We start from the raw sequence: 68225 nt of genomic DNA, 5'->3' as shown, positions 1-68225 counted from the left end.
CAGGTGCATGTCCGGAGGCGGGCTCCGCTGGAGTGCAGGTGCATGTCTGGAGGAGGGCCCTGTTGGAGAACAGGTGCATGTCTGGAGGTGCCCCTCCCCCCGACTTGGGCACAGGTGCATGTCAGGCAGTGCCCCGCCCCCCTCCACTGGAGTGCAGGTGCATGTCCAGAGGGGGGCCCCGCTGAAGTGTAGGTGCATGTCCGGAGGGGGGCTCTGCTGGAGTGCAGGTGCATGTCTGGAGCTGAGCTCCGGCTGGAGCGCAGGTGCCTTCGAAGGCAGGGGTGGTGGTAGACGGGGTGGCGAGATGGCCGACGGTGGCTTTCAGCACTGGGGACGGGTGCCACCACATCTTAGCGAGGTGACAGCAGCTGAGAGGCGGGTAAGTCTGGAGGCTGAGAGAGGACCACGGCCTCCCCCCAACCAAGTCTGGTGAGGGCGGGGACTCAGGCCTCGAGGAAGCAGGGCTGGGAGTTCACTGCGCACACAGGGGGAGCAGTGTGGACTCCACCTGGGATCGCTGGGTGATGGCTGCGCTTCTCTGGGGGGGGGGGACAGAGGGACATTCCTGCTTGGCACTGAGAGCATGGTGGGTCTGAGTTGTGGTTGGCTTTGAAGGGCCCATGGGATTTTCAGGTGAAGATGTCCACTAAATACTGGAACATACAACACTGCATCAACTTAGAGGAAGAAGGAGAGCTTGATTTGTCACTATTTCTTTTCTAATTTAATTGACATTTACCAGATACCATAGAACTATGAGAAATAAATTACATTTCACTGTGAGCATTTGATTTAAAATAAGAACAGTCATTTGGACATTGGCTTTATCTCGTTAAACTAACTACCTACATGCTGGTTTTTCTATATTTAAAGTATATACAAAGTGTTATTTACATGTTTTAGTATATATAAAGTACGTAACATAGTGCTTGGCACATAGGGTATGTTTAATAAATTTCAGATAATTATGATTATTATTAAACTTTTCATTAAGAGTTCATGTTACTTTTAGGGGTGCCTGGGTGGCTCAGTCAGTTAAGTGTCCTGCTCAGGTGTCTTTTATTTTTTTAAGATTTTATTTATTTGAGAGGGAGAGAGAGAGAGAGCATGAGCTAGGGGAGGGGCATAGGGAGAAGCAGGCTGCCTGCAGAGCAGGGAGTCACCATACCTTACCTGCTACGTGCCCCTGAACATCTTTTAAATATACTTCTATGTATAGAATCAGTGGATTAAAGATTGTCGTTTGATGGGGTGCCTGGGTGGCCCTGTTGGTGAAGCATCCAATGCTTGACATCAGCTCAGGTCTCGATCTCAAGGTTGTGAGTTCAAGCCCCTGAGTTGGGCTCCACGCTGCACGTAGAGACTACTTAAGAAATAAAAAAATAAAGATTGTTGTTTGAGCCCTCTTGAGCTTTGTCAGATTGCCTTCCAGGGATCCACTGCTATGGCTGGCCTCAGATCTGCGGGGACATGGGAGTTAGGGTTGGATGGGTGGGGTGTGGCCAGATTTTGAAGGGATTTAAATCTCAGGCTGAAACCTTTCAAACTGATTTTGTTTTATTGATGAGCTAAAGCTGGAATGAAATTGAATTGCATCATTTTAACCCCTTTCCAATGCAGGCATGATATGGGCCGAATGTAAAGAAATTTGGACGGAAGGCCCCAAGGAATACTTGTTTGAGTTGTGGAATATGCTTGATTTTGGTATGTTAGCGATCTTTGCGGCATCATTCATTGCAAGATTCATGGCATTTTGGCATGCTTCCAAAGCCCAGCGCATCATTGATGCAAATGATACTCTGAAGGACTTGACCAAAGTCACATTGGGAGACAATGTGAAATATTACAATTTGGGTGAGTCTGTAGTGCACAATGTAAGTTAATAAATGCAGAGTTTTCCGATAAAAGAGAGTCAGTCGGAGTTTGGTTACTACTCAGATCTCACAGAATTACTGGCTTCTTCAGGAGCATCTGTGTCTGAAGAAGCAGACTCCCTGCTCCTACCTGTGGTCTTTCTCCTGGCTGGAAACCTCTGAATCCCAAGAATCCTGTCATTTTTCTCTCTTGGACCAGTTGGCACACTGCCGTTGAGAATGCCTGTCGTTTGTCTTAGATTGATTTTCTTTGTGTCTGCTGAGGACAGCACACGTTTGAGTGTCACTTCCATTTGAGGTACTAAACTATGTGACCACAGGGACCGGTTGGAAACCCAGATGGCTCCTCGTAAGTCACACCACTGTTCCCCAACCAGGCTTTGAACTCGATGCGAAACAGAAAGCTGAACAAGTTCAGGGTGGGCGAGCTAGTCTCTTAGTCAGTGGGCTCAGTACAGTCGCCCCCAGTGAGGCAGATGTGTCCTCGGGTCTCCAGACAGTGGTGGACAGGGTGGCCAGTATGAGATGGTGTGAGATGCCTTCATGGAGGAGCAGATGAGATTCTCAGGAAAAGGAGGACGGAGCTGAGCCCAGTATACTCAGTTATCCACCCTCCCAGGGTAGCAACCAGAGGAGGCTTTCCACCCCCCAGGAGGAAGGGGAATCAGGATGCAAACAGATTCCGTGGGTGCTTAGGGGAAGTCCCTCCTTGAAGAACCCTGAAGGGACGATAGATCCCCTTTACAATACTCATTTCAAATGCGCTGGTAAGAAATCCGTTAATGTTCAGCTGACATCTCTGTGGGTTTATTGGCTGTATCACATAGAGATATCTTTATTAGCATTTTTAAATATTTATTTTAATGGTTAACACTTTTTTAATACACAGAATTTTAAGAAGTCACAGCTATCTATCTATGCATTGTACTCATAGACTTACTATAAAACAGGAAACTGCTTTTACTAGTCTCTTGTATCCCTTCCTGATTTCACGTCCCAGCAAATAAGCAAATATAATCCTATTTTTCCTCTCTCTTACACATCGTTTTGCATTTTTCTTCATAATGGTTTCTTAATTGGGTTTTGATGACCTAATATAATAATGCCAGAAAAATGAAAAAATGAATACTTGCTACATTTTTATGGGAAAAATGGACATTTTTGAGTGACCAATAAGAATTACTTCTAGTACATTGAAATAACTGCCAGGATTTTGCAAACCCCAGATTACATTACAGTGGAATTATAAGTTTAAGGTTCAATGATAAATGCTACCCTTTGTGTAGTGCTGAGCATGTTCTACACACCGAGTATATGTTGGCCTATTGAATTTTTAAGTAGATGAGAGAGGGAGGAGCGGTAGTATCTCATTTTTAAAGATGGGAAAATAAAAATAAGAGAAGTTAATCTGTACCAGTTTTTACACACACACACACACACACACACGAATTTTTGCAGATACCAAGTCCCTAGTTTGAACTCTTAACCATTATGCTATATTCTTATGGAAAATTACCAGCAAATCAGGAGGGTCATTTTCTTCTAATTCAGAAGCTTCAATATACTCAACCCTTAAAGATCAAATTTCCAACAGACATTTGATTGCTAATGTAATTATATTTCTTTAGCAGAAAAGAAGTTGCCTAAGTAAACAACTTACAGAAACTCATGATAACGCTTGTCTCTCCTCTTTCCTAGCCAGGATCAAGTGGGACCCCTCTGATCCTCAAATCATATCTGAAGGTCTTTATGCAATTGCTGTAGTTCTGAGTTTCTCAAGAATAGCTTATATTTTACCAGCCAACGAAAGCTTTGGACCTCTGCAGATATCGCTTGGGAGAACAGTGAAGGACATCTTCAAGTTCATGGTCATATTCATCATGGTGTTCGTGGCCTTCATGATTGGGATGTTCAACCTCTACTCCTACTACATTGGTGCAAAACAAAATGAAGCTTTCACAACGTATGTGATCTCAGATGTTCTGATGGTGGAGATTGCAGATTAACTAAATGTTAGCTTAACAGGGTTCATAGGTATCCTTGGGGTGGAATATGTTTTGGCGAAGCCTTCATCTCCAGTGAGAGAATTTTTAAATGAATTGGAAAAACTCGAAAACATAGGCACCTTCCTAATACTAAGTTGTTAATAACTAACATTTTTAGCGCCAGTTATTCTGGTAAAATACCTCACTCACATCATTTCATTATCTCTGTTTCACAAAAAGAAGAAACTGAAGCTCAGAAAAGTTAAATAATTTGCTGAATGTTGCATAGCCACTAGCCTATGGAAAAGCCAGGACCTCAGCCCTTGTCCCGGACTCTAGCCTCTGTACTCTTACAACGTATGCTTAGAATCGATTACTCAAATGTTAGGTCGTCTGTGTTACAATGAGAAGCGCCAACTGAAATATGACCTATTATTAGCCATAGTCTTGTCAGTGCAGTTTATCAGAGAGATGACACCAGCTCGGTTAAGCCAGGGGACTTCGCTTTGGTCAGTAATTATGCATAAAGCATTGACATTCCCACCCAAGACTTGTCAGTGATTTTGGTAATAATGTCTTTGTTTATACTGTCATATTTTCCTTAAGACACACACTATTATTATCTATTTATTGGACACGAGTAGAAGTATAGATAAGCAGGAAACCTAATAGGACTCTAACAAACTGTATTATTTTTATTTATTAATACATTTAACATTTCCATTGCCAAGGCTATGGATTGCTTAAATGTTGCTATCTGTGGTTATGAAGTTATGTTAATAGCATTTTTAAGTGCTTATTATGTGCCAGATATTGAGCTGAGTGCTTCATCCCTGCAACCATCTGGGAAATAAAAATTATTGTACCCATAGTACAGAAAACAGGTTCAGAGAAGTAAAGAATTTTGTCATGAATATCTGGTGATTCACAAAGACACTAAATCAACTCACTTTTATTATGGGATTATTGTCATTTATATACTGTACTATCTCTTTATTTTTCCCCAGAGTGGAGGAGAGTTTTAAGACACTGTTCTGGGCTATCTTTGGACTTTCTGAAGTGAAGTCAGTGGTCATCAACTATAATCACAAATTCATTGAAAACATTGGTTATGTTCTTTATGGAGTCTATAATGTCACAATGGTCATTGTTTTGCTCAATATGCTAATTGCAATGATCAACAGTTCCTTCCAGGAAATTGAGGTATAATTTCTATACATTTGTATGCTCTGTGACTACATGTTTTAACTTATTCCAGGCATCAACTCAGCAATGTGGTGAAAGTACATTCTCCTTTTCCTCATTTGTTCTTTGCCTATTTTATATACTTGTCTGGCCAGTAATCTAGAAAATATTAACTCTTTGCTTGGAGAAATGTTGTCCAACTCATTATTAAAAAAAAAAACAACAACAGTAGAAATACTATGTCAGGTTGAATTTATATTTTATTTAAAAAAAATTATTGCTTATAAATACCACTAGTCTCCAAATCCTTTTCATAGTGGTTCAAAATTGACCCTTTCCCAAATTTAGCATGATAGAATAAGTTTTTATTCCAGAAATTTTGGTCAAATTTATGATCTCCTGCAGAACAGATTAATCAAATTTATGATCTCCTGCAGAACAAAAGAGTGAATAATTTTTCATGGTGTTTTTTAGAATGTAGAAAAATACATTCATACCTTTCAGAGTATTTATAAACATATGCACATTTTGAGATCTTTCGTTCTGTAAGTCTGGTAAAATTTCAGATTTTGGAAAGAGTGAGTAGAACTTTAACATTTAAGAAAAATCTTGGACTGGTCTTTGGGGTCTGAGAGTGTTTGCAAGCTCTAGCTACACAGTGTTGGAAGAATCTGGGTGATTCTGTTTATGCCTCTCTTTGCTCAACTGTCATGTGTGTCTGTATAGGATGATGCTGATGTGGAATGGAAATTTGCAAGGGCCAAACTTTGGTTTTCCTACTTTGAGGAGGGAAGAACTCTACCTGTTCCTTTCAACCTGGTGCCAAGTCCAAAGTCCCTGTTTTATCTCTTACTGAGACTTAAAAAATGGATTTCTGAGATGTTCCAGGGCCATAAGAAAGGTTTCCAGGAGGATGCAGAGATGAACAAGGTAATTTGACTTGATAATTTAAAATTATATTTTTAAACATTATGATCATTAAAACCATGGTACTACATCCTTTTAAAAAGAAGTGGTCCATGATGACATGTCCAGTCATTCCCAAATCAGCATGGTCCTTTGGCTAGTTGTTTAGCAGGAGCTTCCTGGAAATTTCCTACTTAAAAGAATGTAGGAAAAATTCATGAACTGTAACTATAATAAAGTATCATCTGTAGTGGGCGCCATGTTTGCTCTTGTGGCTTCAGGACCGCCCCCACCCCCACCCCAGCTTCAGTTCACACAGCATGGTGAAGCATCAGTAGCCGATTATGATGTGGGGGACTTTGACAGACTCTTCTACATTGAAAACTTCAGAAATCAATTACTCGCATGTAATATGGGAGACTAGGCTTGGCATTAAGTAGTTCAAGAAAGAAAGATCGAAGGGTATTAACCAGAAACAGTTACCCCATGTGGCAGTGTGATTTCAAGAAGCCATAAAAGAAAGACATTCAGCGTGTAGATGAGCAGGTAGGATGTTCAGAAGTGTTTCAGGCACAAGTGGGATGTTGTGCAGAAGTGTGTATGGGGTGAGGGCTGTCCTCTACACCCAGGGGGAACATTGAGATAGATTCATTCAGAGGAGAAGGGCCAGCGTGGGGACAGGTGTGGATAAGGTGTCATATGATGGGGAATGGAAGGATCTGGCTGTTACATCCAAAGAAGGAGGATTGAAGGGGAACAAGGTAAATATCTTTAGAACTCCCAATTTTGACTAGGGTGTATACTTGGGTTTTTTTTTGGTTTTGTTTTCTTTTGTTTGTCTCTTCAAAAACAGGAAGAGAGGAAATGGGCAAAAGTTGCAAATAGTTCAGTTTTAGTTCTATGTAAAAACAAACTTGTCATAACAGGATCTATCCAACAGAGGGGGCTGTCTTGTGAAGTAGTGAGTTCCCCATCATTGCAAGCAATCAATAAATGCTAGATGACCAATATTAGGAGTTTTTAGAAGATCTTCCTACAGCAAGTGGGCAGTTGAGCCAAATGATTGTAAGTTTCTTGCAATTCTAAGATTCTATCACTGAGAGAAAAGAGAAACATTCTAATTTCTGCTCTGTTTTGCCACTCACTACTTGGGGTTCTCAAGTAAATAATAAGCTCTCTGAGCTTCAGTTTCTCCAAGTGTACTATGGGAATTTATATCTACATCATAAAAAAATCAAATAAATATGTAAAAGGGCTTTGAGAATTATAAAGCCCTCTTTAAATGTGGTTATTATTATACTATTTGTGTGAAATTTTTGGGAAAATACACCATTTTAATTACCCTTTTAATTTTCCATTGTCTAACTTCTAGAACTCAGTGAGTTGATGGCAGGAATTTCTCTCACTTTACTTTTAAGTGTGACGTTTACAGGTCTAATTAGAACTGCAACCTGAGGGGCGCTGGGGGCCTCAGTCGTCTGAACATCTGACTCTAGGTTTCGGCTCAGGTCATGATCTCAGGGTCATGAGATTGAGTCCTGGGTCAGGCTCTGCACTCAATGGGGAGTCTGCTTGAGATTCTTTCCCTCTCCCTCTCCCTCCACACCCATAAATATATAAATCTTAAAAAAAACCAAAACTGCAACTGAGGGAACTTAGTGTCCAGATGAAGTTTCTAAGTGCTTACCAATGGGAAGAATCCAGTAAGAACATGTTTCTCTTCTTGAACCTTGCTATAGAATTAGACCCAGGTGGCTTTTAAAATATGGAAAAAAGAATGAAATTGTTTTTGCAATTCTAAATGTAGAATTTGCAGTTGTATTCATTTTACTGTCTATTTTTAGTTTTATTATTTGTTTCCTATTTTTAAAAGAGAAATGAAGAAAAGAAATTCGGAATTTTGGGAAGTCACGAAGACCTTTCAAAATTACCACTTGACAAAAAACAGGTGAGATCACATTTGAAAATACGAAGTCATGCGTATGACCAGGCTTATGTTTTCAGAGAAAAGGACAAATGTTCAGAAGCAATTTCAAGAAACAGGTAATAGGCTCACAAGAGAAGTTAACGATTTCAATATTGCCTCAAAGAGTCTGTTATTGAGAGGTGAAAATAAGCCGTGTATATATTTAAGAATTGCATATGTATTTAAGGCAGATATTAGACCTATATTTCTGGGTACTTGTGGGTAATGAAATATAGGAAGGAAGAATTAAAAGGGTAAAGGAGTTCACTGGGGACTGAGGGGGCAGATGAATGGGGTCCCCAAGGCAGTGCAGGTGTCCAGCACGCACCTGTAGCAGCTGGTTGGGGAGATCAGTGCCCACTGTAGTCAGTGCGGCTCATAAGGAGCAGTGGGCCCTGCAGGTGCGTTGGCTCCTACTGTGGCGGCAGCGTTCCCAACCATGAGGACGTCTGCTTCCTCCTCGTGTGCACAGTGGGAGCAAAATACAGGCTGTCGCCAAGGGGCATTTTCGATGAAATCTTAGGGGAAGGGCGGGGTGTCCAGTAGGACGTGCGTTCAGCTGCACATAATAAAAGCATCGCGGAGGTTTAAACGAGACAGCTGTGTGTCCCTCTCTCGTTGAACTCCTCAGACTTAGGCCCTGCAGGACTGTTGTCAGGGTGGAGGCTCCGTGATTCTCCAGGGTTTGTTGTAGTCAGACGCAGATGACAGTTTTGTGTCTCCCATCACAGCCGCTTGTCAGACCGGACGAGGAGCCCAGGTCAGAGGCCATTTTGCTTTGTTTTCAAGCTAAGCCCGTTACCTCCCCCAACAAAACCAGAATGCTAGGAAGTATTGACACAGTATCCATCTAAGTACTGGGAAGATGGGGATGTCATCTCACCTCCGGCCCCACAGCAGTAATTCAGTGTGCTTCCCCGAGCCTTACTTTCCTCATCTGTAAAGTAGGGAGGGCCAAGTTGTGAACCCATCACACAGGATTGTTGGGAGGATTCGGTGATGCTTTGTGAACGACAGACATACTTGTGCCGAACGGATGATGCATGCATGAGAACAAATCATTGCAAAATATGAGAAAAATTCAAGGGAATCAAAATTTCTGTTTTCCTTTATGATAGAAACTATAGTATCTCAGAAATTAAATAACTCTATTGTCTTTGTAATTTCTCCAAAAATGTAGAAAATTAAAATTTATTCTAATCGTCTGAAAAATGCATTTTATATCCTTTGGTAAAAAGATTTATTTATTTATTTTAGAGAGAAAGAGAGAGCATGTGCATGTGGGTGGGGGGCAGTGGGGTGTGCCAGGAAAGAGAATCCAAGCAGATCCCGTGCTGAGCATGGAGCCCGACGTGGGGCTCAATCCCACAACCCCGAGATCACAACCTGAGCCAAAACCAAGAGTCAGATGCCCAACCAACTGAGCCACCCAGGCGCCCTGCATTTTATATCTTTTAAAGAGGGTTGGATCACCTGACACTTTCCCCCTATTTTAATCCTGGATTAAAATAAAGTCTCTAAGAGCAATATTGAGCCTGTGGTATCTGACCCCAGTTGTGAATCAATGAAATGTCAATTCTAATGTCAGTTGAACCATCCTGAGACCCTTTGGTGTGTTTTTTTGTTGTGCCATTGTGGAGATGTGCTGCTCATATCTTCTTTCGAGGAATGTGATCAGCGGACAGCCTCTAGTGCCTTTGGGGTCCCCCAGCTTTCCCACAGTAGCCACACTCTAGGTCCCAGGCATTTCCCGCAGGACCCGTCCTGGGGTCGTCTTTGTGCTCAGCTCCCTGTTGGCTTGGCTGACTTTCTGAGTCTTCTTGCCCTCCGCGCTTTCACAGGTGAGCCAAGCCTCAGGTTCTGGAAGCTTTCTCTGCCTCCCCTGCTCCTACTCCCCGTTGTCTCTCAGAGGCATGATTCTGGATATAGCTCATACTTCTAACTGGTCTTGGCATTTGATTCCCAGAGGACCAAAGTAACAACTATCTACTTTACTTTCCCTGGCCGTGTAAGCTTGTGATGAACAAAACTTGGGGCACATACCTTGCTTTTGCTTGATACATTAACTGCATTCCTGGGAGAATGCTTTTTAAAGCAACCATTTATATTTCTAATTGATTTTGCCTGTTGTTACTGAGAGGGACTCCCATTGGGACGTGCTTGGCCCTAATAGGTACTAAGAAAAACCCTCATAGTTCATTCTTCCTTACCCAGTGTGCGCGGTTTGCTTTCTTTTCCATAAGGTCTGCGTCTGAAACAGGTTTCCATTTCACTTGGATCTTCTCTCTGACCCCATGAGGGTTACCGAGGTCAGGCTCATGAGTACTGTCTTCACAGCTCTGCAGACCCGCCGTGGAAATCAGGAGGATGAGCCACGTAATAATGCTGTTACCTTGGATGATGCCCTGCAGCTCTGAAGGTCACTGAGTTGGGCGGCTGCTAGCATTAGCTTTTCAGACTCAGTCTGCAAGGGTGGTGTAGTTAAAGTCAGTTCCGCCGTCCTGCATGCCCTGCGTAAACTGAAAGTGCCAATTACTTCCTGGAGAACGGCTCTCTGCAAGCTCCAGGAGAGATCACGCCCAGCTGGTCGGTTTGAGAGCGGCCCGCGCGCCCGACACGGTAGACCGATGAGGAGCACACACGTTATTGCTGCATTTTCTGTCTACTCGGCTCTGGGTTGAGCGAGATGTGGAGGTCATGTTTATTAGTTATATATCTGGGAACTGAGTAGGTCAGAGGCTGTCTAATCAATCATCGCTGCCCCAGGGCGGCGTCTCCACTTGATTTTGCACAAAGTCCCCATCCCCTTCTCCGGGTATATTGAGTTAAAATCTGTGGCGGTGGGCTTGGCAGTGTGTATTCTAATAAGGAGTTCGCATATTCTAACGCTGTCTGGGGTGGGATCACAGAACGCTCCATTCCCTGAATGACTGTCAGGGACACGTCTGTACACAGCAATATTCAGCATGAAGCAGGCCTGAGTCCCCATAGTGGATATGAGATATTTACCCTTCCCTACAACCGTGATGGCTGTGAGACTTGCCGAGCACCGGCTGTGTACCAGCTCTGTGTTCTACACACCTTATCTGTTTAATTACCGCGAGGAGGGAGGGAAAATTATTTCCTCTGTTTTATGCATTAGCAACCTGAGGATATAGGGCTGAAGTTCCTGGTGCAGAGTCGCATTTCAGACAAATGACGGAGCCAGAATTCGGATTTACATCTACTGGATTCTGGAGCAGGAGCTCCGGAAGCACCGTCGCACGTGCCCGCTGTCTCCTGTCTGCGTCCCTGCCGACAGCACAGGGTGTCTGCACAGTTTGAGCTCCTCGCCCTGTTCCCGTCCTCAGGCTAAATGCTCGCTCGCTAAATGCTCGCATCAAGCTAACTCCTGGGAAAGGGGCGAAAGAAAGCATGAAGAAGGCAGGAACTAGGTATAAATGCAGAGAATAGGCAGCAGCTCCTTCAGGAGCTGTAGACGCCGCGTCCTGCCCCCAGAGTTCATGCAGCTTCCCGGCACCGCGAGGGAGTTTCTCCCCATGTACGATTTCTTTCCTAGAATTGTCTGACACATATTTATTAAATACCTATGTGTTAGATAGATACCTGTGTGTTAAATATCTGTTAGACACTGATTAGAATTTTTTGTTATATTTGCACCCAATTTCAAATTTCAGGTTTAGAGAAGAGCTAGTCACATAAAAACGATCCGAATGAATTTGTAACTGCTTAGTCATAGACCATTGAACGGCACCGTGGTTCCCAGCCAGGGGTGGTCTGGATCCCCCACTACCAGCGCCTCAGGATGCATTTGTAATTCCTGGGGACACTGGCTGTCGCAACCAGAGAGGGGAGCTGTTACAGGCATCTAGTGGGTAGAGGCTGGGGATGCTGCTAAACATTCTACGAGGCACAGGAAGCCTCCACAATGAAGAATCATCCAGCCCAGAGTGTCAGAACTGTTGCAGTTGAGAAACTCTGGACTCTGCCCGTGGAGTGCATGCCCTGTTGGGGGGGTGGAGGCGGGATGCTGTGTGTCTCGCTGAAACCGTATGAACGCACGATAGCCGTGGTCATGGACACCTTGACATCTACACTCTGGAAAATCTACGAGCATACACATTCTCCGGTGAACAGAATACCACTTTCTGGCTTTGCCACCACTCTTACCTCTTCCAAGCCTTCCAGGGTAGGGCACCAGCCCCCTGCCCTAAATTCATTCTTCATGTTTCAGATGTATCTTTACCTTGTTGCTGAGCTGTCACCCCCTGGTTTATGAACCTGGATTGTACTTGTCTTGTAGAGCAAGGGGTCTAGAAAGCGAGTGGACCCGTCAGGGACCCAGAAGCTCTTCTTGCTTTCACCATCCACTGCTTTTTCAGCACTTGCCCTCTGTCGGGTGGTGCTTGCTCTGGGGACACTGGGATGAGGTAAACAAAATCCCTCCTTCATTAGAGCCTAGCAGGATGTAGACAAGCCAGTGAATAAAGTAATTGTCAGTTGTGAAACACTGTAAAGGATACAGAAGTCGTAGCTTGCTCAAGATCTCTTTTTCATGGGGTGGGCAGGAAAAGGCTTTCTGAGGAGCTTATGTTTGAAGCTAAAACCCAAAGAGTGAGGCAGAGCAAATCAGCCAGCCAGGCAAAGGGTGTTTCAGGAACTGGGAACAGCAACCACAAAGGCCTTAAATTAGAAAAGAGTAAATGAGCGAGGGCCTCGGTGATGTTAATACACTTTTAAGCACCCCCCCACACCAAAAAAAAGATGATCTCTATAGGCATGCAGTGTTGTGAGCTGCCTTAATTGGGGATGGTTGGCATATTGAGTTTTAAGGTCCACACATACATCTTCAAAAAAATCCCAAAGAAACATAATTTTTCACTTTCCTGTTTCCATGAACACCTTTTGGATGTCCTAATGGCCTCCAACGAAAGAAGAAATGATTTGCAATCATGAAGCTGTGCATTCATGAATAGGTGGTAAATAAATCAGAGGCATGATGCACCAAGAGTCCCCCTGTCTGGATCCTTTTCCTCTAGGAACCTGTCCTCACCCTCCATGCTTTATCATAACCAGTGGGGGATGAAACTGAGCTTGAATCTACTCATCCCATTTCATGATGATGCCCTTACGGCGTGAATCACAGTGAAAACCAGGAAGAACTGTATCATCATAAAAATAAGGGAATAACTACATTTTAAAAAATAAATATTAAAAATTACATTACTAAAAATATAGTTGAAGTTTGCGTTCATTTCATGAATTCATAGATCAGTAGGACTTGAAGGAGCACAGGTGTCCCCTGACTCCCTTTCTTATCGGATCGAGTGCAGAAAGTTCCGGCCTGTCTTCTGCCACTCCCCAGCAGCCTGCGACAGAGCCAGAGTTCAGCCTTCAGCTTTATGTCAGGAGCTCGTTCAGAGAACCCACGCTGCCTCTCTTTGCTTAATTTGGCCAATGATATAATTATATCTTCATGTTTTTGAAGTGAATATAAAGTAAAAGAATATGGATATTTTGCTGACACTTTTAGAGAGGTCGAAAGGAAAGCAAAAACAGCTACGGGGAAAGGCGTGCTGTCTACAGAATATTTTCAGAATTGCATATTGCACTTTATGGGCCTTACCAGCCTTACTATATGTTTTCCTATTATTATAACTTGGCTAGATCATAACTGTTTTGTTCTCCGTTGAATACCCAGACCCTATAGCACAGCATCTACCTATAAACACTCAGTCAGTGTGTACCTGTTCAGTGGGTGAATGTGTGCCGAGCTGCTTTACTTCAGCATGTGGCCATGTAAAACATCAAAGCATTGAAGTTAAGGATTTAATTCTCAATGAGCTTTACTTAGAGCAACTTAGATGTCATTGGGAAATATAAACCATGCCTGTCTTTGAAGATGGTCTTGGAGTTTCTTGTGCTCTGCAAAATAGTTGTGCAGCCGAAAACAAGCAAAAAAAAAAAAAAAAAATGGAGCTGCTGTGTTTTGCTCAGGTTCTCCTACTTATTTCTGTTTAAAACCAGTTTTTCTTTTTACAAAATGCCAGTTTCTTTAATCATTCTTTTAGCATTGTAATATGGTCCTTTACAACCTTTATTACAGATTGCTTTAGATCTTTGTTAATTGCCTGTTCGAGCAAATAGATATTTTGAAAAGTACTGCCCAAATGTGATACTATGCAGATGCTGAAATTCAAATACAGTCATTAGTTATTTCTTGGCACCTGAACAAAGTCTTACCCTGGTGTTACCCCGGGACCCCTATCACACCCTACTGCACGTGTGGATGCTGTGGTCATTTATGCTGGCCTGATGCTCCCTTATCAATGGACTTCTGAGATCACCACCATTACTTTCTGAGCTTGTTTGCCTCTCCCTCTATCAGAGACGTACCTGTGGTAAGAGTAAAGTGTCATTCTCATGGCAACATGATTGATCGTCATGAAGTCGAGGAGGCTCCTCAGACAGCCTTGATTAGCCATCAAGAGGCTGAGCACATTCAGGCACCTGTGATTTATCTTGGAAGGCGGACTGTCAAGCAAATTAAATGAAAATGTACATATGTAATGAATAAATTCCTATATGTAACTAATAAATATCATCACATTATTTAAAAGAAAAAGAAGAATTTCTAATTCTTTTCAAATTACAGCTTGGGCATAGTAAACAATCAAGTGTGAGGAGCTCAGAAGATTTCCAGTTAAACAGTTTCAATAATCCTCCCAGACAATATCAGGTAAGCATGATATTTTTCTTAAAGAACTAAGGCTAGTTATTTGTAATATTTAAAATCCCAAACTATGTGATTCTTTAAATGAAAATAACCTATTATGTTGTTTTTCTCAATATCAAAATAATGCATGAATTCACATATATGCTAAGTACTGGAGATACGTAAGTAAATAAAATAGATGAAGTCTTGGCATCTCAGAGCTTAGAGTCTACATGTTCATTGTAAAGAGTCTATTCTCACGAAAAAACATACAGAAGAGAGTAAAATGTACCTCAGACCCTACCACTGAGATTTAAGGACTACTTACTTTCTGCCAGGTGATTTATATGTATATGTATATGTATAATTTTACATATAATTCAATATTATTTACATGTATATGTAATATTATATAAATGAGAATAAATAAGTTTTTTATGTCACAAAACATATATTCATATTAATTTTAATGGATATATAGTATTCCTTTGTACAAATATATGATAATTTATTAAAATAATTTCCTATTGATGGACGTTGAAGGGTTTTTTCTACTATTATAAGTAGCACGAATGGGGCGCCTGGGTGGCTCAGTCGTTAAGCGTCTGCCTTCGGCTCAGGTCATGATCTCGGGGTCCTGGGATCGAGCCCCACCTCGGGCTCCCCGCTCTGCAGGGGGCCTGCTTCTCCCTCTCTCTCTGCCGCCCCCCTCCCTGGCTTGTGCTCTCTCATTTGTACTCTCTTTGTCTCAAAGAAATGAATAAAATCTTTTAAAAAAATAAGTAGTACTACCATCAACATACTTGTCCATGCCCCCAATTACATCCTTAGAATAAGTTCTTGAAAGTGATATTTTCCTGTCCACCATTTAATTTGGGGTTTAGAGAGTCATATTTGGCTTAACCGTGGATCCACCCAGGACTTCAGGCCCACAGTACTGAGCCTGCTACTCTTCATGAAACGTGTAGAGTGAACGCAACATTCTCACCGGAGAAACTTTGTTACACTGAAACTAGCCATTCCTGAATTACTAGCAAATATAACACCAAAACTTATTACATTTCTTGGTAAGGAGGTCAAAGAACGTAAATGAGTGTGTATTTGCTTAATTTCCAGTTTCTACATGCGGTATTATCCACACCTTTAATCTCCCCAACTGAAAGGCTGTGTTTTTCTCTAATACTCTGCAAATAAAGTATAAGCAATGAACATCAAGGAGTAGATGTTTGCTCTAAAACTATTCTTTTCTCAGGAATTAATCTCTGAGTCATTAGCTCCAGTAATGCAAAAATTGCTTTAATAATCTGGTGATAGTATGCATTCCCTGCCAGATAAATCATCTGAATCTTTGTTAGGGATCACTTCTGAAGTCCTGAGGAAGGAAAGACTCACTTATTACAAATGAGAGATTTGTCATAAACATAAAACTGAGGTGGATTTCTCCTTTCTTGGTCTAGAAAATTATGAAGAGGCTCATTAAAAGATACGTACTACAAGCCCAGGTAGATAGAGAGAGTGACGAAGTGAATGAAGGTGAGTTGAACGGGGATGGGTGAGGGTGTGGGGCCTGAGGCCGAGCTGCAGGGAAGCTGGAGGGAATGGGGTGGGAGGGCGACCCTCCAGGGGAGAAGAGGATGAGGTCCCCCCAACTGTCAGTGTGAAGAGTGTAGGGAAATGGGCTCATTCTCCACAGCCAGGGCAGATGGCACTTGCTACACAAATAACCCTTGCTTCTGGGGGGCAGCTGGGGGGGAGGAGGAAGGGGTTGGGAGGAGCAGAAGGCTGTTGCCCCCAGCTCCTATGAACATTTGCCACCGTGCCTCCTTTTTACTTCAGGACATTCGTTACAATTCTTTCTCTATAATCTTTTCATTCCCCAAAAGCTTAGCTGAGGAAATAGAAACCTGCCCCATTAGGAAGTTTCCTTTGGAAGGATTCAAACGACAGATGTGTGTGGAATTAGGACTGATTTCATTCTGTTCCAGCATCCCTAGTTTCTCTGCATCTGTATTTACAGTTACTCCTTATCATTCTTGTTTTTCAAAGGGGAACTGAAGGAAATTAAACAGGACATCTCAAGCCTCCGCTATGAACTCCTTGAAGAGAAAACTCAGAATTCAGAAGACCTAGCAGAACTTATTAGAAAACTTGAGGAGAAATTATCAGTGGAACCAAATCAAGAGGAAAGCAATAGCTAATGCCAAGACTTCCTTCAAAAATCGTATTTATTTGTCCACTTGAAGCCGTATTATCTTCCAGTTTATTTTTTTAAGTGACAGTGTGACCACCTTTTAAACAAGAAAATGTCCAAAGATAACTTGGATCATCCCATCATCCGAAACCCTAATATTTAATATTTTTGGTCATCGAATTTCATTGTTCAGGCTAAAGTTTTCAGATTATGATGGGAATTGTGCCTGGTTGTTTGATACTTGTTTTTATAACTGCTTTCCTGGGTATAACTATTGTGATGATGTGATTCGGTGTCGTGTCTGCTTGGGGACACTCTCTGTGCAGCATTTCTCTTGAAGGTCACTTCAGGTAACTCCTTGCCTGCTTTATGGGTCCCCTGATGGTGACTTCCAGCCCTGAAACCTAGGGAAAGATGATCTATGGCTATTTGGAGAATGCTGTTTAATCATCTGCTCTGCTTGGCCCCCACAGACTATGATTGGTAATATCTGTGCAAAATGCGATTAAATCTTTCCTGAACTTTCTGACTCATCTCACTGAAAATGTTACACTTAACAGTGAAAAAGTGCTTCCTCTACTGAGCTCTGGAAACATGGTTTAGTTTGTGTGTATGCGCGCGTGTGTGTGCATGTGTGTTTCTGCGCTCACACATGAGTGCGTCTGAGATGCTTGTCCTGTTTTCTTTTGCAGCCAGTACAGACTCTCGAAACCTCTTATCTTATGGTTTCTTTTTTTTTTTTTTTACTGTGACTTAAAGATTATTGGAGAACCCTTTATTGGAGAAGTATCAAAGTCACAAATGATTGCGGTGATTTGGTCCAATGATAGCATAGGTTTGTGCCATTTCTGAGGGCATTTACAGGGGAATTCCCACATTTGGTGTCGAGTATAAAGAAAAAGAAGTGTGGAGGGAACTTGCAAATACTTACCTGTCACTCTCAGTATGTTCTCCCCTCCTGTCAAAATATATCAAACAGGAATCTGCATTTGTACGCATTTGCGGGTGTTCTTACTGATGATTTGAGGCAATATCCAAAACAACACAGAGAGAAATGAACGTTCATCTGTTCGCCCTGACAAACTGCCAACATTTGAATGACGCTGGGCGTTAACGGGAAGTGTTGCTTTAAACTCAATAAAGGGAGGCTTCAGAGACAAATTTTTAACTTCATTCTAGGGATAAAATGGCCACAAAAGTCTAGTTAACCCCAACTTCGGCTAAATTTAAATCAAAGAAGCTTTATGTAATCAGATCAGAAAATACATCTGAGATTTTATATTCAGTGATTTTGTATTTGTGGGTATTGTTTATTGAGAAGTTACTTGTTAATACAGTGAAGGTGTGCTTCTAAATGTTTGGTGATAATATTTGGATCAGAAGTTGTAAAAACCAACCTCCTACCAAAGGCTCTGTCAGCGCATTAAAATAACCCAACATCCACAAAGTTTGTGTAGCGTGCCGAGCAAGAGGTTGCCCTCCCCGTGCCAAGGGGCGCTCTGGCCGCGAATGGGCTCGACTCCAGAGAATCAAGAAAACATACTCAGGTTCCCCGGTGTCTTTAGGTTGGGCTGGCCTGACGAGATACAGGTTTTAGGAAGTGCAACAGGCATGATTCTGGCTCTCCCAGTAAAAACACCACCATCAGGTGCTGTCTCGTGACTCTGCAAAATTAATATGTCCTCAAGTCAGTGGATTCTCCTCAAAGTGCCGCTGAGTTGGCCCCTTTTCTAATTTCTTTTCGATTTGGACACGAAAAGAGAAACCAACCATTATGTTAAGAAAGGCTTTAAAAATTGCAACAAGAGCTTAATTAAAGGCATATTGTCTGTCAAAGATGGTTCTGAGCATGACTACCCTTCGTGAGTCTCAAGGCCGTTGGCTGTAAATCCTGTATTCCTGTTGCAGTCAGCCTAACCTTTAAAAATAAAGTGATTCCTCGGTTGACATATATTGATCCGACTTGTTCTGTTTGTCGAATTTCTCTTCTCAGATTTGGTGCTTTCTGGAGGCTGGGGCTCCATAAGGAGGGCAGCCCAGTGATGTCTGTGACCACGCGGGTCCTCCGTGAGGGCCAAGGCCACAGTCACGCCTCCTGGCAAACCTGCTCCCACTGAACAAAAGCAAGTCCCTGTGTTTGTACGTCCAGGCCTAGTTTTACTCTCTGCCATGCTCCTTACGCCAAAGCTGAGAAATAACCCAAATTCAGTATGATTCTACTAGGCATAGCCGATGAATTACCAGAACCTACTACTGTCTGCTTAAAACTTTCCCAGGGACTGAGAAGAATGAAAAATGAATGTCTGACCTCAAGGAGCTTGCAACCAAGTAAAGAAACGGGACTTAACACAACTGTTGTGTTGCTCAGTGTTCACTGAGCCTCTACCGTGTGCCAGGCACATGATAGGTGCTTTCCATGAAGAACTGAATTCAAGCTTACTCTATGCTTATAACAACTGTTTGAGGTAAACACTGTTAAGACTCTCATTTTAGAAATGAGAAAATTGGAGCCTCTATTCTTTTAAATTTAAATCCAATTAAGTAACATATCATGTATTATTGGTTTCAGAGGTAGAGGTCAGTGATTCATCAGTTGCGTATCACGCCCAGTGCTCATCACATCACGCCCTCCTTAATGCCCATAAGCCGGCTACCCCATCCCCCCACCCCCCTCCCTTCTGTAACCCTCAGTTGGTTTCCCGGGGTCCAGAGTCTCTCATGGTTTGTCTCCCTCTCTGATTTCTTCCCGTTCAGTTTTCCCTCCCTTCCCCTGTGGTCCTCCATGCTATTCCTTATGTTCTACATATGAGTGAAACCATATGATAATTGTCTTTCTCTGACTGACTTATTTCACTCGCATAATCCCCTCCAGTACCATCCACGTTGATGCAAATGGTAAGTGTTCATCCTTTCTGATGGCTGAGTACTCTTCCCTTGTATATTATGAACCACATCTTCTTTATCCATTCATCTGTTGAAGGACATCTTGGCTCCTTCCATAAAAACTGGAGCCTTTAGAAGCTAAGTAACTTGCGCAGAGAGGGTCAGAGCCAGGAACAGAACCCAGGCCTGCCTCACAACAGATGCTTCACACTTCCCTGTGGTCTCCACAGACGATGTTGGAGTACGGTTGTCTTGTAAAGCTCATATTTCAATCTCTAGGTGCAGAAAAGTGGGCTGCACCTGAAAACCCTACATTCCATAACCTGCCTGATGTAGAGACAGGCAGCAGTGTTACTCATGGAGGCTGTGGGTCCAGAGGAGGTCTGGCTTTGAGAGGATTGCATATTAAAAAAAACCAAGAACAACAGATGGGGATGTGTATGAAGGGTTGAGGCGGTGTGAGCAAGGCCAAGAGCTGGGCGTGAATATGGGACACGAAGTCCTTCAGAAGGAAACGGTAAATTCGGTGGCTGTGACTTGGTGAGAACAGGTTTGGCAGTCCATCGTACCCATCTGGGACTGTTCCAGGATGGAAACTGACCATAGTTCTTATCACCATGCGAATAGTAAAATCTAACCAAACATTTAAAATGGAAAGACTGCATGGTAGTATTTGTCAACCAGACAGACCAACCAACCAACCGACCAACAGAATCACTGTCTGGACCGATTGCCAGTTTCAGGCTGAGGTTGGGAAACTGAAGGACTCCATGAAAACCTGCTCTTTGCTCCTTTTCCTGCTTCTGTTCTTGCAAGGACCTGCACCCCCACTTGACCCAGGCCTCAGAAGGCTAATAGTGCACGTCATCCTTGTAAGGGACAAGGAGTTAATGACTCTCTAGGACAGATACGATCTAAGGAAGGACCAGGTGAGAATGACTGGCGGAAGCTATCATACACGTATTCCATCCACCAGAGCCAGATATCCAGAGCGAGACATCTCAACGCCAAGACCACGGCTTCAGGGAATAAATGACTTAGGATGGACACCTGGGCTCTTGTCTTTGTTCCGACCAGTTTGTGGATGCCTGACAGGACAGGTCCACCAGATCACAATCCTCAGTAAAAACCCCAGACCCTGAGCAAAGACGAGACTCTCTCCTTTCCTTTGAGTCTCCCGGATGCTCTCTGTACCTGCCCTCTCTCTATACCCTCACTAAACTCTGCACTCACCTCCTGCTGGCTCACGCATGATTTCTATCCCACACACAGCCAGGGACCCTCTTGACTGGTCCTGCAGGACACCTCTGTGTCCCTGGACCCAGTCTGCCAACACCAAGGCCCAGGGGGAGCTGTTTCTCCGAGTGCCACAGTTAAGTGTGAAGTGCATCTGTTCTGATTCTAACAAGCAGATAGGACCTCCTTCTTCACTCTGAAATTCTCCTTCGTCATCGTCGTGTGCCAGGTGGGGTTTATGAAAGTCACACCTGCCGTCCCCGCAGCTTGACTGATGGTGCTGGAGGTGGGATCCTATATGACTGAGTCTCTGCCCTTGGATGGAGAGTGAGCACCATTGAGTCACTGGAGAAGCAGAAAAGAATATGAATTCCCAGCCCAGACCTCTGCATTGTTCTCCCGAAACCCATCTAATGAGTTTCTACCTGAGCCAGTTAATCAAAGTTTGGGTAGGCAGACAGCCCAGCGTCCTAACATGGATGGAAGTTGAAAATGCATCTAAACATCTGTTCTTGTACAAAATCTTGACTCATAGTCTAAGTCTTTACTTTTATGTGTGACTAGCCAAGCTGAGAGATACACCATGAACTCTCGGAAAGAACTGGAATGAAGGCAAAGTATTTTTTTTCTTGATTCATTAGAATGATTGCTTGAATTTTCTTTTTCACTCTATGTATATTATAGCTACAGCCATAAAAGTTTTCAGACACTTTTTCAAACATTTTCCCAGCATGAATTTGATGGTAACCCCTGGTCACAAATTATAAAAAGCTCTTATTTTGGAACCAGTTTTTGTAGCGATTTTTGCACTGTTAAAAAGAAAACCATAGGCCCCAAATGGTGTCACTTAGTTGAGGCCCCACATCAGCACATGAGACTTCCTGTTAACTGCAGTTTCGGTGCTCCAGGGTCAACATGGGAATTCCCTGGTCAGCCCTAGGACACTAACTGATGGTCTGCTTCCGTTCCCCTTTCGAGGGCAACCTTCCTAAAACAATGGATTCTTTGCTCATGATTTCCTTTTTCCCACTCCCATTCTACTTTTAAAAACCTTTCCTTTCAGGGGCGCCTGGGTGGCTCAGTCGTTAAGCGTCTGCCTTCGGCTCAGGTCATGATCCCAGGGTGCTGGGATCGAGCCCCGCATCGGGCTCCCTGATCAGTGGGGAGTCTGCTTCTCCCTCTCCCTCTGTCTGCCGCTTTGCCTACTTGTGCTCTCTCTCTGTTAAATAAATAAATAAAATCTTAAAAAAACAAAAACAACCTTTCCTTTTGTAAGCTCTTTGGGGCTCCCCTCTACTTGGTAGGTGGGATGGTGCCTGATGGGTGAATTGATTCATGAAGCCAATTAGATCTTTAAGATTTACCCAATTGAATTCTTGTTACTTAATAGTACATTTGAGAAAATAACTAGAGACACTGACCAAATATATGATAGTTTATTTTTTTCACTTATGCCATTTGATGGATAATCGGTTTATCCAGTGTAAGTGGATCACAGGGGTATTGATTCATGCTTTTCCAGACTCTTGTGAAAATGACATATTGAAGAGCCACCTTATTCAGTGTGAAGGGGTATTACACCTGCTAAGGAGATCATATGTTCATAATAGTTACACCCTAAGTATGATGTTATCTAGAATATTGAAGTAAAAACCATGAGATGGAATCTAAAAAATTTTCACCTTTCTTCTGTTCATAATGCCTACTCTGCAAGCCGTAGCTTTTGTCATTGTCCACCAATGAACAGTAGGAACAGAGTGTAGAAGCAGGCAGACAGGGGTGTCCTCAAGGAAATGCACAGAACATTACAAATTTTTTTCTAAATCATGAGAAAAAACTTTGGTGGTGCCTGGGTGGCTCAGTCATTAAGCATCTGCCTTCGGCTCAGGTCATGATCCCAGGGTCCTGGGATCGAGCCCCACATCGGGCTCCCTGCTCTGCAGGAAGCCTGCTTCTCCCTCTCCCACTCCCCCTGCTTGTGTTCCCTCTCTCGCTCTCTCTCTCTGTCAAATAAATAAATAAAATCTTTAAAAAAAAAACTTTGATGATGACATTTGGGAGGTGAGTCTTGAACTCCACTGTCCTGCATTTTTCTCCTAATCACTGTCCATGAAAATAGACTTTCATATCATCACAAGAACAATTTCAGAATAAAGTAAGTTTACTTAGTATCATGTCTCAGACTAAAAGAACCATCGTAACGCTCTGCTTCTCTGCCTTAACCTTTTCAGTATGCTGCAGTTTCGCCACCTGACATTTACCCTTCCCTCTTCTTCAGAACATGGACTATCCTGTGGAATAATTGGAAAAGGTCAAATTTTGTATTTTCTTATATTTCAAAAATTGTTAACATGTCATATTGGTGTTATGATTTGTTAATATGCAGAGGAATGTGTATATACACATAGTCATCTATATAGTTTGTCATGGTATATAATAGATATCCATAAAATGCATACCCAATATATACATATATGGTCAAATACATTTTCAAAGCATAGTTTTGATCCTAGAAAAAACATTATGTTTGTAAATATTGATTTTGTTTTGTTTCTCCTTTCTTCCTTCCTTCGTTCCTTCGTTCGTTCATTCCTTCCTTCTTCAATGATTCCAACTTTTTCTAGTCGCTGTATGTTATTTTCAGCCTGGTAGTTCAGGGTACAAGATCTAAGCCAGAATATGTGGGCCTGAACGTCAGCTCTGACAGTTACCAGCTGTGTTCTTCCCTAAGTTTCTTAACCTTTCTGGGCCTTAGTACCAGTTCTACAGATAAGAAAAAAGAAAACTAAGATTATCACCTGCATAGGGTTTTTGTAAGGATGAAATGAGCTCATACACCCTAGACTCCGCAAATATCCACATTCAGCCAATTTTAGCGGCTGTAGAGAAAAGATGGGTCTCTTGAATCCCTTTTCTATGTGGTCTTATACCACCGCTTCTTAAACCTCATACAATCTAATCAAATTCAGGTTTCCACGTACATTTCTCTGACCTGGTGGGACAAAGCGTCTGCAGCGGTGTGTTCGGCAGGATTCTGAAGCCTGGGTCAGCAGGAAAGAATGACGGATGATTAACGGTACTTGCCAGCAACACGGGGAGTCAGCCTTCATGTCACATATTTATCATCCTTGAAAAATAAAAACATATTTGAACAAAATAATAAATAAAATCTTTTAAAAAAAAGAACAGATTTAATTAATACGAGCTGGTTCCACGAGGCCTACTTTAACTTATTCATTCTAGAGAGCTTTACAAACTTGAGAAGAACTGCCCACAAGGAACCATCCACAAAGTGGAAAAATGAAGCCTCGGCTCGTTTGTATCAGGTTGAGTCTATCTGCCGTGTGCTTACATCTCAGTTCTTGGCGGACCTATCACACCCCTCTGATGTCGGCGTTGTCCAGGCCCTGGGTAGCTCCTGGTTAATTTCCACCCCCTCTTAGGGGCCAGCTTCATTTGCTTCAGGACTTTATACTTCGTTAATGAGAAAGTTACCCTTCATGCAAGAAGTAGTAGAAGATACACCAGCCTTTTCTTGCGAGCTGATTTACAGGTCTCGAGCGCACATGCTTTCGGAGGGCTGCAGGGCAGCGAGCCAGACAGCGACAGTCCTGGAGGAGGTGGAAGGAGGCAGAGCTGGCCTCATGGAAACACGGCTGCACAAGTGGGCAGAAGACAGCGGACGGCCGGCGGACGGGATGGTGGATGTGGAGGCCTGAGCGCCCCAGAGTCCGCCGGCCCAGACTTCAAAGGGGCCAAACATAGGCAGCGCCCAAGCCTGGCACTGGGCGCCTGGCGAACAGGGCATTTGCACAATCCACACCATCTCCCACATGATCACTCATGTCCTCCCTGAAGGCAGAGCGGGAGCCGTCTGGATTGCCTTGGCCAAGAGGGTCCCCTGGGAGCCGCTTCTGCTGGAGAGGCCTCCAGCCCAACCGTGTCAGCCAGGTTCAGTTTGCCTGTTCATGAGGGTTGTGTGTGCTCCCTCCACCCTGAGGCCTTCAGGGGCTCGGGGGTTGACCCGCACTCCAAGAGGCTGGCGTGTCCCCTGGAGCTGAACGTGGGCTGGCGAGGTGCAGAAGGCACATCTCCAGGCCAGCCGGCTCAGGATAGCTCGGGGCCTGGGGCAGGGCAGCGGCAGGAAGGGGCTGGGGCACAGGAGGAGGCTATCTGGGGGTACCTGGAATTGGCCGTGTTGGAGGTCTTAGTTGACACAGATTCTCCCTGAGGGCCTGCTGGCGGGTGAACCTGTTAGGGAACCTGGACGGGATCGCCCAACAGAAGAACCAAGCAGCACTTGGAGATCTTGGAGGACAGGTTTATTTAACGCCGGCGGGCTCAGAGGAGAGTGATCTCCAAAGGTCTGAGCCCCAAACACAAACAAAGGGGGTAATTTATACACTTCCACGTCTGCATACTTGGCACTTTTGGTGCACGCGGGAAGCGGGGCAGGGAGAGGAACCCGGATTGGCCCGCACACGGGAAGCAGAGCAGGGAGAAGAACCCGGAAGAGCCCCCGGGGCAGGGACTGGGACTCCTTTGCTGGCTGTTGGTCATCCTAAGACACAGATTTCCCTTATGAAACCCTCCCAAAAAAGACCCCTGGGAGCCTTGGTTGCTGGAGAAGCCGAGGACCTCCCCTGGCAGGCAGGTAAATGGGGACTGAGTGCTGCGGCTTCTGGAAGAGTCTCTGGGGTGGGACCTGTACCTGCAGGAGCCCATCCAGGTGGTTCCCGAGGGCTGGGACTGCACGGACTGAGAGCTGGCTTCTCAGAAACAGGTAGAGGGGAGCCTAGTGCGCATCTGTGAGCCACGTGGGTGTGGGGAGCCTGGGACCCCGAAGAGGGTTAAGTGTGCGGAGAGCCTGGATGACGGTGGTCCAAGACCTCTGCCTCATTCCAGCCCAAGACAACACACATGTGCCCAGTTTCACACCCGCGGGGAAAGCTGGAGGAGCGTGGACTGCCCTGGCCAGCTGGGGCCGTACGGCTACCAGGGCCCTGCACTGAGAGACATCCGGACCCTGCATTCCGCGTAAGCCCAGGACCCCAACAGGCGGGCAGCCAGTCAGAGAGGGGACTGACTGTCGCCTCAGACACGTTTTGGAGGGAAGGCTTCTAGCCCGGAGGGTGTTTGTGTGGTTTGAGATCGGCTGAGCCCCAGGGATGTGAAGTGGGGGTTCAGACCCGATGGTCAAGAAAGAATTCTTGAGACGTGTTTGGTGCGAGAAAGTGTTTTTATTATAACTCAAGGGACAGGACCCAGGGGCAGAAAGGGCTGCACTGGGATTGTGAGGGGCAATTGATCATACACTTTGGAGTTGGGGGAATTAACAAATGCTAAGGAAGACTCTCAGGATACCGGAGGCCAGGCTTTTGTCAAGCTAAGGCTGTTTTTACCTCTAGCAAGGCATTAACATTACAGTTCGGAGTTCCTGGAGGAAGGTTATGCTTTGCCAGCCTCAAGTACTTGTCAGTGCGCTGCCCGTTATCCGGACTATTTCGTTTTGTCTGCATTTCCTCTGCCTCGTTCTCTACGTGGGCAGCCTGCAAGCCCGTGGCCAGTGGGAGGGGTGTGCAAGCCCCTGCAGGAGCCGCACCGCCCGAGGCAGCCAGGGACTTGGGAACAGGGCTGGCGCCCCGGCTGTGGGTGGTTAAGGTAGGACGAATCTGTCTCATTTTAATCAATAAACCCCAGGAATGAGCGTATTTGCCCTGATGGCACAGCTGGATGGAATCTGGTCGGCACGGCGGGCACAGGCCGGTGTGGATGGTCCGGGTGACCCTCCAAACACAGACCCCCGGGAGCCTTGGGTGTTGAGGGATCCCTGGGTGGCCCACTTGGGCATCCTGTCTGTCATGAGCGCACGGTGTCTTTCCACAATGTCAGCTTTATTCATTCCTAAAGCAAAGTTAATCACAAGTACAAAGCAGGGTCGGGATTCCAAACTCAGTGACGTTTCAGCACGTGATTAAATTTGGCTTCTTACACGGCACACAGAGCAGGATGTGAGACAAACCACACAACAAACAAGATAATGGGGGGGTACATGGCAGGGGGTCGGAAGTGAACGTCAGTCTGTGGGGTGCACTGGGATAAGGCCTCAGTCCGGGTCAGCTCTGGGCACCCACTGCTGCTGACGTTCAAGCAGGGAAGGCTCTTGCTTCGGAGATAATGGGGCAGAGCCTTCGGGGCAGCCGCCTGTTTGAAGTGTTCAGACATGGAGGGGTCAGTTCTGAAAAGTCTGATCCTGCCCTTTTTGAAGGGATTGAAGCAGTTTTGGGTCTCTGCTCGATATCAGTCCGGGTTCCAGGCGATATCTCGTAGCTGCGGTATCTGAACGGCTCCGGTCATTGGTTGACCCAGGTTCCTGCCTCCCGTGAGAGACGGCATTTTGCTGCCTACACCGTCCACAAGGGGTCTGTGTGTGGCTGGTTTCCAGCTGCTGGCTTGGAAAGAATCTCAGAGAGTAAGCACTGTCCACCCTCTGGTAGGCAGGGTTGAGTTCCCCTATGCCACACGGGAAATGGCAGGTGAAGCTGAGGGCTGGGAGTGGGGTGACGGGAGGCCCCCTGCACATATTGGGGGGGGGCTGCAAGTCCGGCCTTGACAGTAAAGGGGAAGTTCTATGAGGAACCGGGGCCTGGCATCAGCAGAGTCCCAGCCACACGGCCCACGATTACCCATTTCTCCCCTGAAGGCGCAGCTGGAGCCTTCTGGGTGGCCCTGGCAGGGAGGTGTGGGTGAACGGTCGAGCTACGGTCCAGAAAGACACCGGGGAAGCCTGGAACCCCTCAGGCAGGCAGTTCAACCAAGAACTGACTGTGACCAGGTTGGATCGACGGTTTCAGAAAGCCTGTCCCGCTGTGGTCATGTAGACCGGGAGCTCCACGGGTCTGGAGAGCCCCCTGCAGCCCAGAGTGGGCTGTCTTCAGGCCAGGGGGCTTGGGACAGCGCCGCGGGAGGAAGAGGCTGGGTCACCGCAGGAGGCTACATGGGGCGCCCGGCCGGAATCGGCCTCCTTCCAGGCCTTTGTTGACACGGAGGCACGTATTCTCTGTGAAGGCCGATCGGAGGGCACCTGCTGGGGGCTGCTGGCTGGGGAGCCCCCCACTGAATCAGGGACCACTACGGGCAGGCGGGCCTCATGGGGACTGAGGGCTGCCACAGTCAAGCGGCCGCCTCCGGAAGATTCTCGGGGGTTCAGGGCGGTTTGGGAATGGTGGCGTGGCCACGGAGGGAGAGCCAGCTGGCTGCCTCCTGCCTGTGCGTGAGCCCTGCGTGTGCGGGGTCGGGTAGGCCAGAAGGCAGACCTGTCGGTCCAAGGCCTCTGCCTGAGTCCGAGCCCCTGCCTCAACCTGGAAGGTGACGCTGGAGAGTGGGGGCAGCCTGTGTGCCCGCTGGTGTGGTCTTCTCTGACAGATACGTTTTTTTCCTTTTCCAGATTTTTATTTAAATTCAATTTAATTAACATATAGAGTACTATTAGTTTCAGAGGTAGAATCTAGTGGTTCATCCGTTGCACACAACACCCAGTGCTCATTCAGTCATGCGCCCTCCTTCATGCCCGTCCCCTGGTGACCCCAGCCCCCCCACCGCCCTCCAGCCCCCCGCAGTCTGTTTCCTGGGGTCCATAGTCTCTCATGGTTTGTCTCCCTCTCTGATTTCATCTTTCATCTTATTTTATTTTTCCCCTCCTTCCCCCATGCTCCTCTGTTTTGTTTCTTAAATTGCACATATGAGTGAAATCATAGGGTATTTGTCTTTCTTTGACTGACTTATTTCACTTTAATCATACCCTCTAGCTCCATCCTCATCATTGCAGATGTCAATATGTCATTCTTTCTGATGGCTGAGTAATATTCCATTGTAGACATGAACCACATCTTCTTTATCCATTCATCTGTCAGGGGACATCTGGGCTCGCTCCACAGTTTGGTTGTTGTGGACTTTGCTGCCATAAACACTGGGGTGCAGGTGCCCCCTCAGATCTAATAACAGACCCGTTGGAGCCCTGACTCCTGGAAGTCTGGGACTCCATCATCAGGCTGGCCGACTGTTCCAGTGGGGACTGACTTTCACCATTTCAAGCTGTCACCTCAGAGAGTGTTTGGGTCGATGGCTTGTTTTTTCTGGAGCATGTTGAAGTGATCTAGGCTGATCTGCTGGCAGAACGTCCCATCGCAAATTCCAGTACACACTCCTTTCTGAGGTGTGAAGGGGCTTGCTGTTCTCTGCAGCATTACACGCTGATCTTGGGTAAGATTCAGGGCAGTGGCCCTGTCCCGTAACTTCCATACCCGTTCAGTACTGGGGGCGACAGCGGGGGCTCCCCATCTGGCATGTGGGGCAACGAGCCATTCTGCTTGGCTTCCCAAGTATGAAACTGGACGGTACTGTGGTCCACCCAGCCAAGGTGGTTCTCCCCTGCTGGTGATACGCCGTTTTTCTTTCCACCAACCCTGCTGCTTATGGGTTCAAGGAAGACGGATCCTCCACTCACCGCCATGTTCTTTCCCCCGATCTTGCACATTATGATCTTTGGAATGTGATCACGGTCTCTTTGATCACGGTCTGTTCAGTAAGCAAACCCACACCTGATCTCACCTTCTCTGGCGGCCTCGTGTTTGCAAGCCTAGTTCCCACGGCGACAGGGCCAGCTCGGGTTAGGCCACGTGCAGCGTCTACACAAACCACCGCACACTCAGAGGAGGGGGCCGGCTAGTGTGATCATTTTGCCCGTCTCATCCCGGTGGGGGGCCCCACTGGATGGCGCAGGGTTTCTTGGGCAGTTGCCTTGGGCGTTGTTGCGAACACGCAGGGCGTGCTGTTACTTCAAGCGTCACGGGCATCCATGCAAAGACACTACCCCACCAGGCACTGCCTTGGCCACCCTGTCCGTGCCCCCACCCTGCTGTATGTCCTGAGGAGTCAGGTGCCTTGGGGCTCATGCCTCGGCCGGGGCATCTGCGCCCAATGGCCAGGAGCTCAGAGCCGTAGGATCCCGGATATGAAAACAGCGATGGGTTTGGACCGAAATGTCATTCCGCGTATCTTGACCCTGGAAGGGCTTCTTGACGATCATTGCCCCTCGGCGTCTCATGATCCAAGCCGTCGGGTTCATCCCTGTAGATCAGCCCAACTGCCGGTGTAGCGGGTTACGGGGCCCGGCTTGTGCGGGAGCACCCCCGGCCTTGTCCTCACTGGCTGCCGGTGTGTTTGTTCCATCCGGGTGGTGGACGGCGTCAGTCAGACACACGGGCCCAGACTCCACCGTCATTTCCCTGCTCCCTGTCCACAGGCCACAGCGATGCTCCAGCAAGACAGGCGGTGACGTCTGAAGGACCGACATACTCTCCGGGGCCTAGTGGTGCCCTTATTTCTGGAGACAGTGGGTGGTCGGGGCGGTCCTCTGCTGCAGATGGGCACAACCTATTGTCACAGTGGGAGTTCGAGCCAGGACAGCGGTGGGGTGGTGCCTTGAAAGGCAGAGACGTTCTGAGCACAACGTTCTGTTCCTATGACCACCTCTACCTGGAGGGGAGCACGGAGTACATTGCTCGGAGCTCCCGACCTGTGGGTAGCCAGCCCCAGGAATCAGCTGGGAATCCCGAATTCTGGAAAAGGCCGGCACCCCATCAGCAGCCTGCGTGCATGGCTGTTGAGAGCTGCCGCCACCAGAAGATGTTCGCTGCAGGTGCTCACTGGGCCCATCAGCCCTGCGGGGGGGCGAGTGCTGGCCCCCATGGGCCCGGAGCTACCCCAGGCCGCCTGACAGGGCCAGAGCAAGCCGGCAGGACATGCAGGCTGGGGGCCCAGGTCCTGCAACACGGCAGCTGTCGGGAGACCCCGAGCCACAGAAGGAGGCCCCTGGGCGCAGCTGGGTTCTGCCTAAGTTTCTCGACATTGGTTTCTCGACCAGAGTCTTTTAGACTGGACACCAAAAGCAAAGGCAACAAATGCAAAAATAAACAAGTGGAATGACATCAAACTGAAATGTTCTGCATGGCAAAAGAAGCCATCAAAAAAAGCCATCAAAAACTTAGAAGGTGACCTACCCAATGAGAAAAAAAAATCTGCAAATCATATGTGTGAGTTGCTAATACCCAAAATACACAAAACACTCATACAAATAAAAACAGACAAACAAAAAAACCTGTATAAAGAATGCAGAGAATATGTGAATAGGTACTTTCCAAAGATGGCACCCAGGTGGCCAAAAGACACAGAAAAAGTTGTTCAACATCACATGAACAGGGAAATCTAAGTCAAAACCACAATCAGTTACTGCCTCACAACTTTTGGAATGGCAATCATCCCAGAGACAGACCCCAGGTATGGTCAAGGGTGTGTAGACAAGGGGACTCTGTGCACTGTTGGTGGGAATGTAAATTCGTGCAGCCACTGCAACAAACAGTATGGAAGTCCCTGGAAAAAAATGAATACAACTACCACATGACCCAGGAATTGCTCTAATGAGTGGATTTATTTGGAGAACACAAAAACACTACCTCAAAAAGATAGATGCACTCCCATGTTCACTGCAGCATCCATTCGCAGTAAGCAGACACAGAAACAGAGACCTTGGGAGCATTATGCTAAGTAACTCAGACACAGAAAGACAAATACCAGGTATTCAGGGACGTTCCACATGGAAACAAAAATACTGAACACATAGATAGTGAGAACAGACTGGTGGTTGCCTGAATCGGGGATGGCAGGGGGGACAGGGGAAGGTGGTCATAGGCTCAATGTTTGAGTGATAAAATTCATAAGTCATGGAACATTCTGTGCAGCATGGAGACTAAAGCTCACCCTGCAGGATGGGGTACAGGTTTCCCCACTATTTGAAAGTACAGTGTTCCTAGGAAACCTTTCACAGCAGGAATGGTGTAAACCAGAGAAGGAATTACCATTCATTTATATAGAAAATATAGTGAGTGTGCTCGGACTCCAAAAATGACTTCTCTTTGGCTTTTCTTAGGTCTCGGGACACAACTTCCTAAAGGATGCCCAAAATAAATACAGATGAAGCACAGCAGATGCTCACAGACACAATTCAAAGTTCTGGGGGCTGGATGTGGAGAGCGGTTCCCAGGAAGGAGCTGGTTGGGGTGCACCCCGTCTCTGCAGTGGCCCCCAGCAAAACAGATGCTAAACGCGATGCTCACTTTTCAACTTTTTTCATAAGAGGGAAATCCTCTTCAGGTTTCTTCCTGTTACTGAAGCTGGGTAATAACATAGATCTTTCAAAAAAAAAGCCAAGTCTCTTACCATGAACTTTTAAAAATTGGGGGATACTTGACTTGAAAGTTGCTGAGGGAGTAGATGTTAAATGTTCCACGGACACACACATCAGCAGATCCACTGTGAAAGGCACCTTCCTCAGCATGTGGAACATGGACTACCTACAACCACAAGAAACCTCCTCCTTCCCCTTCCTCAGGACAACCAACCACAGCTGGGAGTTACCCCAATTCCTCCTTTCTCCCATTCCCAATATCTAACCCATTGGCAAATTCTGTGAGCTCCATCTTCAATGTGTATCCAGAATAGGACTCACCACTTTTCTTCCAAGGCCATCTGTCTGGTCCACACCGGAGCCCATCTCTTGCCTGAGTTTCTGGAAAAGCTTCATCATGGACCTCCCTTGCCCATCCTCAACACTCTGTCATCTGTTCTCAACACTGTAGCCAGGATGGCCCAGTGAAACGGGATCCCATCAGTCACAGCCCTGCAATGGCTTTCTGTCACCGTCTGTCACCTCCCCAAGGTCATGTCCTAAGCTCTCTCCTGTGGCCACAGGGCCTTCTTGCTGCTCCTGGACATACCTGGTATGCTCCTGCCCCAGGGCCTTTGCACACACTTTCCCTTCCATTTAGAATGCTCTTGATGTGATATCACTCACCTTCTTTAGATCTTGACTCAAGGATCACCTTCCTAGTGAAGCCCCACCTGGCCCCTATGTGAATAGCAAGCACCACCCCCACCTCCCCTTCAGCACCCCAGCCCTGTCTCCTGCTCTGTATTTCCACAGCAGTTATCACAGTCACCAGTCCATCTGGGCAGGGCAGAAATGGAGGCCTACACTGATGGTTTCACCATTGACTCCCTCCGATTCCCTGGTCCAAAGCCCCGGGGGAAAAGGTGCCCCAGGGCTCTTGCCCAGCCAGGATGCCTGGGACACGGGGATCCACCTACTGCACCCTGAACACCATCAGGAAAATGAGCCATACGAGGAATCCACCTGCCTGTGCAACCTGAAACCAGACACCTTCCACGATTACAGGTGAGCACACACACTTCCTCCCCTCGCCTGAGGTGCTCATCTAAGAAAGCTGAGCAGAGACCCATCCCAGGATCCAAATCTCCCTCTGGCCAAGATCCTGGGAAACAGGCATCTCTCCTCCCTGCACCAACCACCTGTGATTGATGTCTGGAATCCTCTTGTGGTCAGGCAGAGTGTTGAACCTGTCCTCTTCCTTGTGACGTCATCACAAACCAGGCTTTGCTGCACAGTTTTCAGGAAGGAGCCTGCAGGAGGGTCAACAGGCCGCCCAGGCTCGGCCTCAGTCTGGCACCTCAGGTTCCACTTGGAACTAGACCTTCATGGGGACTGGTGTCTTGCGTGGCCTCAGATCCGAACAGAGGAGCTGAGATTTCAGTTCCCAGTGAAAAGTGACCACTTCCACACAGCACAGGAACATGGAGAGAGGATTTTTCAGGGGTGTGGCTCTGGAAGAAGTGCTTCTGCCAGCTGAATTCACAGACACCAGGCAGAGGACACCTGCCATGCCTCCTCTGACGAAGCAGGGGGCACACTGGGCAAGAATCGATGATGCTGCATGTGGGCCGCTTCTCACCAACCACCCTGCTGAGCCGAGGGCTCAAGAACCAAACAGGAAGCAATTGTCTTCTCACATTTGCAGCAGGAGGGCTGGCCAGGGGGTGGGAGAAGACCCCAATCCCTGTCCCTGGAGCAAGCTGGCCTGCCCATCAAGAGCGACGGTCCACCACCACGGCATCACAACCCCCCAGCTATCTGATCCGACTACCCTGCCAGGCTCAGACCTGCTCACACAGTGAGTCATAAGACCCAGTGACTTCTTTCCATTCCAGATCAATGCTTCTCACAGAGAAGCAAATTCCAGCCTCACAAATGTGCTCATCATTAGCTCTGGAATTCCCTGGGTTGTGTCTACACTGGCCCACACGGGTGTTCCATCCAGGACACCTGTCTCCGCAAATGCCCTAGGGTTTCAAGCCACTTTCAAGCTGCCCTTAGAAAGGCAGGAACTGGCCCGATTAGGCACACCAGCCAAGTGACTCGATGTGCTGGAAACTCAGACAACATCCTCGCTGAACACCCAAGTCCAAGCTTCAAACATTCGCTCACTGGGCACTGAGCACCATGTCTGCATAAACACTACTCTTTCAATTCACTTGTCTCCCTTTCCTTAAAATCAGAAACCAAGCTCCAGTCACCAATCTATTTTCCCTTCAGAGAAATAAGGCAAATGATAGAATAAAACACTAAGTGTGCACAGGACACTTCTAATAGAAATATAATTCCTTGGTCTTTCTCATTCAGGCAGCCCTACATTACCCATACTAATGAGAGATACCACAAGTTCAATCATTATACATATATTTGACCTTGTGTTTTTCCTTTTGATATTTGTATCTCGAAGTCAATGTCTATATTGCTTTCTTAAATTAACAGTAATAATAATGACATGCATGTAAGAGTCTGGATCTCCATAGCCAGACAACATGGCTCTGGTCCAGATAAGGATGAAGACACAACCTCAGCCCAGGAAGCAGAGCCCACGCCCTCAGGGATCCCGACATGCCTCATTGGTGATGGGTTCCTTTGCTACAGGGAATTGTCCGAGTACAAAGGATGCAGGCACCCTCCAGGATTCCTTCTGTTTTCTTCATAAATTCCCCAGTTCAAGTTGCAAGTGACTCACTGGGTCAAGCTTCCAGAGCCCAGGATGGGCCACCAGGTAAGCAGCCCCCTTGGGGAAGGGTAACAGGGGACTCAATTTCCTTTGGGAGCACAATGAGCCACTCCCTGAGCTCTTAAAGAACCTACAATCTTTCTCCATGTGTCCCTCTCACAAAGGGCACTGCACCCTGTTACAGCTCTGAGGCTGTGTTTTACTTTAAAACATAATTTCTAATATCAGAATGTGGTTCACAGAAGAGAAAAACATGAACACCCACAAAGGATTCTTTTAATATTTCAGAAGAGTGTTTTCCCATTGTTTAATTAAAAGAGGAAATAAAAACACACAGATAGCCCCTTCCACTAGCAGGTCCGATTCACCTCACTGATTGAAAGAAGAGCAGGAAATGAAAGAGTAACAGACATTTTGATGACCTGTCATTTCCATCATCTAAGTTTTGCAACTTCACACACATGCAAAGAAAGAAGCACGAAGAAACGTCTCAGCCTGGCAACGCTGAGGAGTCTGAGTTGGAGTGACAGGGACAGACGATGAGGTTGTGTGTGTTGGGTGAGGCTGATGGCACAGAAGAAACTGCTCGGCCAGCTCTCCACCTGTGCCTCGGTTTGTGCCCTAAGGTTGAGTCTGTTTCCTCGTTTGCCTCTCTCTTCCCCCAACCTCCCACTATGTTCATCTGTTTTCTTTCTGAAATTCCACATATGAGTGAAGTCATAGGATATTTGTCTTTCCTTACTGATTTTGGTAAGCTTAATCCACTCTAGATCCATCCACATCCTTACCAATGGTAAGATTTCATTCTTATTCCATTGAATATATATCTCCCACATCTTCCTTATCCATTCGTCAGTGCATGGACTTTGGGACTCTCTCCATAGTTTGGCTGTTGTTGATAATGCTGCTATAAACATATGGTGCTTGTACCTCTTCAAATCTGCATTTTTGTATCCTTTGGGTAAACACCTAGGAGTGCAATTGCTGGATCATAGGGTTCTTCGATCTTTAGCTTGTGGAGGAACCTCCATACTATTTTCCAGAGTGGCTGCACCAGCCTGCATTCCCACCAACAGTGCGGGAGGGTTCTGCTTTAAGCAGAACATTATCTGCCAGCAATTTCACAAGGAGGCAACAGAAACTCTGTGGGATGACCTGACTCACCCAGCGTCAGGCAAGCAGTTCCAGAATTCACCCCGGGGCTCCTGACGCCAAGCCCCTCGAAGCCACCGGCATGCCTCTGTCCGGGAGAGTTCCCAAAGACTCTCCTTCTGACCTCACCACAAAAGAAGAATACAGAGAAAATATGGCACATCCAGATATCTAGATGATACATTTCATCCAACTAGAAAGTCAAGCTCAACTTTTAAAATGGTAAAAGACTACTTTGAATCATTTTGAATCTTTCCTCTGCCCTCATTGTAACTCTTTGGATGAAAAGACTAATCAAGTATGAAACATCACCTTTGACAAATGACAAGACATCATCCAAGTCTGTATCTGATGACAAAAAGCCACCTAACTCTCGAACAACAGTTCAATAAACAGTTGCATAACAGTTGAATAAACACTGTTAGATGAAGGAACAAATGATATGTTAAAAACACACAAAGAGTAAATCTCATCTTCCCTTTCTAATACAAGTGATTTCCTAGGAAACAGATGTTCAAAATAAATTTGTAAGCAATAAATGAACAGAGAAAATGGGATCCACTGCAGTGTTCTACCTGCAGGGAAATTAAGTAACTCTTGCACCAAATCCAGAATGCTGACAGCTACTTAAGTTTTACTCTGTGGCTCAACTAGAGAAAAGAGAAAAGCCCGGGAGGTTTTGGGTTAATGAGAGGTTTAACCTCCAGTCCTGACCTGGATGTGACATTGAGCCAATTGTACCTGCTGCTTCCTCTGAACACTGACGTCCTGTGACAAGTGGCATCACTGACTCAGATGCTGGTGTTCAAAACATCAGGTCTCGTGGAGCACAGTGCGAGCAGAGAGGTGCTGTCAGGTGGGGATGAGAAGTCATCTCCGACCTATGGCCTGCACACCTGCTTCGTTTTTTGGGAGAAGGGGAAACACATATTGTTTCTTAAGTAGTAATTATCTTCATTCTAGTGTAGACCAATGACATTGTCTCTTTTGGAAAAGCGAAATTATTCTTCGAATAAACCGTCAACTCATCTGTTCCTCATGCAGCTTGAGTGGGGTCTGGTTACTGCAGCCTCCATTCCTCCCCCTGGAAGACCCTCCTACACGGTACTGACAACCCTTGACCACCAACCCCGGAGACACAGGGCACATTGCTGAGTTGGTGGACGGCTCAGGGGGTTGTTACTGCCACACCTGTGCCTACGGGAACAGAGACTACAGCTCACCACTGCCTCCTGAGGAACAAGCCACACTGTCAGGCCTTCCTGCACCTCTCCAACTGCAGCTCACCAGTGCTCCCAGGGGCAGCAAGCTGCACTGTCACGGCTTCCTGTTCTGTGGCCCACTGCCGCTCAGCACTGCCTCCAGGGGCAGGAAGCTGCATTTCATCCCTTCCACCGTCTCACACTGCAGCTCAGCACTGCCTCCAGTGGCGGGAAGCTGCAGTTTATCGCTTCCGCCTTTGCTCACACTGCCGCTCAGCACTGCCTCCAGTGGTGGGAAGCTGCATTGCCTTGGCCTCCTGTCTGCTGTGTTGTGTGGAGACAGGAAGACAGCAGTCTCTGGCCAGGCAGGAGGGTCGCACTGGACCGCCACCAGAGGTTGCAGTGTGCGGTGGGAGCCACTGCTTGGTTTCCATGAACACTGACCAGGGTCTGTGACTGTGATTCCTAGCAGCTGCATGGGGAGAGGAGGGTGGTGGTGGTGCACACCTTCCTTTCTGATGGCTGAAGAATATTCCATCGTAGATATACACCACATCTTCTTATCCATTCATCTGTCCGTGGACATCTGGACTCTTTCCATAGTTTGGCTATAGTGGATATTGCTGCTATGAACAATGGGGGGGCAGGGGCCACTACTTTTCACTTAATCTGTATTTTGGGGGTAAATACCCAGTAGTGCAATTGCTGGGTCATAGTGGAGCTTTTTTTAACTTCTTGAAGAAACTTGATACCATTTTACAGACTGGCTGTACGAGATTTCATTCCCAGTGTAAGAGGGTTCCCCTTTCTATGCATCCTTGCCAACATTTGTTGTTTGCTGATTAGTTTTAGCCATTTTAAATGGTGTAAGGTGGTACCTCATTGTGGTTTTGATTTGTATGTCCCTGATGGCTAGATGTTGAGCACTTTTTTGGTGTCTGTTGGTCGCTTGTTAGTCGTCTTCATAGAAAGGTGTGTTCATGTTTACACACATGTCTTGAGCAAGGGTTATGGAGAGGGCCAGGAGCATGTGATCTGCTGAGGTGTAGAGACCTTCACAGAGGACTGATATGAAGGCTAGAGTTAGGGAGATATCAGGCTCAGGGTTTGTATTCAGTATGGTATTGAAGTATACAGAAGCAGGGATTGGCTCAAGATTTCATCCAGATTTCTCTTGTTCTAAATCATTTCTGGAGTTCCAAAATGCATGATTTCATACTGTGTTGAAAGATGAGTCCTCTAGTATTCCACAGGCATCCCCAATCCCTGGGGCTTTGGAGCCAGGCCTCTGGAGGTGGTCCCAACATAGGGTTAGTATTAGGTCCCAGGAGCATGGCAGGTCTGATCTGCCAGCTTTGTGGTGAGCTTCCCGGAGGCCTGAGTTGAGGGTGTGGGTTACGCAGAGTGTCAAGCTCAGGTTTGGTGGCCAGGTGGGTTCGCTGGGATGGGCTCAGGGGGCCTTCATATTTCTCCTGCTCTGACACTCCACTTTCTGGAGTCCCAAATGGCATGGGTTCCATCTGTGTGGCTGGCTGAGTCCTCTGGTATTGCTCAGGTGTCCCCAAACCCTGGAGCTTTGGACCAAGGCATCTGGAGACAGACCACGCAGAACCTAACCTAGGGTTAGGTTTAGTGCCTATGTGCCTGGCAGGTCCGATGTGCCAGCTGCATGGCTGGCTTCCCAGGGGGCTGAGTTGAGAGTGTGGGTTAGGGTGAGTGTCTGGCTCAGGGTTGGCAGCCAGGGGGCCTCTGAAAGTGGGGGTTTGCTGGAATGGGCTCAGGGGGCCCTTCTGATTTCTCTGACCCTGAATCCTTTTTGAAGGCCCAAATGGCAGGTTTCCTTCTGTGTGGCAGGCTGAGACCTCTGGTGTTGCTCAGGTGTCCCCAGTCCCTGGGCATGCAGATTTCGCCTGCTCTGATCCTTTCCACAGTTCAAAACGGTGCAGTTTCCTTCTGGGTGACAGGGTGTGTCCTCTGGTGTTGCTCAGGTGTCCCCAACCTGTGGGGTTTGGAGACCAGACTCTGGCACAGAGCCCTCAGAAGCCAAGCTAAGGTTAGGGTTAGGGCCTAGGGGCGTGGCAGGTGCAATCTGAATGTGCTGTGGTGAGGTTGTCAGGGGCTGAGTTGGGGGCATGGGTCAGGCTCAGGGTTGGCTGCTAGGGGGCCACTGAAATTGGGGGTTTGCTGGGATGGGCATGCAGATCTCTCCTGCTCTGAATCCTTTCTGCAGTTCCAAAAGGTGCAGTTTCCTTCTGGGTGGCAGGCAGGGGTCTCTGGTATTGCTCAGGTGTCCTCAATCCCTGGGGTTTAGGAACCAGTCCACTGGGGACAGACCCATTAAAAACGAACCTAGGGTTAGGGTTAGGGCCTAGAGGCATGGCAGGGCTGATCTTCCGGCACTTTTGCAAGCTTACTGGGGGGCTGTGTTGAAGCCTGGGTTAGGGTGAGTGTCAGGCTCATGGTTGCCAGCCAGGATCCCACTGAAAGTGGGGGTTCGCTGGGATGGGCATGCAGATTTCTCCTGCTCTGAATCATTTTTGAAGTTCTAAATGGCGCTGTTTCCTTCTTGGTGGCAGGCTGAGTCCTCTGGTGTTGCTCAGGTTTCCCCAATCCCTGGGGCTTTGGAGCCTGGACTCTAGGGACAGACCCCTCAGAAGACAGCCAGGGTTAGGGTTTGGGCCTAGGGGCATGGCAGGCCTGATCACCCATAGCTTTGGTGAGCTTCCCAGGGCTCTGAGTTGAGGGTGTGTGTCAGGGTGTGTCAGGCTCAGGTTTTGCGGCCAGGTGGCAGCTGTAAGTGGGGGTTTGCTGGGTTGGGCATGCAGATTTCTCCTGCTCAGAACCCTTTCCGAAGTACTGTGGGACGTGGGCAGAGCAGGCACCCCACGCACACCTTCCTCACCGAGGGCAGTGCTTTCTTGTTTCCGCTCATGCTGTAAACAAGTGTTCTTTTCAAGATGCATTATTGCCCCATGTTTACAGTTTTGTGCTTTTTGTCAGTGATTTTGCTTGCTTAAAATAGCCCTAATGGTGAAGTGTGAAGCACAAGAAGTGTGTGACATACACTGGGGAGAAAATATGCATGTTAGGTAAGCTTCCTTCAGGCACAAATTATAATGCTGTTGGCAGAGAGTTCAGTGTTAATCGGTCATGTGTATTAAACAAGGGGTCTTTAAGCAGAAACACACATGAAACAAGGTTATTTGTGTTGATCAAACTATCTTTACCCAGGGCATTCAGAAACTTAACTGTGTTTCCCCTAGGAGCAAGGGTTCAATGTTCCCTAACTCATTGCTCATGGTGACTTTATAGAACATAACTAATGGGAACTAAGGAGAATCAGCTGTGTTTTGTTCGGCATGAGGCTTCTCAACTTGGGTGTTTTTTGATCCATCTGTCTAGAGAACTTAAAATACAGATTCCTGTCCACAACCCTTTTCAGATTCTCGTTCTAAGGTCTGGGGATGGATGTGGAGGTCTGGGGATGGGTGTGGAGGTCTGGGGATGGGTGTGGAGACTTTTTTTTTTTTAAAGATTTTATTTATTTGAGAGAGAGAGCACAAGAGGGGGTAGGGTTAGAGGGAGAAGCAGATTCCCCACTGAGCAGGGAGCCCGATGTGGGACTTGCTCCTGGGACTCCAGGATCATGACCTGAGCCGTAGGCAGTCGCTTAACCAACTGAGCCACCCAGGCGCCCGAGACTCTTTTTTTTTTTTTTAACAGATTTTTATGTATTTATTTGAGAGAGAGAGAATGAAGAGAAAGAGAGCATGGGTGGGGGAAGGTGAGAGGGTATTAAACAAGGGGTCTTTAAGCAGAAACACACATGAAACAAGGTTATATATTGATGTATTGATCAAACTATCTTATCCCACTTTTACAAATGTCCCGTCCACCTGCACCTCCAGACTGTGCCCTCCAAGGTCGTGTATACGTACATCTAAGACAGTCACCTTTTCTGATCAGGCTCTAGCCTGCGAAGGACAGAACCATGTGGGAAAGGAGTGAAGTAGAAATGGGGAAATAAATCCCCTCACTGTCTCGAGGGTTCCTTTTCAAACTGCTGTTGAATAAATAGACCTTCCATGTTGTCTTGCCTCTTGGTTTGTCTTTCCTCCTTAGAGAAGAGAACTAGAGTAGGGTTTCTTCGAGGATGCTCCAATGCTCCCCAAAAGGCTGCCAGTTGTTTGAGACTTGGGTAATAGCTACAGTGTGAGTCTCTTATCACTTTACCAGGAACTGTACCTGGAGTTCTTTGTTTTTTCTCAAAGTGGGAGAATCCATTTTTGGTCATTACAAAATAATCAACATTAATTTTTAAAATTTTAAACAGTATGGACATGTATCAAGTCAACCATGAAAGTTTCTTGTAATTCTTCCACAGAGAGAACTGTGAACAGTTGATTTTACAAAAAGATGTACTTTTTCCCTCCAGAAATACCTTAATGGATACTCGTTGCATATTAAATAAGCTTTCAATTGAGCACCTACTCTGTGCCACAGATTCTTCTGAGTGCTTGGAATCCATCAATGGACTAAACCTTCTGTTCCAAGATCCCTGCCTTCATGACACTTGTATCCCCATGGAGGTCGGCAGGGAGGGTTAGGCAGCACTGAGGACTCCAAGCAGGTGAGCTCAGTGCAGGAGAGTGTTTTAGGAGGTGGCATCTGCAAAAGCTGCACGTGGTGCTGGGCGGTGGGCAGAGATTGCTGACCAACTTCACTGTGACACTGACCTTGACCCTCACCTTGACCTGACCCCGTTACACTTAACCCTGAACCTCAACCTCACACACTGTCATTCCAACCCTGACCTTGACTTATTACCCTGACTCTGATTCTACCCTAAGCTTTACCCTCACTCTAACAGTAATGCTCTCCCTAATCCTACCCACAACTTGACCTTCACTCAACCTCACTCTCACCTGAGGGTCTCACCCGGACCCTCCCCTGATCATGTCTGACTCTGACACTGATGTTGACTACATCCCTCACATAACCCTGATCTTCAGTCAGAACTTCACTCTGAAAATATACTAATGCTGTCCGACCCTATCATGATGCTGACTTTGACCTTATCCTAACTCTAACCCTGAGGCTTGCTTTGACTCTGACCATAATCCTCACCCGGACTCTTATCATGACATTGACCATAAAACTGACAGTCATCTAAATTTGACCCTCACCCTGATCTTTCCTTATTGATAAACCAGACTCTGACCTTGACCCCTAAACCCAACCCAGACTCTGTCCCTCACACAGATCTGAGCCCAACCCAGACTCTGTCCCTCACACAGATCTAAGACAGTCACCTTTTCTGCATCAGGTTCTAGCCTGCGAAGGACAGAACCGTGTGGGAAAGGAGTGAACCCTGGTCTTGACCCTGATTCTAACACTCAACAGCCCTGAATTGATGTGACTGATTGTCATTCAGGCCCTGAGACACCCTCACACCTTGCTGACAAAACTCAACCTTAACCTGACCCTGACCCTTCCGACCTTCACTCTTGGACTGACCCTGACCCTGGACTTCATGTGAATTTGACCCTCACCCTCTTCTTGATTCTCACCCTAACACTGACCTTGACCCTTCCACTAACAATGATCTGACTGAACCTCTGCTGGACTTGATGATGTTCCTGACCCTCATGATCCTGATCCACCCACATACTGATCATGAACCTTATTCAAATCCTTAACTGACAACAGGTCCTTATCCTGTCCTGGACTGTGACCTGATGCACAGCCTTGCTTTGATATTCACCCTATAGACCTACCCAGATCTTGACCCTGATCCATTTTTTTAATTGAAATATATTTGACATATAACATTGTGTAAATTTAAGGTGTACATGTTGATACATTTATGTATCTTAATATATTTTATATCATAATATGATTGCAACAATTAGCACCTCTATCATTACATAATTATTCTGTCTTTTTAGTTGTTAGAATAATGAAGTTCTAGGTTCCTAGCAAGTTTGTTGATTATAATACAATATTGTTGTCTGTGCTCACTATTCATTATAAATTTGTACCCTTAGGCATCATCTGCCCTATCCCCGCCACTCCCCAACCCCTGGTAACCATTTTGCTCTCTGTTTTTGCAAGTTTGGCTTTTTTAGATTACACATATAAGTGGTGTCCTACAGTATTTGTCTTTCTCTGACTGACTTATTTCACTTAGCATAATTTCCACAATGTTCACCATGTTGTTGCAAATGGCAGGATGTCCTCTTTTCTCATGGCTGTATAATATTCCATTGTATTTATATACCACATCTTCTTTATCCATTCATTTATTGATGGGCACTTATTGGCTACTGTGAACAATGCTGCAGTAAACATAGGAGTGCATATCTCTCTTAAAAACCCTGTTTTTATTTCCTTTGTGTGTGTGCTGAGAAATGGAATCACACTGGATCATTGTTGGGTCTATTTTTAATTTTTGAGAAGTCTTCATATTGTTTTCCATTGTGGTTGAATCGATGTACATGCGCACCAGCAGTGTGTAAGAGTTCCCTTTTCTCCACATCCTTGCCAACAATTTTTATCTCTTGTCTTCTTGATAATAGGCCTTCTGACAGGTGTGAGATGATATCTCATTGTGGTTTTGATTTGCATTTCCCTGATGGTGAGTGATGTGGAGCATCTTTTCATGTGTCTGTTGGCTGTTGGGATGTGTTCTTTGGAGAAAGGTCTCTTTCTATCGATTTTTCAGTCAGATTGTTTTAGATTTTGAGTTGTATGAGTTCATTATATATTTTCAGTATTAATTCCTTATCCAAAGTATGGCTTGCAAAATTTTTCTTTCATTCTGTAGAGTGCTTTTCGTCTTGTTAATGGTTCCTTTTGTTGTGCAGAAGGTTTTAAGTTTCCTGGAGCCCTATTTGTTCATTTTCCCTTTTGTCTTTGGTGCTGCTGGTGTCATATTCAAGGAATCATTGCCAAAACCAATGTTAAGGAGCTTCTTCCCTACATTTACTTCTAGGAGTTTATAGTACCAGGTCCTTCTGCTTCAGTCTTTAATCTATTTGAGTGAATTTTTGTGATTGGTGTTAAGATAGGGGTCCAATTTCATTGCGTGTACTCATCCAGTTTTCCCCACCTCACTTGTTGACAAGACTGTCCTTTCCCCATTGTGTGTTCTTGGCTTCCTTGTTGAATAATTTTTTGACTGTATAAGCAGGGGTTCACTTCTGTGCCTTCTCTTCTGTTCCATTGGTCTATGTGTCTATTTTTGTCTGTCTATGCAGTAACGTACTGTTTTTATTCCTGAAGCTTTGTAGTATAGTTTGAAGTCAGGAAGTGTAATATCTCTGGCTTTGCTCTTTTTTCCTCAAGAAGGACATTTTAGCAATATAAATTCTTCTGATCCATGAATGGAGGATGTCTTTCCATTTGTTTGTCTTTCCATTACTTTGATTTCTTTCAGTAAAGTCTTCTAGTTCACTGTACAGACTTTCACATCCTTGGTAAAATTTATTCCTAATATTTAATTGTTTTTGATGCTATTGTGAATGGGTAGTTTTCTTTATTTCTTTTTCAGATGTTTCATTCTTAGTGTATAGGAATGTAAATGATTTCTGTAAGTTGATTCTGTATCCTGCAACTTGACTGAACTCTAACAGCCTTTCAGATTTTCTATACACTGAGTCATATTATCTGGAAACAGTGACAGATTCACTTCTTCCTTCCTGATTTGGATGCCTGTTATTTCTTTGTCCTGCCTAATTGCTTTAGCAAGGACTTCTAATACCAAACTGAGTAAGAGTGGTGTGTGTGGGCATCCACGTCTTGTTCCTGCTCCTTGAGGAAAAGATTTCAATTTTTCACCAGCAAATGTACTGTTAGCCATGGGCTCATAACATATGGCCTCTAATATATTGAGGTACATTCCTTCTATACCTGATCTGCTGAGGGTTTTTATGAAATGATGTATTTTGTCAAGTGCTTTTTCTGCATCTATTCAGATGATCATGTGATTTTTTCCTTTCATTTTATTAATGTGATATATCACATTTATTGATTTGTGTATGTTTAATGATCCTTGCATTCCAGGGATAAATCCTACTTGCTCATGGTGTATAACCCTTTTTGTGTGTTCTTGAATTCAGTTTGCTAATATGTTGTTGAGAGTTTTTGCAACTGGATTCATCAGAGATATTGATCTGTAGGTTTCTTTCCTTGTGGAGTTCTTCTCTGGCTTTGGTATCAGGCAATGCCAGCCTCACAAGGTGATTTTGGAAGTATTCCCTCCTCCTCAATTTTTTGGAAGAGTTTGAGAAGAATTGGTGTTAATTCTTCTTTGACTGTCTGGTTGAATCTCCAGTGAAGCTGTCTGGGAGGTTTCTGTGTTGAGAGATTTTTGATTCCTGATTCAATCTCTTTAGTTTCTATTGGTCTGTTCAGATTTTTTATTTCTTCCTGATTCAGTTTGGTAGGTTGCTTGTTTTTAGGAATGGATCTGTTTCTTCTAAGTTATCTGAGTTTTTGGCTTGTAGTTGTTTAGTCTCACAATCCTGTTTTTCTGCAGTCTCAGTTGTAATGTCTTTTTCTTGTCTTTTTTTTTTTTTAGTATTTCATTTATTTATTTGAAAGAGAGAGAGAGAGCACAAGCGGGGGAGGAACAGAAGGAGAGGGAGAGAGACAAGCAGATTCCCCGCTGAGTAGTAAGCCCAATGTGGGACTCGATCCCACAACCCTGAGATCAGGACCTGAGCCGAAGGCAGACGCTTAACTGACTGAGCCACCCAGGAGCCCCTAATGTGTCCTTTTCCACTCTTAATTTTATTTAAGTCTTTTCATTTTTTTTCTTAGTCTAGCTAAATAAAGGTTTGTTGATTTTGTCTATCTTATTCATAGAACCAGTTCTCAGTTCCATCAATCCTTTCTGTTGTTTTTATCATTCCTATTTTATTTATTTCTGCTCTGGGCTTTATTGTTTCCTTCCTTCTGCTAACTTTGGGCTTAATTTGTTGTTGTTGTTGTTGTTGTTTTTCTAGTTCCTTGAGGCGTAAAGATAGGTTGCTTATTTTGAGGTCTTTCCAATTTCTTAATATATGCACTTATCACTTTAAACTATCAGAGCTGCTTTTGCTGCCTTCTGTAAGTTTTGATATGTTGTCTTTCCATTTTCATTTCTTTTGAGATAATCTTTTATTTTCCTTTTGATTTCTTCACTGACCCATTGATTGCTCAGAAGCATGTTGTTCAGTTTCCGTATATTAGTGAACTTTCCAGCTTTCCTTTTACTGATTTCTAGTTCCATACCATTGTGGTCAGAAAGGACAGTGGGTATGATTTCAGTCTTGTTAGATGAGCTAAGATTTGTTGTGTGTCCTATCGTGTGGTCCTTTCTGGAGAAAGTCCCACGTGCACTTGAGGAGAATGCATGTTCTGCTTCCATTGGTTCTCGTGTTTTAATCCATGGAACCACTCTGCCTATTGATTGGTGAGTTCAATTTTTAATATTTAGAGTGATTATTGATATGGAAGAACTCAATACTGCCACCTTATGTCTTGCCTTCTGATTGTTTTGTAGCTCCTTTGTTATTTCCCTCCCTCTGTTTCTGTCTACCTTTATGAAGTGCTGGTTTTCCACAGTGCATTTGGTCTCCCCCTTTTCTTGTTTTGTGACTCTAGAGTTTTGCTTTGTTGTTACCATGTGAATTACAAACAACATCTGTTATATAAGATAATCCTTTTTATGTTGATAGCACCTTATTTTCATTCCCTATAAAGTTTCCACACTTTTACTCTTCCCCTTTAGTTGATGTTAAAATGTACCTCTTTTTATGCTGCAAATCCACTGAGAAGTGATAGTGACTTTGGTTATTTTTCATACTCTTTTCCTTTAGCCTCCAAACTATAATTAAGTGGTTAACACACCCTTCTAATACAGAGTTGCCATTTGTAATTGTGTTAATTGTTTGCCTTTGCTAGTGTTTAGTGTACTTTCATTTGCATTTATGTCACTAATTAGTTCCTTTTCATTTCAGCTGAAGGACGCCTTTGAGCATTTCCTTCAAGGCTGGTCTAGTGGTGGTGAGCTCCCTCAGCTTTGGTGTGTCTGGCAAAGCCTCTATTCCTCCTTTCTATCTGAAGGGTAACTTTGCTTCATGAAGTATTCTTGGCTTGCAGTTTTTATCATTTAACGCTGAATAGGTCCTTCCACTCTCTTTTGGCCTAAGGAGTTTCTTCTGAGAAATCTGCTGATAGCCAAATTGGGAGCCCATTGTAGGTTACTTTCTTTTGTTCCCCAGCTGCCTTTAAGATGCTTTCTTTATGACTGACTTTTGACAGTTTCATTACAATGTCAAATATGATGAATGACCTTCCTTGGAGAAGCTCTTTCTGCTTTGGGGGTGCCCACATCCCAGTAGGGGCATCCTGCAGTGGGTGGACTCCCAGACATCCACAGGCACATCTCTTGCTGAAATCTGGAAGCAGACAGCAGGGAACACATTCTTCCAGTGCCTTTGGTTATTGTCTGCCTCTTTCCCTTCCTCCAACTCCCCTGGTCATGGACTCACTCACTCACCACTTTTGCTTTCGACCTGCACGGAGGGGCAGGCTGTTGCCAGTGTTGCCCTGGGGAGGGGCCAACTTGAATTCCTTCTCCTCTGACTCCAAGCCCATCTCTACCCTGCTTCAGTGGTGTGCCTGGTTTTCTCCTCAGTTGGCTGGGCTTCCACAAATTCTCTATCTTCAGTGAGTGTGGCCCTGTTTTTTACTTTCCAGTTGTGCATTTGCCAATCATAGCAAGTCAGGATGGGGAAGGCTCTTCAGCTTCCTTGGATCTGCAACCCCCTTCACGGTCTTGTCCATCTACTTTCTGATGCACAGGTGCATAGAAATCTGGGTGTCTTGGTGTGATGAGCAGAGGCACTTTTGTTTGATTATGAATGTCGAAGTAGTTGTAAATAAAAGGGGAGAGGAAAAAAGGGAAGACTCTTGCAGCCACCATGCTGATGTCACACTTGTCCCTGATCCTGACCCTACACTCACCCTATCCTTGGTCCTGAACATGACCCTCTCCTTGGAAATGACCTGACTTTGACCTTCACTCTGTTACTGACCTTGCAGTGTACCCTTAACCTGATTCTGAATATGGCATTCACCGTGATACCGACCCAGAATTGACCCTTACCTTCACTCTGACTGTGATCTTGACTTTGACCTGGAAGCCACTCTCACCCTGAACCTGAATTAGACCCAATTCTCACAGTAATCCGGACCCTGGTGTTCAAACTGAGTCATAATTTGACATTTACTCTGACCATTTACCTAAAACTGACCCTGACATTAACCCTGAAGCACTGATTATGACCTTGACCCTGCCCACCCTGAGGCTTACCTTCACACTACCCTTGACCTTCAGGGTGACCTTGACCCTCACCCCCACCCTGACCCTACACCTAACCTCAACAGGATTCTGACCCTAACCCTCACCTCCAAGCTGAATTCATCCCTGCATTTAACCCTCACCTTCACTCGTGCATGGGTTTTCTATGGCTGGCATGATGAACTACCATCAACAGTAGTGCTTAAAGTAGCTTGGGTGTATTTGTCACAGTTTGGTAGGCCATAAGTTGAAACTAGGTCTTGCTGAATTAAAATCAAGGTTTCAGCAGAGCCACATTCCTTTCTAGCAGGAAGGGGTTGTGAGCCATGGAATGCAGGAGTCATCCACAAGGTGGAAAAGGCCTCGAGAGGGATTCTCCTTGAAGCCTCCAGACACAGCCCTTCCCACCCATACTAGACTTCTGAGAGGCATAGCTGTAAGATAATAAGTTTCTGTTGTTTTAAGCTACTAAGTTTGTGGAAATTTGTTCAAGCTTCAGTTGAGAATTAATACAGTACTCAATCTCTAGGTTAGGGTTAGGGGTTAAGGGTTAGGGTTAGGGGTTAGCTTGGGTTAATTTATTTGCCTTTTAATAAAAGATGTCAATGCTTAAATAAGACATTTTTTCTTAGACCATTTTACAGTGAGGAAAAGTAAGCATGTATCCCAAAAAGTTAGGGAGAAGAACTGAAGATCCCAAACAACACCTAAGTCAAAGCATCTCGACACTTATGTTTTATCTTTAAAGTTAATAAGAGGGGCACCTGGGTGGCTCAGTCATTAAGCGTCTGCCTTCGGCTCAGGTCGTGATTCCAGGGTCCTGGGATTGAGCCCCGCCATTGGGCTCCCTGCTCTGTGGGGAGCCTGCTTCTCCCTCTCCCACTCCTCCTGTTTGTGTTCCCTCTCTCACTGTGTCTCTCTCTGTCAAATAAACAAATAAAATCTTTAAAAAAAAAGTTAATAAGAAATGTAATTGCTCTGTTGTTCTTCTCACAGATGGATTTGCTCTCCCTTTCATTCTGGTCTTGGCTCAAATGCCACCTTCTCAGAGGGGCTTCCTAATGGGCCTCTCTGAATACGATGGCCCCCTTAGCCCACACTGTTCTCTTTTTAGCCAGCATTCCTTCCTACTGTTGATCCATTTATTATATCTCATGCTTTTTACAAGCTTCCAGGTAGAACTAGAGCTATACATTTGCACAAAGTAGATACTCAATAAATATTTATTAATTGAACCAGTTTTGTGATATGTATGGCTTTCTTTTTCATTAAAAATACCAGTGTTTTATCCGTGACTTTTTTACCTTTTTCAGAATGTATTTGGAGAAATCCATTGCTCCATGAATATACATCTGTCAATGTTGTGGCTTTATTATGTGGCACATCATCCTATCCTGAGCTGCCAGGAGTGCTCATGACCCATGTATGAAGATCAGCTTCAAACCTTAGGGGTGAGTTCTGTGAATGTTCTGGGGGGCATTTGGGGGGGCTCTTCCTGCTGGACACCACCATGTCATCTGGGGCCAGAAGTGAAGTGAGCACCCACCTCTTTTGCTCTGCTTTTTCCATCTTCCTCTACCCTCTGTCAGCATGTGGGTTTCCCACCAACCATATCTCTGCAGACAAACTGTGAGATGGCCTATGGCCTGGGACTCCATTGACCTCACAAAATCTCATTATAACCAGTGTAAGAGGTTTCTGTGACACTGACATGACCTTCATTCCCAGAATATGCCACATGAAGAGTCCCATGAGAGCCTGGGGGTCCAGAAAAATTAAATGCATGATTATGGCTTGAGCTAAAGCCACTCAGGGGGATCATGCTGGAGGCCATCTCAGATCTCAGTCTGGCTCTGTCACCAATTTTCAATACAATTTAGGTGAGTCACTTAATCTGAGCTTCAGGCTCATCATTTCTAAAATTAGGAAATGTTTTTAGATTCATTTATTCATTCAAGAACTATGTAATGAACTCCTATTAAGTGCTAGGCAGTCTCCAAGATTGATTCTATCTCAGGAATTCTGACTTCCACCCTCCCCGCTCACACTGACTTCCCCCACTTGACACAGTGGTTGTTCCATGGGAATTCCCTAGGGCAACATTGGAGTAGCAAGTGTCTTCAGGGTGTGCCCTCATGCCATTTGATGTGGCTGAGGGGCCATGAGCAATTCTGAACCCAAACTTAATGTTTTGGCTAATTTGCCTTATGCTGTCTTACTTGCATGAAAACAGCAGTGCCTGGATCAGGCCTTCAGTGCAACAGCTGCAGGATGAGGACCTAGTGAGGACCTTGCCCAGGACACTAGCCCCATGACACTGTGAGGGTATTCCTAGTCCCCAGTTAAGTCATGCAATGCAACAAGTGATTATACATCAGGGTGGATGATGCAAAGTACAGTGCACCGAGAACATGACAAAAACATTTAAATGACAGAATAGTATGTAGGTAAACATACTATATACTATGTAAGTGAAGGGAAAAGTAAACAACGGGGTCAGAAAGAGGAATGGGAGTTCCCAGAAGCGGGCTGGAGTAGTCAGGGTGTGGGGGGTGTCTCATGGAGGAAGTGACCAGGAGACCTGTCACTGGTTACAACAATGCAGCATCAGGGTTTGAGCTCTGCCTGACCCGCAACCCCCAGGGGCATTGGGGGCATTCTAGCTCCAGAGGATCTACAGATTGCAAATCAGCCTGAGCCTAGCCTCCGTGGTATGTCTTCTTTGCTCCCGGGTGTGGCTCTTTCTCTGCCTCTTGAGGCTGTTGATTCTCATTTTGTTTTCCTCTGAGCTGCACTATTTTGTGTGGGTTCAATACTGTTACTTGACACAAAATCTTTGTGAAAATAAGTGGGATATAAATCATACTTGTTTTCTAATTAGATCTGAACATATTCAATAGTAAAAGAGCCTTTTCCCAGGTCCCTGGGTCTTCATCTGCTCGCCAACTCCGAGATTTTTAAAAACATATTATATTTTTAACAGTTTCAGAGAATTAGTTTGGTTTTTAAAAAATTCAGCGAAGTCACACTTTTAATAATCTATAGAATGATCTGTAAACATTGAATAAGCAAGGTTTTACAAGATGAAGGAAGAATTGGCTTTGTGGCTGGGTTTGCCCTAATGTTTACTCACTGTTGCCCCCGTGTGGCCACTCTTCAGATAGCATGGGCAGAATGTGTTCCAACCTGTCAAATTCAAGGGAGAACAAGATAGAATAACGGTGGTCCTTGGATCCCCTAGCTCCTAATAATCATCAAATAATTTATGAGCCATATTCTAAATCAGAGTATATCTTAACTTGATATTAGGGTTAGGATCAGGGTCAAGCTGAATACATTAATTATGTACAGCTTTTTGTATGTCAATCATACCTCTATAAAGTGTATTTAAAAAAAAAAAAAACGGGAGAGAATATAGTCACCCAAAGCACTGAGCACCTTTCCTGTCACAGTAAATATGTAACTAAACATAACTATTGTTTAATCTTAGCTGAGAACCGGGAGCTGGTCCTACAGGTACTTGGCAGGTAACATCTGTGGCCAGCTGCCCATCTCCCCGCTGCACCCACACCCAGCTCAGCACATCCTCTGCTCTGCTCAAGGGCAGCCCAGAGAGACCAGGTCCAGGTGTGGCTCCCTCCTGTCAGGCATGGCTTCTTTCCGACAGGTAGAGAAGGTGGCCAACTCACAGACACATGACATCTTCTTTTGGTTACTTGCTATCTGCCTCCCCTTTTTGACACCCTGGTCCTTAAACTTTAGCTCCTATGAGAACCTGGGTTTGCAGGTTTCTGTTGATATTTCGAAGTGTGCAGATCTGTGTTGCCTTTGTTCCCTGTCCTTGGGTCAGAGATAAAAGCAGGAAAAGTCATCATATTGTGAAAGCAACAAAAATAAATATCAAGTGTGCTCTGCGCCCAGTACCTCAGACTTGAAAGAAATGGCAAGAAAGAAATGACCTCATGTCATACTCATCCAGCTTTAGGGACTCATAAAAGCATGTAAAGTGAAATTGTACTGAAAGAAATCTCATTACTAATCTTTTGCCTTACAGAAGACAGTTCAGCGACAGTCCCCCATCCCTGCTCTGTCATTTCCTGTCTGGCCAAAGCCTGGTCACAGTGACGCATGTAGCCACACAAGGACACAACTATGATCATCCTCCTGGAGCATTCCCTGTCCCTGCCCCTGCTCTGGCCAACCCTGCACACCCCCGTCCTGAGCGTCCCCTGTAGTGACACTGCTGTGATCATCCTCCTGGAGCATCCCGGTCCCCCTGCCCCTGCTCTGGCCAACGCTGCACACCCCCAGTCCTCCTGGGTGTCCCCTGTAGTGACACTTGTCACACCATGCTGTCATGTGTTGTCTCTCTGTCTGTCCTTCCTGTAGGAGTAGATCTCTCTCATAGCTGCCTGGCTGGATGACAGGTGAGTGATTGGTTTCAGGATCTTTTGTCCTGGGATAGCAGGTACCCTTCAAAACCCTGATGGGCAGGGTGAGTCTCTGTCCCTCTGTGTGCCCCCAGCCTCGGTGGAGCATAGGGCCCAGGAGAAGGGTTTTGAGAGTCCTCCTAGATGAAGTTTGTTCTGTGAAGGTAGATTCCTTCTGATATCATTAGGTAACCACATAACGTGGCCGTCACTGTGAGACAGAAAGCACGCTACTGTATTGTGTTCTACTCGCATACCGTGGCTAACAGAGTCAACACACGCTCACACTCACACGTTCACACTTACACCTCAGTTTCTGAGCATCAGTACCATATAAACTACAGTGAATTCACACTGGGCAGCAGACATGTAGATGTGCCATTAAAGGTATAAATAGAGGAGGATGGATATGGAGTTCTGGCTAAAACGATGGAAGTCCTTGCCTGTGGGGGTGAAGAAATCAGATTTTACCCAGAAGGTGCTACGTTCTAGTCAAAGGAGTGACATGATAATATTACCTTTTAGAACAGGGATCGGCACAGACTTTTCTGTAAAGTCTTCTGTAAAGATTTTCTGTTAGGTGTTGCAATCCACGTGGTCTCTCTGACGATGATTCCACTCTTGCATTGTGGCTTGAAAGCAGCCACAGACTGTCCATAGCTCATGTTCCAGCCACACTTAATTTACAGAATACAGGGGGAGGTCACATTTGGCCCATGGGTGGTAGTTTCCCACAGCCCAGATTTGCAACCTGATGGACGGTGGGGGAGAGGGCTCTTATTTTCAAATGGCAGCGTGGGCGTACACTGAGATCTATCCTGCCTGACCCGGCCCCTAAACTTGAAAGATGATAGCGAGACTGACCAACAATTAAGGCCTAGGAACTCCCCCGCATTTACCTGAATGCCGCGAGCTTCCCATGAGATGTTTGTCTGTGGTTGAAGTACATGTAGGTATGGTTTTGCTGAATATGTCCCCATTGCCTGGAGGGTACATCTTGCAGGTTATATACCACGCAGATGGTCATCTTGTTCAGGCCAAGATCGTGAGCACATTTATGGTTCTTGTGAGTCAGTGGAGGATCTAGGATGTGTGGGCTTCAGGATGAGTTCGATTCAGCCCTCAGCAATGTTATCGAGCCCCTGGTTTCCTGGGCCTTCTGTGGGGCTGGCACTGGCCTGGCGTAGGCCACTTCTGCAGTCGTGATGGAAAAGCCCCCGGCCTGGGTGGGGCTCCCCATGTTTTGCTCTGCAGGCCGAGACCCACGTTTCCTGACACCTCACTAGCTGGGACCAGGTCACACACCCATGGATGAGCCAATCCCTGGAGCCAGGGAATGGGGCCGTGGAGACTGGTAGAGGTTGTTAGTTCTTCTGTTGTAACAACTTTTCTAATTGCCATGGTGGCAACATCTTCTGTGATGCATCTGTTGATAAAACGAGTGTTGATTTCTGGTAGTGAGTGGGTCCAAGGTGCTGGCTTAGCACCTCAGTCCCAGCACCTCGGTACTACCGTACTATTCTGCAGAGACAATGGCTGAGAATGAGCAAAGGTGATGGAAACTGGTCTGGAACGCACAAGCCTGTATCTCCAATTTACCTAAGTTCAAGAAGGTGCGAGGAATCCATGGTGTTTTATCATCAATAATTTTGCAGATGAAGAATATGCCTTTTGTATGGAGTATGACAAGACTTGTTCAAAGTATTTTCCAGTTGGTACAGAAGTCGGGGAGAGCGGCACCTTCCATCTGCTAGGATAGGCGCGAGAGGCTGAGTGCTCTCAAGAAGGTGTCTGGCTTTCGCAGGGCTCACTGTGAGTCTGCACACAGGACTTACGAGGACAGTTAAAGGTTTTGTTCTAAGGGTGGATGGAGTATTGGAAGAATGTGGCGCATCTTGTAATCCTGGGAAGAGCACAGATCTCGAGTCGACTGTGGAGTGACTTTGTGAGAGTGGTGGTGATCAGCAACATCCGACTAACGAGATGTCTGTCCTTTATTAAGTTATGGGTGTGGTCTCTGTGATTTTGTCCTAACGGCTGGGATTTCCAAGGAGTGGGATTTTTTTATGTCCCTGTAACAGTTGGTCCCCTGGGAATGGGCAAGTCCTGTTCTGCTGCTGAGAAGTGTGTCTCTAGCTGTTGGAGTGTGTATTACAAGCTGAAATGTAAATGGTGGGGTGGTTACTGTGGTTCGCGGGCTATTGTTATTGATGATTTTTATGGGTGGATTCCATATGATGAGATGTTAGACCTTATGGATAGGATCCTCATTAAGTGCCCATAAAGAGTGCTTTTTCTGAGTTTAATAGTAGATATATTTTTATTAGTTCTAATAGCCCTCCTTGTTCTTGGAATTCCAATGAGCAGTGCATTACAATGTCTGCATTGTATCCGTGTGTTGATGAGGATTTGGGGAGAGTGGAAAATGTTGGCAATGCCCTCCACATATTGTCCACTGGAACATCCAAATAATAAAATTTTATTTCTGACAACAAAATAGGAAGTATCCTCCTGTGATTCTTAGTTTAAACCAGGGGAGGGGGCCCTCTTTTGGTACTGGTAATGAGTACCATAGTCCTTCCTAGGGAATATTATCAGATTCTGTCGGGAACTTGGTCTTTGTTGTTGTGGAAGAATCAGGAGTCGACAAATTATTTGTCTCCTTTTTCATTTTCTATGAACATTTCCACAATATTTGGTTTCACACCTCTACCATTGTGAAATCATCCCAAATTTGGCACCAGCTCACCCTTCTATGCAGAGGGCATGTTTGAACCAAGAAAAAAATAACAGCTTCTGGGTGACTGGGAGACTCTAGGATCAGAATGCCATTGGTAGGCAGTTACTGTGACCCTAAATTCTGAACAAGCTCCTGACACCCAGACTAAATAGATTTCAGATTAGAAACTTCAGATAGAAATTTTGTGTCCATGATGACAACTGAAGAACATGTGTAATCCAACCTAACGCTAACCCCTAACTTTAACCCTAAAACCTAACGTGACCCGAAACACCAAACTGGAACCCTGAATCCCAAACCTGAAATTGAACCCCACACCTGAACTATGAACCAAGCCCTGAATCCAAGCCATGAACCACGAACCCAAACCCTGAACCCGAACTCTGAGTCATGAGCCCTGAACCCAAACCCCAGCAAGAACCCAAACCCCAAATTTGACCTTGAACTTTATCCCCTAAGCCCTAAGTCTTAAACCCTAAATCATAAGCCTAAAGCCCTAAACTCTAACTCTAACCAGTACCCTCACCCTCACCCAAAACCCTCACCCTCACCCTGATCCTAAACCGAAACCCTGACCTAGAACTCTGAGCCAAACCTGAACCCAGACCCAAACCCTTAACCACACTTTCTTCATGCATTCGCCACTGATGGACATTTGCATGGTTTCTACCTTTTGATTTTGTGAACATTGTTCGGGTTGGAGGTAGGGTTAGGGTCTTGGGCTGGGGTCAGGACCAGGCTTGAGATGAAGTTTGGGTCAGAGTCATGTTCAGTCAGGGCCAGGGTCATGTTCAGTGGCACTGTTTGGGTCAGGGACAGTTGTCCTTCCATATTGTTTCCAATTAATTGTTCCTTAGCTATTTTTGGAGAAGTTTGGAGGATATTGGGCTCCATTCAGCTTGAATTTTCAGAATTTAATGGCTTTAGCTGGACCCCGGGAGCGAGCAGGTGCTTCCACTGAACGCTGAGCTCACCTTGTCCTGCACTGCGTCCCCCGCCTGCAGAGGGCGCACGACCCCGGCTCCCGCCCGGAGCCCGGCCTGCGCAGCCGCTGGGACAGGAGCCGGACCTCGGAACCTGATGTCCGCGCTGACAGGAGCCGGGCCTCCTCAGGACCCGCTGCGGAGGCTTCTGGAGGACGTGGGTCCACGTCCATACCCACAGGACCCGCTGTGGAGGCTTGTAGAGGACACGGGGCGGTGTCCACGCTGACAGGAGCCCGGCCTCCTCTGAATCTGATGTGGAGGCTTCTGGGGGCCGTGGGGCCGCGTCCGCGCTGACAGGAGCCCAGCCTCCTCAGGACCCGCTGTGGAGGATGTGGGGCGGCGTCCACAAGGGCAGGAGCCCGGCCTCCTCAGGATCCGCTGCGGAGGCTTCTGGAGGACGTGGGGCGGCGTCCACAAGGGCAGGATCCGGGCCTCCTCAGGACCCGCTGCGGAGGCTTGCAGAGGACACGGGGCGGCGTCCACGCTGACAGGAGCCCGGCCTCCTCTGAATCTGATGTGGAGGCTTCTGGGGGCCGTGGGGCCACGTCCGCGCTGACAGGAGCCCGGCCTCCTCAGGACCTGCTGTGGAGGATGTGGGGCGGCGTCCACAAGGGCAGGAGCCCGGCCTCCTCAGGACCCGCTGCGGAGGCTTCTAGAGGACACGGGGCGGTGTCCATGCTGACAGGAGCCCGGCCTCCTCAGGACTCGCTGTGGAAGCTTCGGGAGGACATGGGTCCGCGTCCATACCCACAGGACCCGCTGCGGAGGCTTCTAGAGGACGTGGGGCCGTGTCCACAAGGACAGGAGCCCGGCCTCCTCAGGACTCGCTGTGGAAGCTTCTAGAGGACACGGGGCGGTGTCCACGCTGACAGGAGCCGCTGTGGAGGATGTGGGGCAGCGTCCACAAGGGCAGGAGCCCGGCCTCCTCAGAACCCGCCGAGGGAGGAGAAGGTGAGGAGAAGCCGTCTGAGCGGGACTGCTGAGGGGGTCCGCGCTCACAGGACCCCGCGGAGGAAGGGTGGGCGCACAGACCGGGGGGTTTCCGTGGCTTCGTGTGCGGTGCTGCACGCGGGGCTGTCGGGCCTCCGCTCTTGGGACTCGGACCTGCCCCGGCGGCCCACGCGTCTGTGTTTATGCGCACCTGGATTCGGTTCCGGGGGCTCCTCCGGCAGTCTGCGGTCGGGGCGCGGCCTCCCGCCGCGGTGCTCGTGCTCCCCCGGCCTCGGCCCTGCGGGGTCCTCCCTGCGTCCACACCCGCTTCAGGGCTGTTGGTTCGGTGTCTGTGAAGACCCCGCTGGAAGTTTGGTAGCGACGGCACTGACTGTGTAGGCGGCTTTGGGCAGAGTAGATATTTTCACAGTGTCCGCTCTTCCGTGAGCACAGAGTGTCTTCCCGTCTCCGTGTGTCTCCCTCGATGCCTGTCATCAGGGTCTCACGGGTGTGTGTGTGTGTGTGTGTGTGTGTGTGCGTGTGAGAGAGAGAGAGAGAGAGAGAGAACAGGTCTGCCACCTGTTCAGTATTTCAGGAGAAGGTGGGGAAGAGTAGATATTTTCACAGTGTCCGCTCTTCCGTGAGCACAGGGTGTCTTCCCGTCTCCGTGTGTCTCCCTCGATGCCTGTCATCAGGGTGTCAGAGAACAGGTCCGTCACCTCCTTGGTGAAATGGATTCCAGGGTATAGTGTTCTTTCTGATGCAGGTGTAAATGACGTTGTTCTCTGTACTTCTGATAGTTTGTTATGAGCACATAGAAATGCAATTGATTTTTGTATGTTGGTTTTGTTTCTTGCAAATTTATCGAATTTATTAGTTCTGTTAATCTTAAACTAAAACTGCCAGTTATTTTACCAGCAAAATGGGTTTATTTGGGAATAGCAGAGACTTGCAATCCGGGACAAGCAAGCTACGGCCACATCACAAGTGCAAGAAAGAAAGGAGAGAAACATTATTTCTTGGGAAGGTGGGGGAAGTTGGGAGGGTTGTTTTGAAGGAAAGTCCACTGGAGAAAAGCAGGGCTTCAGGTGATGGAGGGTTGTCACCTGCTGAGCTGCAGGAGTGGTGGGTTTCTTGGAGGAGGTGAAACCTGCATCTTCCCCTCTGGGGCCTGTGACTGGTGAGTCTCTCCTGTGGAAGGTTCTAATGTTGGGTCTGTAACTGACAGTTGTTCCTGTAACGACCCTGAGTGGCAGGCTCCCCCCTCCAGCCTCCCCTTCTGGCGGCCCCAGTCCACTTTCCTGAGGCTTCCCTTCGTGCATTTTCACAGTTCTAACCAGTTTTTGGTGGAGCACTGTGGAAAATTGGAATTCCAAATCCCACTGCTTCTACTGCACCCAAGACACAGGGGCCACCAACCTAATCCTCCCATGTGGCCTCCTACAAGGGCGAGTGGCCTCTCCACGGTGGGTGACCTGGATCTGGGTAGGGCTTGGCCTCCATCACAAAGTTGGATGTTGTCTCTGCTTCTGTAACCTGGTGCTGACATGGTTGTTTGGAAGAGTAGTTGACTCTGAGTTGATTTCAAAGTGCAGTAAACCTGTCACAGCTGCACAAATACGCTTTATCTCCACACTCAGACCCCCAGCTGTCGTCTCCTTACCACATTTACCACTTCACACGGGGTGATTCAGTGTGTTTTACCCCAAACAGGGACACTGTCCTGCAAAACCACCACATAACCCTAAATGAGGAAATCATTACGGTTTCCACATTTTAACCCAGACCACAGACCCACTTCAACTGTCGCCACCTGCGCCACAGTCTGAAATGTCTTGCTTCATTCTGATCCAGTTTTCTTTTTCTGGAACTGCTCCGAGACTTTCCCTTATTTGCACAACCCTGATGGATTTAAGGAGCACAGATGGCTCTAATCTGAGTGGCCTTTTCTGTCTGGCTTCTGTCACTTGGGCTGTTTTCAGTGTCCATTTTTGTTGTGACATGGATCAGTCCTTCATTCACCTTTTCACTGTGACTAAACATAAATAACATTTACCACCCCAAACATTTTAGGTACACAGTTCTCTGGCCTTAGCTGAGTTCCCACAGTTGTACATCATTCTCCAGAACTTTTTCATTCTCCCCAAGGGAGACTCTGTATGCATTAAACACCCAACTCCCCATGACCCTTCTTGAGAAGGGTCTATCCAAGTCCTTTTTCCATTTTAAAAATTGGGTTGTCTTTTTGTTGAGGAGTTTTAAAAGCTCTTTACATATTCTGGACAACAGATTCTTAGTAGATACATAATGTGCAAATATTTCCTTCCTTCTGGGGGCTGTCTTTTCACTTTCAGGATAGTAACTTCTGATGTACAAAGATTTTTTTTACATTTTTTTTTTTAAAGTGAGGGAGAGAGAGTGTGTGAGGGAGAGGGAGAGAGACTCTCAAACAGGCCCTACACTCAGCATGGAGCCTGACATGGGGCTTGATCTCATGGCCCTGAGATCATGATCTGAGCCAAAATTAAGAGCCAGACACTTAACTTACTGAGCCACCCAGGTGCCCTGAAAAGATTTTTAATTTTGAGGATATTATTTTATCTATTTTTTTTCTTTTTTTATGCTTTGGGGTCACGTCTAAAAGCACTGGTAAATCCAAGGTTATGAAGATTTATCCCTATTTATTTCTTCTAGAGTTTATAATTTTACCTCTTACATTTAAGCGTTTACTTATTTTGAGCTAATGTTTATATGTGGTATGAGGTAAGGGTCCAGTTTCATTTCTCTGCACATGGATAACCAATTGTCTCCCAATGTAATGTTGTCGACCCTTGTCAAAATTCAGTGGACCATAGGTGAAGGGGTTTAATTCTGGGCTCTCAGTTCAATCCCACTGATCTGTATGCATACCTTTTTTAAAAAAAAATTTATTTAAAAAATTTTGTAATTTAAATTCATTTAATTAACATATAGTGTATTATTTGTTTCAGGGTGTATGCATACCTTTACGACAATATCACAACGTTTTATTTACTGTTGCTTTGTATTAAGATTTGAACTTTGGAACCTTTGATTTTCTTTTTCAAGATTGTTCTGGCTATCTTGTGGTCCCTTGAATTTCCATATGACTGTTAGGATTAGCTTGTGCATTTGTTCCCAAAGGCCTTTGTGAATTTTCTTGGGAACACATTGAATTTCCACATTGCATTGTGTACTATTGCCATCTTATCAATAGTATGTCTTTTCATCACCATGGGGTGTCCTCAGAGTTACTTAGGTTTCCCTTACTTTCTTTCAGCAATGTTTTGTAACTTTCAGTGTACAAGACTCCCATCTTTATTACATGTATTCCTAAGTATTTGGTCAATGTTGATGTTCCCTGAAATGGAATTGTTTTCTTAACGTCCTTTTTGGATGATTCATTGCTAGTATATACAAATGAGAGAGATTTTTGTGTATTGATATATTGTCCTGTAACTTTGCTGAAATAGGTAACTGGATGCAATCATTTTTGTTGTTGTTGTTGAATCTTTAGGAAGCTCTCTATATAAGATGATGTCATCTCTGGTCTCTGAATAGACCTAGTTCTACTGTTTCCTTTCACATGTGGATGCCTTATATCTTGCCTTATTGTTCTGGGTAGAACTTTCAGTACAATACTGAACAATGAGTGAAAGGCAGCATGATGGACTTGTTTGTGATTTCAGAGTAGAGCTGTTAGTCCTCAAAATTAAGCATGATGTTTGATTAGGGTTAGGGTTAGGGGTTAGGGTTAAGGGTTAGGGGTTAGGGTTAGGGTCTCCCTGTCCTCTGCTGTATAGAAACCATTCTCCTCCGGTAACCAGATTGATCATTTCAGAACATAACCTTTGAGCCTCTCTGCGATCCGCTCCCCACCTGTCTGTACTCTCCAGCCTCACCTCTCCCACTGCAACCCCCCTCTGTGGGCCACCAAGCTGTGTGGTTGTCCCACATGTGCCTTGGGCCTGACTCCAATCCTTTACATTCTCTGTGCCCTCTGCCAGGAGCACTCTTCTCTCCCCTTGCATCATGTCTGGCTTGTTCCCCCATTGGCTGGGCCTCTACTTGCCCCCGGTGACCTGACTCATGTCTGCTGGGTGTATGTGCTCATCCCATATTTAAATGTAGTATCCACCTTCCCTGTGTGAGCGATTTACTAACCTGCGAGGTATGGGGTAGGCACAGGGAAGTAGTCTTAGTGCCTGTGTAAAAAAGTCAGTCTCAGGGCGCCTGGGTGGCTCAGTCATTAAGCGTCTGCCTTCGGCTCAGGTCGTGATCCCAGGGGCCTGGGATTAAGTCCCATGTCAGGCTCCCTGCTCAGCGGGGAGCCTGCTTCTCCCTCTCCCCCTCCCCCTCCTTGTGTCCCCTCTCTAGCTGTCTCTTTCTCTGTCAAATAAATAAAATCTTAAAAAAAATCAGTCTCAGAGGGGCTCACCACACTTGCTGACAATGGGGGAGCTGCTGTCCCCACAGTGAGGGGCAGGTAGTCCCCTCAAAGGGGGACCAGCCATGTGAGGCAGTTGGACAAGACTTCCAAATGTTTTGGGGCCAGGGAGATGTAGACCTGGACCCGGAAGCTCACACCCTTGGATTCAAGGCTAGGGCCTAAGCAAGCCCCCTTTTTCCAGGGGTCATCTTTCCCCTTCCCTGCCCATGGGCTGAACCTGATTCCTGATCTGGGGAGTTCGAGGGTGACCCCTCCTAGGAATACCAGTGGTTTACTGATGGACCTTGTCAGCCAGAGGCCCAGTAGCCTTCAAGGGAGGACCCTATAGGGGGTGGAGACAGCTCTGTTGGGGACCAGTGACAGCCCACTCAAGGTAAAGTGGAGTGGCCCTGCTGATTCTACCCAGTCTGTAGGGCATAGAAACAGGTGCTGTGCCCAAAGGTGCTCAACTCATGGCAGGTGGGGACAGAACCTGCAGGGGTTCAGCCAGGGGAGGGCACCTGCAGGGTTTGCCTGGGAGCTCAGGACATGGGGGTGTTCCTGGCTCCAGCATGCTGAGAGGGGGGCTGCATGGGTTTCCAGCCTCCTAAGCCTCAGGCTCCCCTGTGTAAGATGGGGTGCTGATGGCCCCTATCTCTGGGAGCAGAAGGTAGGGAGGCCCTGCCGGCGGACTTGCTCAGGACAGGCCAGGGTGGCTGTTGCTTAAAGCAGCACAGGGCCTGTCCCCATGAAGAAGGTGCACACGTCCATGACTCCCAGCTCTGGGGTCCTGCTGCCAGCCTCTGGCAGTGACCCTCTTCCTGCCCTGTCCCCTGCCCCTGTGGATACAGGGTCTTCCTGGAGCTGTTCCTGCAGAATCACTTCATGGTGGACACAGGGTCATCTACTATGTCTTCACCGACCAGCTGGTTGCTGTGTCCCGTGTGCCCCTCCAGGAGCACTGAAGGGTGGTGGTTCTTGAGGTCCGTGGCGCCCCACGCTGGCAGGATGTGTCCATGCAGCACATGGTGATGATGAGCCGCTTCTGTGAGGAGCCCTTCCTCCATGAGGTGGTTGACATGGTGTGTGGGGATGTGGACATGAAGTTCTGTGACCACGTGGGCATGGATATCCTGTCCCCCTCTTTGGCACCCTGCACCCCGGTTTCTACTGGGTGGCCCGTGAGGACTTAAGCTATGAGCGCTGGTCCCAGTCCCAGGCCCACATCCCCAAGGACCAGGGTGACTTCTACTACATGGGGGCCTTTTTTGGGGGGTTGTGGCGGAGGATCACCGACTGACCTCAGCCTGTCACCAGGTGATGGTGGTCAACTGGGCCAATGGGATCGAGGCCATGTGGTACGATAAGAGCCACCTGAACAGGTATCTGCTGGACCACAAGCCCACCAAGGTGCTGTCCCTGGAGGACCTGCGGGACCCACAGCTATTGGGCTGGCCCTGGAGGACCTGTGTGCAGCTGCTGGGCTGGCCCCGGGTCATGAAGAAGCTGAGATTTGGGCCGTGCCCAAGAATCACCAGGACACCCGGAACTCATGAGGGGCTGTCCCCGTCTCCAGCAGGGGGTGCTGACTTCAGCGGAGGCATCAGAGCAGGTTCCTACTTCTGTCCCCTCGAGGGACACTGTGGAGCCTGCACTGGCATGTCCAGCGCCCCAGCCGCACCTGCTCACAGGAGGCCTGCCTGGGGATACAACGTCCTCTCTTTGCGTTCACTACATTTTCTTCACTTCTGGGTCATTTGCAGCTGTGAACGGCTCCAGTTTTATGTCAGATGTTTTTCTGTGTCAATGCTGAGCAACCATTTTTAAAAAGAACAATTGAGGGAAAAGGTTTTCTCCCTGGTTCTAAACAGACACCGCCTGGTGGGGCTGGGAGCAGCCCTGTAGCAGCCATGGAGCCAGAACGGGTCCTGGCTGGGTCTTCCCTCCCAGTCCTTGCACCTTGCCATGGCCATGGGGCTTCAGGGTCAGGGGTGCACCGAGTCACCTCTCAGAACCCCGGTGCCCTCACCGCCAGAGGCCTTGGCCGTGACCGCTAGCTCAGCCTCCAGGAGCATGGCGCCCTCTGGGTTATTTCCATTTCCTGCCGTGGATTTATTTTTTATTTATTAATTTTATTTAATTTTTTAAATTTAAATTCATTAGCCAACATATAGTACATCAGTAGATTTTGATGTAGTGTTCAGTGATTCATTAGTTGCCTTTAACACCCAGTTCTCATCACAACGTACCCTCCTTAATACCCGTCACCCAGTTACCCCATCCCCCCACCCTCCTCCCTTCTGTAACCCTCAGTTTGTTTACTGGAGTCCAGAGTCTCTCATGGTTTGTCTCCCTCCTGATTTCTTCCTGTTCAGTTTTCCCTCCCTTCCCCTGTAGTCCTCTGTGCTATTCCTGACATTCCACATAGGAGTGAAACTATATGATAATTGTCTTTCTCTGATTTATTTATTTCACTTAGCATAATCCCCTCCCGTTCCATCTATGTCAATGTAAATGGTAGGTATTCATCCTTTCTGACAGCTGAGGAATATTCCATTGTACATATATACCACATCTTCTTTATCCATCCGTCTGTTGAAGGGCATCTCGGCTCCTTCCACAGTTTGGCTATTGTGGACACTGCTGCTATGAACATTGAGGGGCAGGTGCCCCTTCTTTTCACTACATCTGTATCTTTGGGGTAAATACCCAGTAGTGCAATTGCTGGATGGTAGGGTAGTTCTATTTGTAACGTCTTGAAGAAACTCCATACTGTTTTTTAGAGTGGCTGTACCAGCTTGCATTCCCACCAACAGTGTAAGAGGGTTCCCCTTTCTCCACATCCTCACCAACATTTGTTGTTTCCTGCCTTGTTGATTTTTGCCATTCTGAGTGGTGTAAGGTGGTATCTCAATGTGGTTTTAATTTCTTTTTCCCTGATGGCTAGTGATGTGGAGCATTTTTTCATGTGTCTGTTAGCCATTTGTATGTCTTTGGAGAAGTGTCTGTTCATGTGTTCTGCCCATTTCTTGATTGGATTATTTGTTTTTTGGGTGTTGAGTTTGAGAAGTTCTTTATAGATCTTGGATGCCAGCCCTTTATCTGTAATGTCATTTGCAAATATCTTCTCCCATTCCATGGCTTGCCTCTTAGTTTTGTTGACTGTTTCCTTTGCTGTGCAGAAGATTTTTATCTTGATGAAGTCCCAAAGGTTCATTTTTGCTTTTGTTACCCTTGCCTTTGGAGACGTGTCTAGCAAGAAGTTGCTGTGGCTGAGGTCGAAGAGGTTACTGCCTGTGTTCTCTTCTAGGATTTTGATGGATTCCTGTGTCACATTGAGGTCTTTCATCCAATTTGAGTTTACCTTTGTATATGGTGTAAGAGAATGGTCCAGTTTCATTCTTCTGCATGTGGCTGTCTAATTTTCCCAACACCATTTATTGAAGAGACTGTCGTTTTTCCATTGGGTATTCTTTCCTGCTTTGTGGAAGATTAGTTGACCATAGAGTTGAGGGTCCATTTCTGGGGTCTCTATTCTGTTCCATTGATCTATGTGTCTGTTTTGTGCCAGTACCATACTGTCTTGATGATGACAGCTTTGTAATACAGCTTGAGGTCACCTGCTTTTGTTTTATTTTTATTATTTTAGTGAATTTTAAATTAACGTATAATGTATTATTTGTTTCAGGGGTACAGGTCTTTGATTCATCGGTCTTATACAATTCACAGTGCTCACCATAGCACATACCCTCCCCAATGTCCATCACCCAGTCACCCCACGCCTCCCAACCCCCTCTACTCCAGCAACCCTCAGTTTGTTTCCTGAGATTAAGAGTCTCTTATGGTTTGTCTCTCTCTCTGGTTTCGTCTTGTTTCATTTTTCCCTCCCTTCGCCTATGATCCTCTGTCTTGTTCCTCAAATTCCTCATATCACTGAGATCATAGGATAATTGTCTTTCTCTGAGTGACTTATTTTGTTTAACATAATACACTGTAGTTCCATCCACGTCGTTGCAAATGGCAAGATTTCATTTTTTTGATAGGTGCATGATATTCTCTGTATATATATATACACACACCACATCTTCTTTATCCATTCTTCTGTTGATGGACATTTAGACTCTTTCCATAGTTTGGCTATTGTGGACATTGCTGCTATAAACATTGGGGTGCACGTGCTCCTTCGGATCACTACATTTGTATCTTTGGGGTAAATACCCAGTGGTGCAATTGCTCGGTCATAAGGTAGCTCTTTTTTCAACTTTTTGAGGAACCTCCTTAGTGTTTTCCAGAGTGGTGTCTGCCTTCATTTTAAATGGCTATTTATGCTGGTGTTTGTGAAATGTGGGCACTCACTCAGTCTGGATGCATGTGCCGTTGGGATTCCTCAGTGCCCACAGATGGTTTGTGCACTCTCTCTGGATCATCTGCCTGCACTGTGTCTTAGCAAGCATTTACTGATGCCACTGTGAGCTCAGATACCCAACAAGGCACAGAGCATGAGAGTGAGAACTAAGATACAGGATCCCTGCTCTTGGGCCTTCCTGGGACTTTCGATGGACCCGTCCTCCTGACTCACTACTCTCCTATTGTGTAATAGACATACAACTGATACCATTAAGCACGTTTCAGGGTACAATTCAGTGGCAATAAGTATATTCACTCTTTTGCACCTGCCACCTCCATCCACTGCCACAACTTTGTCATCCTCCCAAACTGAACCTCTACCCAGGAGACACTAACCCCCATTTCCCCTCCCCAGCCCCGGCACCCAGCAGCTCCTTCCACCTGTATGAATCGGAGTGCTCTCTGTCCCTCACAAGTGGGGTCCTCCCGTATTGGTCCTTTAGGGACTGGCTTATTTCACATAGCCCAATGGCCTCAAGGTCTGTCCCTGTGAGTCTGGACCTGACCCACTTTTCCCCCAAAGGAGTGTCTCAGCCCTCTCCTGTCTAAGCCAAGCCTCCTCAGTCCCTTTCTGCTCCCCTCACCTTCCTCCTCCGCCTGAAGATGATCCCAGCCAATCTGCAGCTTTGAAGACCTATTCAGTCCAGATGCCAGGCACATACCCTGGGGACCTCGGGCCTCACCTACCCCATCTGTCCACGTCAGGTCCCTGCCCACCCCCCACCAGCTGGCCACCTGCTCATCCCACAGGTGTCCCCATCTCAGGAGAGGGAAACACCAAGTCCAGACCCTTGGAGTCCTCTGTGACTTTTTGCTTTCTACCAACTCTCCCAGTAGTGAAGTGGCTATGTACTGAAGTGGACATTCATTGTCCAAAACATTAAAGGCATATGTGAGTCTCTGCTGCCTAGGCAATGGATAACAGTTGGGGCAGATAGAAACCGAACAGAATCACTGGAAGAAAGGCTGAGGAATGAGGAGCTTTAGGGAAGAAGGGCCTGGAAGCTCTGACTGCCCGTACCTGACCTTCAGATGCCCCTCAGTGACTCCTGTGCCTCTGGTGTCTTCCTGGAACCCTGACCTGGCTGTTTTCAGACAGTTCATCCAGTGGTACCCCCAGTTTCTGGGAGGGGGATTTGCTGGAATCTGCAGTGTGTCCTACTGCCCAACCGGGATCACTTTTTGAAGACACATTGTCTGGGACCCAAGACTGTGGGTCTGTGGCCTGGAGGGATTCTGAGCAGAGCTGGTGGGATGGGAAGGCTGCAAGGCACAGAGGCAGGTTTCCAGAAAGCCAGCTGGGGTCCCCGGCATCCTACTGTTTTTGATTCAAAGCCCTGAGATCTTTAAAATGCCAGCAACGTTACAGCATGGGCCAGAAAAGCAAATTTCCCTGTGCACCCAACACCACCTAAACTATTGGCCATTTCTTGTCACTTGAGCTGAGTACAAAGGATTGGGAGTCAGGACTTGGTGGGGGGGCCCTGGACCAGACTTTGTATTTGGGGGACAAAGACCATCCAGAGAAGCTTGTGCTGAGCCTAAGGAGGGGGTCTGTGTGGAGACCCCAGCTGCAGGCACTGCTGTCCAATGATGCCCCCTCAGCCCGACCCAGTGCACCTGCTGCTGGGGGAGCACCTGCCCCCTCCTCTCTGCCTGAGGGCTCTCTCCTG

At 46.5% G+C, this 68225-nt stretch overlaps 1 protein-coding gene and 1 pseudogene across 3 annotated transcripts in view; both read left to right on the top strand.

Moving 5' to 3' along the window:
- TRPC6 (transient receptor potential cation channel subfamily C member 6) overlaps window positions 1-18775 on the top strand; it is a 116395-nt gene extending 97620 nt beyond the window's left edge. For 2 of the 3 annotated variants that reach the window (XM_035008767.1, XM_035008769.1), the window contains exons 6-13: window positions 1621-1854; window positions 3573-3837; window positions 4867-5062; window positions 5771-5974; window positions 7824-7898; window positions 14572-14655; window positions 16089-16164; window positions 16678-18775. In XM_035008767.1, coding sequence (XP_034864658.1) covers window positions 1621-1854; window positions 3573-3837; window positions 4867-5062; window positions 5771-5974; window positions 7824-7898; window positions 14572-14655; window positions 16089-16164; window positions 16678-16829 — 1286 coding nt within the window. In that variant the 3' untranslated portion in view covers window positions 16830-18775. The remainder of the gene's footprint in view (window positions 1-1620; window positions 1855-3572; window positions 3838-4866; window positions 5063-5770; window positions 5975-7823; window positions 7899-14571; window positions 14656-16088; window positions 16165-16677) is intronic. The other variant, XM_035008768.1, reaches the window with a different exon arrangement.
- Window positions 18776-33036: 14261 nt separating this feature from the next.
- Window positions 33037-63701, top strand: LOC118013470 (annotated as a pseudogene).
- Window positions 63702-68225: the final 4524 nt, after the last annotated feature.

Source organism: Mirounga leonina, unplaced genomic scaffold, assembly GCF_011800145.1.
Source record: "Mirounga leonina isolate KUSES-001 unplaced genomic scaffold, KU_Mleo_1.0 Mir_153, whole genome shotgun sequence".
Taxonomy (NCBI): domain Eukaryota; kingdom Metazoa; phylum Chordata; class Mammalia; order Carnivora; family Phocidae; genus Mirounga; species Mirounga leonina.
Note: the sequence above shows the minus strand (reverse complement) of the source record. Positions and strands in the feature narration are given on the sequence as shown.